The sequence below is a fragment of the Rissa tridactyla genome, chromosome 14, assembly GCF_028500815.1.
Source record: "Rissa tridactyla isolate bRisTri1 chromosome 14, bRisTri1.patW.cur.20221130, whole genome shotgun sequence".
NCBI classification, from domain to species: Eukaryota; Metazoa; Chordata; class Aves; order Charadriiformes; family Laridae; genus Rissa; species Rissa tridactyla.
The window spans coordinates 15,070,052-15,140,056 of NC_071479.1; the positions used below are offsets into that span (position 1 = coordinate 15,070,052).

General features: G+C 55.4%; 2 protein-coding genes across 2 annotated transcripts; both read left to right on the forward strand.

The window, feature by feature from the left end:
• Window positions 1-5,513: 5,513 nt before the first annotated feature.
• LOC128917662 (adenylate cyclase type 10-like) lies at window positions 5,514-22,515 on the forward strand (the record flags this gene model as incomplete). The annotated part of the gene is made up of 8 exons (XM_054221011.1): window positions 5,514-5,547; window positions 17,117-17,254; window positions 17,545-17,649; window positions 18,535-18,566; window positions 21,311-21,340; window positions 21,454-21,575; window positions 22,167-22,243; window positions 22,334-22,515. Coding segments are annotated over exons 1-8 (720 nt in total), but the record flags the coding sequence as incomplete, so codon positions are not given.
• Window positions 22,516-47,610: 25,095 nt separating this feature from the next.
• On the forward strand, window positions 47,611-48,815 carry LOC128917553 (adenylate cyclase type 10-like; the record flags this gene model as incomplete). The annotated part of the gene is made up of 4 exons (XM_054220830.1): window positions 47,611-47,640; window positions 47,754-47,875; window positions 48,467-48,543; window positions 48,634-48,815. Coding segments are annotated over 4 exons (411 nt in total), but the record flags the coding sequence as incomplete, so codon positions are not given.
• Window positions 48,816-70,005: the final 21,190 nt, after the last annotated feature.

Consider the following 70,005-nt stretch of genomic DNA (forward strand, 5'->3'; position numbering starts at 1 on the left):
CTTTCTTAGTATCCCCTTTTTCATCCCTAGGCCTAGAACCCTTATTTCCCATTCTGAACAGAGACTTTTCTTACACCCCTTCCTTTCGCTTCGTCCTTCTCCGGCTGCGCCCCTCGCGGGACTACAGAACCGCGGATCCGGACTCCACACCCGCTTCGTACCGCAGTACGTCTCAGTCACTCACACACAAGTCTCTTAGAATGTCCCGACCACCAAGGCAATACTTTAACAGTCCGATTTTCCTTACCTTGGTCCGTGCACGGAGTTGCCTGGTCATGGTCATACTCTCTGTGCCTACTGCACCTATCCCTTTTGCCCCTGTGCTTCACAGAGTCTGCCGTCCAACTGGGTCTTGAGATCTTAGTCGATTCCTCCCGGAATCCCCGCCGACGATCCATGAGACCATTGAAATCAACGGGGCGCGTCTTCCCATCCTTCGGCGACAGGGACTCCCAAGAAGATGACTTCTGCTCCCGGATGAGCCCCCAGATTGTGAGAAATAAGTTCCGGTCCGAATGAAATAGGCTCAGGCAGAATCCTCTGTGAAGCACGTTTTTATTCACGTTCTTGCAAGAGCGGGTGACCTAGCAAGTAGGCACACTTTCAGTTCTTGAAACACACCTTTTTATTTCCTAATCCCGGCCGAATTTTTCCCTCCCCTGTTTCCCCTTGGTTGGGTACTGCAGGGTTCACAGTCTGTCCAAGGCGCCTAAAATTCTTCCCGGGTGTCCTGCCTCTGTTTACTTCCCTCTATGCTACACCCAAAGGGATTATCTGACTAGTTTATTTCCTTCCTTTTTGGTAACAAAAAACTTGCTCAATGTCATTAGCCCTGGTTGAATGTTTGACTGCCCTTCTAGACACTAATGCAGTAGGAATGAGTTTGTCCTTTTGTCTGTGTGATAAGAGATGTTCTACAAGCCTTTGCTGGAGCCTCGTTGTCTTAGTCATTCCCTTATCGTGTCACCTCTGATGGCAACGGCTTTTCTCCTCTGCAAAAGCAATACCTGCCTTTCTTACCCCAGGACTTGGCACGAGGATTTGCACAAGGCCTCACACCAGGGTTTGTTCGAGGGCTCTTCAGGGGCTGGGGGGAAATGAGGGGGCGGGGGAGGTGGGTGGAGGGGGATCGGGGCACAGGGTGGGGTGGGCGTTGATGCGTGGTGGGTATTGCACAAAGGTTTGCACGAGGGTGCGTCGGGGGCTGAGGGGACACTTGATGGGGTGGGGGAGGGGTTTGGGGGGTTGGGAGGGGGCGGGGGGTGGGGGTGAGTAGGGGGGGGAAGCGCGTGAGGGGGGCTCGCACGAGGATTCACACAAGCCCTTGCAGGATTCACACAAGTGTTTGTAGAGGGTGGGGGAGGGGGTTGAGGGGGGACACGTGTGAGGGGGGTGGTGAGTTCACACGAAGGTTCGGGCGGGTTGAGAGGCTGGGGGAGCATTCCCAGGAGCGTTTGCACGAGGGTTTGCACGAGGGTTTGCACAAGTGTTCGTGGTGGGGGGGGAGGGGGTGAGGGGGGATTTGGGGAGGGTGGCACAGGAGGGGCTTGCACAAGGGTTCGCACGAGGGTTTGCACAAGGTTTTGTGGGGAGCTGGAAGATTGGGGGGTAGGGCAGGGGTCTCACACGAGTGTTTGCACAAGAGTTCATGGGGGCTGGGGGGGTTGAGGGGTGAGGGAGGGATTTGAGGGGGATTTTGAGGGGGTGGGGGAGTCTGATGGTAGATGAGCGTTTGCACGAGGATTTGTACGAGGCTTTGTAAGGCGCTTGAAGGGGTGGGGCAGGGGGTTCACTGTGGATTCGGGGGGTGGGGGCAGAGGTTGGGGGTTGGCACATGAGGGGGTCGCAGGAGGATTTTCACGAGGGTTTGTAGGGGGCTGGGGGAGGTTTTTGGATGGAATTTGGGGGGTGTGGGTGGTGGGTTTGCACAAGGGTTTGGGGGGGTTCAGAGGCTGGGGAGGGGGGATGGGGGATGGTGGCATTTAGGGTATTTTGCACATGGACTCGCACAAGAGTTTGTAGGGTTTGTAGGGCTGGGGGTGTTTCAAGGGTGGGGGAGAGGGTGGAAGGGGAGATTTGGGGTGGGAGGGGTAGGACGTGGGGTACGGGGGGGCTCGCACGAGACCCTGCACTAGGGTTCGTAGCAGGACTGGTGGCGTGGGATTGGGATTCTGCTCGAGGCCTCGCACAAGGACTCACATGGCAGTTCCTAGGGGACTGGGGGGGTTGGGGGAGGGGCTTAGAGGGGATTGGGACGGGGTGGGGTGGCTTTGGGGGTGGGGGAGGGGTGTGGGAGCTGGGGGTGAGGCACGAGGGGGCTCGCACAAAGATTCGCACGAGGGTTTGTAGGGGCTGGGGAGGGGGTTGAGGGGGGACTTAGGGCGTGGGGGAGGGGGGAGTGGGATGGACGGTGGCCCATGAGGGGGTTTTGCAGGAGGATTCGCACGAGGCCTCACACAAGGATTCACACAAGGGTTTGCACAAGGATTTGTGGGTGGGGGATGGGTTTGAGGGGGTATTTGGGGGTGGGGAAGGGAATGGATGTTGTGCAAGGCATTTTTGCACGAGGCCTTCAACAAGGACTTCCACGAGGGCTTGTTGTAGGGTGCTGGGGGGGAGCAGTGATTTGGGGGATGAAGGAGGGGGTTGAAGGGGGATTTGGAGGGAGGGGGAGTGCCGGGGGGTGTGCGTGCGGGGGTCCTGAACGAGGATTCACACGAGGATTTCCACAAGGATTCACACAAGGGTCCCTGGGGGTGGTTGGGGTTTTGGGGAGGGGTCGAGGGTTGGGCTTGGGGGTGGGGGAGTGCGGAGGGGACGGGTGGTAGTGCACGAGGGTGTTTGCACGAGGGCTCGCACAGAGACTCACATGAAGATTCACGTGAGGTCTTGCACGAGGGTTTGTGGGGGGCTGGAAGATTGGGGGGGGGCGCGGGGGCAGAGGTGGGGTGTACGGCGTGGAGATGGGTGGGGGATGGTGCGTGAGGGGCCACAATCCAACTCACCGATCTCCTCGGTCCTCCCAAACCTCCTGAGTCCCCCCTGAACACCTCAGTCCCCCCAACCACCCCTGTCCCCAACCCCCTGCGTCCCCCCAAAACGCGACTCCCCAAACACCCGTGTCCCCCCCAAACCCCCGGGTCATAGAATAGAATCATAGAATCATTTAGGTTGGAAAAGACCCTTGGGATCATTGAATCCAACCATCATCTCCACTCTACAAAGTTCTCCCTTACACCATATCCCTTAACACCACATCTAAACGAGCCTTAAACACATCCAGGGATGGTGACTCCACCACCTCCCTGGGCAGCCTATTCCAGTGTCTGACCACTCTTTCCGTGAAGAATTTTTTCCTTATATCCAGCCTAAACCTACCCTGTTGCAGCTTGAAGCCATTCCCTCTTGTTCTATCGCTAATTACCTGTGAGAAGAGACCAGCACCAACCTCTCTGCAATGGCCTTTCAAGCAGTTGTAGAGAGCGATGAGGTCTCCCCTCAGGCTCCTCTTCCTCAAACTAAACAGTCCCAGCTCCTTCAATCGCTCCTCATCAGATTTATTCTCCAGGCCCTTCACCAGCTTCGTTGCCCTCCTCTGCACTCGCTCCAGCACCTCGATATCTCTCTTGTATTGAGGTGCCCAGAACTGGACACAATACTCAAGGTGCGGCCTCACCAGTGCTGAGTACAGGGGGACAATCACCTCCCTCCTTCTGCTGCTCACACTATTTCTAATACAAGCCAGGATGCCTTTGGCCCTCTTGGCCACCTGGGCACACTGCTGGCTCATGTTCAGCCGCTTGTCAATTAGAACCCCCAGGTCCTTTTCTGCCAGGCAGCTCTCCAGTCACACTTCCCCAAGCCTGTAGCGATGCATGGGGTTGTTGTGGCCCAAGTGCAGGACCCGGCACTTGGCCTTGTTGAAGCTCATACCGTTAGCATTGGCCCATCGGTCCAATCTATCCAAGTCTCTCTGTAGAGCCTCCCTATCCTCATGTAGATCAACACTCCCGCTTAGCTTCGTGTCAGCTGCAAACTTGCTGATGATACACTCTATGTCCTTATCAAGGTCATCAATAAAGACGTTGAGCAGAAACGGTCCCAACACTGAGCCCCGAGGGACACCACTTGTGACCGGCCGCCAGCTGGATTTAACTCCATTGACCACCACTCTTTGGGACCGCCCATCCAGCCAGTGCTTGACCCAGCAGATCGTATGCTCATCCAGGCCATGAGCCGCCAGTTTTTCCATGAGATTTCTATGGGGGACAGTGTCAAATGCTTTTCGAAAGTTTAGGTAGACAATGTCCACAGCCTTTTCCTCATCCAATAATCGGGTCATCTTGTCATAGAAGGAGATCAGGTTTGTCAGGCAGGTCCTGCCTTTCCTAAACCCATGCTGACTAGGCCTGATCCCCTGCTTGTCCATTAGATGAGTTGTAATGGCACTCAAGATGATCTGCTCCATGACCTTCCCTGCTACCAAGGTCAGACTGACAGGCCTATAGTTTCCCGGATCCTCCTTTCTGCCTTTTTTGTAGATGGGCGCTACATTTGCTACCCTCCAGTCCATTGGTGTCGACGCGGAAGGCTCGGACAATAACACAACGACCAATATGATCAGGTTAATGCCACTTTATTGCACAGATAGCTCAGTAATTACAGATGTTCTGATTCCGCATCACGCGCCGACAATTTGCTGATTGGTTGCATGAGCTGTACATGCAGTAAGCAACGTATTATAATTGCCTTAAAACATCTGTCCACGCGAACAATCACCCCTCCTATATCCTGGGCGAAGTTCTGCATTTTGCACGCTGAGTTCAGCACACTTTCTCCTATCTTGTTTGTCTCAGCATTTCTAACACCGCTACAATGTTTTCACATAACCTTCAAACTTACAAGGCCTACACAGTTGTTAACAATTCTTCGGTGCTTGGAGTGTTCACGGGATGACCCCTTTGTACTAAAAATCCTCCCACAGATCCCCCTTTTTGTTTTTGAACAATCCAAGCACCTGAAAACATTTTTTCTATAGACACTTCTAAAGATCTTTGTAGACAAGAAAACAAACAAGGTAAAATGATCAGCAATATTATTACAACAATCAAAATTACAAGGCCCTGTTTCAACAAATCTTGTACCCAGCCAGCCAGTCCCCAAGAATTAAACAATTGCTCCAACCACGAATGACCCTGAGTGAGCTTATGCATATTGTGCTGTAACTGGGCTAAGTGGTCATGAATGGAGCGTGAGCGATCAGACAAATTCATACAACACATCCCTTCAAAATCCTCACAACCATGGCCTTGTGCTAACAAAAAATCAATAGCAGCACGATTCTGCAGCACAGCATGTCGTATACTCTCAGCATCTGTTAATAAAGCAGAAATCATCTCAGAAGTCAGGTTAAACTGTTTTATACTCCAACAGGCTAGCTTTTCTAGATCCGTTAAAGCCTTGGCTGCAGCCACACCTGGAGCTAAAAAGCCTGCAAAAATTTTTGACGGGCGATGCCAAAACTCGATGCGGTCACTGCACTCAGGGGTAAAATCGGTAATCGTTCGTCGCGATCGCCGTGACTGGTTCCTAAGACTAATAAGACTAATCCTGTCAGGAGCAAACAAGGTAAGTCCGCCTAAATAACACGGTCCTCCTACTGAACGACTAGGGATGCCTCCCCAAGCTCGGTCACCACATATCAAAAAATACCCAGATGGAAGTAGCTTAGGAAAAGATGCATTATTCCAAATCCCTCCATACGACAGTCCTAGGTCAGCACCTCCGTTTTGACAATAATTACTCTTAATAAATGAAACAGTGGGAGTAACATTTTGCATACCAGTGAGAGCACCTGTCATATTAAACCCATAACCTCTATATAATACTGGATTTTGCCCTCCCAATTCGATACATCCTAAGCTAAAGTTGCCAATATGCCTGCCAGTATTATTTCCAGCATGATGTCCCACTGCTGGAAGTGACCCCAAAAGATCCAATTCCTGCAAAGGGAGAGGAAATGATCGGTTTAAATGATTAATGAGATGACCTTGAAATAGGGGTCCTACTCCTTCTGGACACCAATAGCTGTCTGCAGATCCTCACAACAGGTTACAAGTGACGTTAACCTGCTCTGATTCTAACAGCAAACTATTTGTTAAATTGACTTGGGATACATAGCCTTCAAAATCCTCCAATCGCAGGAATGGAAAACCAATCAAACATGTTCGGAAAGGATCTGATGGAGTGGCCATGGATAAGCAAAAGGCCGAGTTGCCTGTCTGATTTGCCCATGTTACCCATACGTTCTGCCTAGGGGATATGTTTGTAATACCTTCCACTCCCGGTCCCACTAAACCAATAATCATTATCCCAATTATCCAACCCATGTTGCCGTTATGGTTTTCCCTTTTGCTTCCAACCAAATCGCCTTGCACACTTTTTCTTCGTTTTCTCCCACTCTTCCGGTTTTACCTTCCAAATGCGGGGTATTAAAACATCTTTGCTACACTTGACTACTAAAGGATCATAGTTATCCTGATACTTCCAAATTGCTCTCACACAACAATGTGTTTCCCAAGCTAACCGACGATTATGATTCTCGTCGACGTCATGCCCTGTTAAAATGGCTATACGAACAGCCTGTTGTATCCTTGCATACTGAACTTCCAGGCAAGCCGAACACCAAAACCCTGCTAATCCGGCACGTTGATAGAGCTGCTTCTTGCACTCGTTACACTCGCAAAGAACGCACGGTTCACACCCTCTACAAGCTGGACATATGACAGTTGCCAAGCCTGCGAGAGCCAGAGTGGTGAGTTCACGTGGTCATATCACCGTCTCGCGTTCCACTCTCTTGCATTTTAGGTTCCCTCCACGGCTTAATCCAACGTGCTGGTACCCATCTTGGACCTTGATCTGTCAAAACACAAGCATATCTGCGACCAATCATTTTTATCTCCACTGGACCCTTCCATTGCCCTGATTGCCAGTCCTTATACTGTACCCGTCCTGGTGTGGTTGCTTGCAAACCAGACCGTAATGACATGTGATGAATCACTATTGGAGGTGAGTCACGTTCTCCAGTTAACCGCAAACAGTTCAATACATCTAAAGCTTTTGCAAGGCGTTCTGCAGAAGAAGAGGTAATTTCTCCCCCTTTCTGTTTTTGCAAAAGCGCCTTCAGCGTAGTGTGTGCACGCTCGACTATGGCCTGTCCCGTGGGAGAATGAGGAATTCCAGTATGTTTACGTATACCCCATGGAGTACAGAATTTAGCAAATCGTTGAGAAACATAGGCAGGTCCGTTATCGGTTTTAATTTCCTGGGGTACCCCCAAAACTGCTATAGCTGCACACATATGCTTAATAACATGTTTGGCCATTTCTCCAGTTTGTGCTGTGGCCCAGATGGCGTGCGAATAGGTGTCAATGCTTACATGGACATATTTGAGCCCTCCAAACTCAGGAACATGGGTAACATCCGTTTGCCATAATTGCAAGGAATGCAACCCACGTGGGTTCACGCCCAGGCCAAGCCCAAAACCAGTTCCTTGGCAATCCGGACAGGATTGCACAATACCACATGTCTCAGAAATAGGTAAATTAAACTGCCTTGCTAATACTCTAGCCGATTGATGAAAAAATTCATGAGACACTCGAGCTTGTTCAAATAAGTTGGTTTGACGGTTCTCCCAGGTTGCTGCAACCAAATGGTCAGCACGATTATTACCAATGGCCAGGCCATAATCAGGCTGATGGCTACGTATGTGCACTATAAAATAAGGATACGTTCTCTGATTTAACAAATGTAACAATTGTAACAATAACTGATATAAGACAGAATTTCGAAGAGATCGAAGCATCGATCGTTCCAGTCTCATAACAGTACCGACCACATACATAGAATCTGAAACAACATTAATCGGTTCATTCTGCCAGTTTTGAAAAGCCCACACCACTGCCCGTAGTTCTAAAGTCTGTAAAGAATCTTGTAAAACACCATTTAGTACTTTGGAGTGCCATTGTCCGTTAAGGCACCAGGTAACCACTGCCCTTTTTGATTTCTTTCCGGCATCTGTAAATACCGTGAGTCCAGACACCGGAGAATTCGAACGTCGTGGAGTCTCTTCAAAAGTTTGATTTCGAATTAATGGCAAAAATTTCATTAGTGGGTAGGCATTAGTTATCTGTCCGGAAAAATCCGTTAATGCATATTGTAAAACCTCTGAGGAAGAGAGAAGCCAATCCAGATAACTCTGGGTAATTGGAACGTATATAACCTCTGGCTCATGTCCAGTTAAGTCAACGATACGACATCTGCCCTTTATAATAAGGTTTGCAAACATTTATATACGAGTGCAGACAGTATTCTTAGGTTGGTAAGATAGAAAACCCCATTCTATTATAGACACCGTACAATTGACCTGTTGTACTAACAAACCTATCAAATGTTCTCTGCCAGACCCAGAATTTATCACAATCAATTGTAGGGGAACTCCTGTTAAGCGTTGCACGCACCCAGTCATGATTTTTTGAACAATGAAATCTAAAGCCTTTTCTTGAGTTGGTGAGAGTTGCCGACAAATTTCAGCCTGTGTAGAGGTGCCTAGCAATGCCATCAGAGGAGCCAGGTCATCATTGGTGATACCGGATACGGATCGCACCCATTGAATATCTCCTATTAATTTCTGTACATCCATTAAAGTTTTAATTTTGGTCGTTAGCTGAATCTTTTGAGGCTTAACAGTACTTTGAGTAATAATCCAACCCAAATAGTGCCATGGTGCATTCTTTTGTACCTTTTCAGGAGCAATTTTCAGACCCTTTTGCTCTATGGTTTCAGTTAACTCCTTCAAGGTTGCTTCAACATCCAAATTTGGGCCTGCCACTAAAATATCGTCCATATAATGATATACAAGCAAAAATGGATTATTTTCCCTAAACGGACGTAAGGCCCAGGCCACAAACATTCGACACAAGGTGGGAGAATTCTTCATTCCTTGTGGCAGAACAACCCAATGATACCGCTTAGCTGGTTCTTTCTTATTTGTTGATGGCACGGAAGAGGCAAATTTTTCTGCATCTTCCGGATGCAACGGTATAGTAAAGAAACAGTCTTTTAAATCTACAATAAACAAGTTCCATTCTTTTGGTATCATCGCAGGTGATAGTAAACCTGGCTGTAATGCCCCCATATCCTGCATTACCGCATTAATGGCTCGGAGATCATGTAATAGGCGCCATTTTCCTGATTTTTTTTTGGAATAGTAAAAATAGGGGTATTCCAAGGGCTCGTTGAGGGTACAATATGACCTGCCTCCAACTGTTCCTGTACTAACATTTGAACAATATGCAGCCGATCCTCTTTTAGCGGCCACTGGTCCACCCACACAGGACTTGTAGTGGTCCAGGTGAGCTTCAATGTTGGCTGCTCGACCGTGACCGCTCCTAAAAAGGCGATGTCACAAGTCGAGCCCCAAGCTGAGAAAGCACATCTCTACCTATCAAGGTGACAGGTAGCTGCATCACGTATGTCTTGACTGAGACTACGGTTCCATCCATAAATGTAAAAGAAACTAAAGTTTGGCTGATCATTGTCCTTTGTGGACCCCCTACCCCGACTACACTCGTCGCAGCAGGAACAAGGGGCCACGCTGATGGCCAGCTAGAAATAGGCACAATCGTAACATCAGCACCTGTGTCTATCAACATAGTCAGGGTAATAGACGATCCTGAAGGATGCGTCACAACCACCTTTTCTTCAGGCTTGCCTCGTGCAATATCAATAGCTAACAAGACGTCAGGAGACCCTGTTGAGCCAAAACCTCCGGCACCCCTCTGTTTTGGCAGCGACCTCGGGACCATTAATCGAAATAATATCAATTGTGCAATTTTTGACCCCTGAGGAATGGTAATCGGGGGGGTCAGCGTATATACCATAATCTTTATAATCCCTGTATAATCAGTGTTAATAAGGCTCGATACAATAAAAATGCCCTGACGGGACACGGAGGAGCGCCCAATTAACAGAGCACTCAGTCCATGGCCCAGCAGTCCTCGTTGATCTGAATCAATTAGAGTGACCGCCGTTGTGACTAAAGTGGTATCTACTGCTGTTGCCAGGTCCATTCCCATGCTTCCTGCAGTGGCGCTGGCGCAACGGTCCAGGCACCCTATACCGCCTCCTGTACTTGTGTCATAGCGCGAGGAGGACGCATCGCGCTTGGTACCCGGTTTCCCGATCGCCTACACTCCGCAGAATTATGGGTGGCGCTTCGACAATTCACACACCATCTACCTCCACTCTGACGTGGGGAGCTTACTTGCCCGCTCGCTTGTCCCTTACTTGCGTTTCTGCACTCTTTACGAAAATGACCTGATTTTCCGCAATTATAACATTTCTTATCATTATTATTACATTTTCCTTTTGATTGCTGTTGCACCAACGGACGTACCGCCGCTCCAACAGCAGCAGCCATAACGGTAGCCTGTTCTTGGGAAAGCACCCGTTCTGCTGTTTCCAGCAGCTGAGCAGTGGTACTGCCTCGAGGTAGGGTACTAAGAGCTTTCTTGGTTTTATCGTTCGCATTATCAAAAGCAAGTAAGTCTAAAAACTTAGCTTTCATGGTCTCATCAAGGTCAGGGTGAGCAGAAATAGCTGCATGCAATCTATCAACAAACCCAGAATAAGGCTCCGTAGGTCCTCGGCGAACATTTGTAAAAGCAGGAGGGTTTTTTTCCCCTCTAATCCCCAACAAAGCCCTGTGAGCTAGCTGTTGACTGAGTTGCAAAACCTCCACAGCAAAATTAGCTTGCCAGTCAGTTCGAACGTAAGGTCCCGTCCCCATTAACATCTGTGTCTGTACCCCATACAAAGGATCACCTTGAGGACGCCGGGTGGCAGCAGCCTGATCACATAGGTTCTGCCACACACTGAAAAACTGCAACTGCTGAGAAGGGGTGAGCAACATTTGAGAAATCTGCTTTGAATCATGTGGTGTGAGTAAATTTGCAGTAAATAAATGCTCCACTATAGCCCTAGTATAGGGAGAGCCTAGTCCATATTGACTAACAGCCTGTTTCGCCTCCTTTAACAATTTCCAATCAAACGGTTCCCAATCCTTTCCACCCCCAGCATTAGCAAACACCGGAAACGCCATAGGCTCAAGAAACACGCCCTCAATTGCCGCGTCTCTAATTTCTCCCCTCCATCGGTTTTTCAATCCTTCCTCCCCTCCTACCGCTCCCCCATGCCCCTCAAATCCCGACAATGGCGGCCACGACAAGGCATGATGAGGCAGTGGCAAAGGAGCAGGGTAAGCTGGAGGAGCTCGTGAACTGGATTGATCGTCTAGACGAGCTTCCAACGCTTCCAACTTTTTTAACAGCTCCCAGAATTGAAGGTCTGTCAGTCCACCAGGTGGTACTCTAGTGCTGCTGCCAGGTGATGGCGGAGTAGAGGGCGGCAGAGGAGGGTACGGCGTTGGCTGATCCCTGGAATCCTCAGGGCGGTCTCCTTCGGTACTTTCGACAACAGTGTCTTTGGGAGGGGGAGGAGGAAACGTAGTTTCTTCCTCTTTTCCACTTTCATAAACAGGCGTCTCAAGAGGGTCTGTAGCGGGAGTAGGCTGGCTCGGGGCAGTAACGGCATGACTCACTACATTCCCCTGTGTTATTCTGCAGCCCCGGGGTTGAGGGACGACAGCTTCTGGCGATCCCCCAAAAGAAAGGCTCGTGGGGGAAACATCCTTAACTCTGGGTGTTAATGCTGCAAAGGCAGAGGCGGCCGCAGCACGTTCTGCCTGCATTGTTTTCAAAGTCTCTGATACTAACCTCCACACGGTGGAGAGTTTCTGTGCCTCCTTGGATCCTTTACTTACTTCATCCCACAACACCGCTCCTATTTTAGCCCACGTATCTTGAGCAAAAGCGGCAGCAACAGTGGGGATAAGTCCTTTATCCCACGCCCATGCTAAGAGCGCCTTCAAGGTAGGCGTATCATACTTCAGTCCTCTCGTAGAGAGTATATGTTGGAGGAGCTTAACTACCGCCTCTTCTTCTTTGGAGTGCATAGACCACATCTCCTCCCCGGCCGCTCGCTTGGCCAGAGTGAGATTCCCTAACTTGATGCGCTAGCGTCTTCCCGAGTGCCGGGGCAGCACTCACCTATCGACCGGCTTCTTCTGCCCCCTCCGTCCGTTGGTTGCTCATCGGGTATTCGCTGATCCCAACACCGATCTGAGGGTCCCTGTTCGGGCGCCACTTGTCGACGCAGAAGGCTCGGACAGTAACACCACGACCAATATGATCAGGTTAATGCCACTTTATTGCACAGATAGCTCAGTAATTACAGATGTTCTGATTCCGCATCACGCGCCGACAATTTGCTGATTGGTTGCATCAGCTGTACATGCAGTAAGCAACGTAGTATAATTGCCTTAGAACATCTGTCCACGCGAACAATCACCCCTCCTATATCCTGGGCGAAGTTCTGCATTTTGCACGCTGAGTTCAGCACACTTTCTCCTATCTTGTTTGTCTCAGCATTTCTAACACCGCTACAATGTTTTCACATAACCTTCAAACTTACAAGGCCTACACAGTTGTTAACAATTCTTCGGTGCTTGGAGTGTTCACAGGATGACCCCTTTGTACTAAAAATCCTCCCACACATTGGGACCTCCCCAGTTAGCCATGACTTCAGGTAGATCACGGAAAGTGGCTTGGCGAGCACGTCTGCCAGCTCTTTCAGCACTCTTGGATGTAACGCATCCGGTCCCATAGACTTGTGCGCATCCAAGCGGCGTAGCAGGTCGTAGATCACTTCCTCTTTCATTGCGATGGCCTCGTGCAGCTTCCCCTCCCTGTCTCCCAGCTCACGAGGCTGGGTGCCCAGGGAACAGTTAGTTCCACTGCTAAAGACTGAGGCAAAGTACGCATTGAGCACCTCAGCCTTCTCCTCAGCCTTTGTGACTATGTTTCCCTCTGCATCCAGTAAGGGAGGGAGATTTTCCCTAATCCTCCCTTCGTTGTTAATGAATTTATAGAAACATTTTTTGTTATCCTTAACAGCTGTAGCGAGGTTGAGCTCGAGCTGCGCTTTGGCTCTCCTAATTTTCTCCCTGCATAGCTTCGCTATATCCTTACAGTCTTCATGAGAGACCTGCCCCCTCTTCCAGAGGTCATAGACTCTCCTTTTGTTCTTGAGGTCCAGCCAAAGGTCCCTATTTAGCCAGGCCCGTCTCCTTCCCCGCCTACTTGTTTTTCGGCACACAGGGACAGCCTCCTCCTGTGCCTTTAAGACTTCTCTCTTGAAGTACGTCCGGCCTTCCTGGGCTCCTATATCCTTCAGGGCAGCCTCCCAAGGGACTTTGTCCAGCAGTCTTCTGAACAGGTCAAAATTTGCCCTCCGGAAGTCTAAGGTGGCAGTTTTACTAACCCCTCGCCTTGTTTCCTCAAGAATGAGAAACTCAATCATCTCACGATCACTGTGCCCTAGACGGCCACCAACCTTTACTTCCCCTACAAGTTCTTCCCTCTTCACAAGAAGCAGGTCCAGGAGGGCACCTTCCCTGGTGGGCTCACTTACCAGCTGTGTGAGGAAGTTATCTTCCACACATTCCGGGAGCCTCCCGGATTGTTCCCTCTCAGCTGTGCTGTATTGCCAGCAGATATCCGGGAGGTCAAAGTCCCCCACAAGAACAACGGCAAGTGATCGCGAGATTTCCCCCAGCTGCTTATAGAAAGCTTCGTCCGCCTCACTGCTTTGGTTGGGAGGTCTATAGCAGACTCGCACAGCGATAGCAGCTTTATCGGCCCTTAACCTAATCCAAACGCTCTCCACCCCGTCATCACTATACTCGATTTCTGAGCTCTCGTAGCATTCTCTAATATACAGGGCCACTCCTCCACCTCTCCTTTCCTGTCTGTCCCTCCTGAAGAGCTTGTAGCCATCGATTGTGGCACTCCAGTCATGTGAGGCATCCCACCACGTTTCTGTGATAGCCACTGTGTCATAGTTTCCCTGGTGCATCATGGCTTCAAGCTCCCCCTGTTTGTTGCGCATACTGCGTGCATTGGTATAGATGCACTTCAGATGTGCTAATGACTCCAGCACCTTTTTGTGAGTGTGGGCCCCATTTCCCACCAGACCCCTTTCAGGTGCTTCCATGATTTCTAAGCGTCTATCCCTTCTCTCCAATGAAATGTCAGAGTGAGAGTCCTCGCTAGCCCACCATCCTTCAAGCCCTGGCATGCCTCCCTTGGATTTATTCCTGACAGGCCCAGTTGTCTCCCCTTCCCCCCTCATATCTAGTTTAAAGCCCTGTCAATGAGCCTTGCTAACTCCTGCCCCAAAATTCTTTTCCCCTTCTGGGACAGGTGCGTCCCACCTGCCACCAGCAGGCCAGGTGACTCATATAGCAGCCTGTGATCAAAAAACCCAAAGCCCTGCCAATAACACCAGTCCCGGAGCCGCGGGTTGACCTGTTGCCTCTTCCTGTTAATTTCCTCATTCATGATTGCCACTGAAGGGATAGAGGAGAATACAACTTGTGTTCCTGACCCCTTAAGCCGTCGCCCCAAGGCTCTAAAATCTCTTTTAATCGATTTTGGGCTCCTCCTACCCACTTCGTCACTACCCACCTGAAATACTAAGAGGGGGTAGTAGTCAGAGGAGTTTACTAGGGCCGGAAGTTTGCCTAACGCATCCCTGACCCGTGCCCCAGGGAGGCAGCAGACTTCCCTGTGAAGTGGGTCTGGACGGCATATTGGCCCCTCTGCCCCCCTCAATAGAGAGTCACCCACCACAATGACCCGTCTGCTTTTCCTTTTGGAGCCAGCTGTGATGCTGGGTCCATGGCGACTTGGTCTTTCTGACGTTCCTGGCCTGGGTGTATCATCCTCCTCTCCAACAGCCAGTTCCTCCTGCAGGACTCCATGCCTGTTCTGCAAAGGTAACTGGGAAGGTGGGAGGGGCCGGGAGGGCATTCTCCTGCTTCCCCGCGCAGGGACCGGTTTCCATTCCCCCTCGTCTCTGCGATCCCCTCCTATTGCCTGGTGACGAGAGGGGAGGGGGTCCTCTGACTTGTGTGGGGCCTCACCCTCTTCCCTTTCTCTCAGGGAGCGGGTCCACCAGTCACTCTCCCTCTCGCATTCTCTCATACTCCTCAACCTCTCCACTTCTTCCTTCAGCTCAGCCACCAGAATGAGCAGATCATTTACCTGTTCACATCTGACACAAGTGTTGTCTCTGCTGCCCTCCATGGCGAGTGCCAGGCTCCGGCACTCTTTGCAGCCAGAGGCCTGGCTGCCCATATGTTTGCGTGGGGCCTCTGTCTGGGTGCCCACAGTTTTTTTAACAGCAGCCTTCGACCGGGTAGCAACCACGGCTGGATCTCTAGACACAAGCGAGACCTTGTGACTCGACGGTCAGTTTGGGGGAGCACTGGTTGCTCGCTCTCTGCAGGGACTAGTCCTTGCTCTGGGCAAGGCATCTCGGTCGTATTTAAAGCACCCGTTGCATGTTTATTTTATTAATTGGTGCTTATTTGCATAAATTAACATGGCATTTGGGAGGGAACATGGAGGGTTTGATTAGTTGAAGGAAGGAAATGGAAAGAAAGGCATCTTGTCTCTCCCAACAGTATAAAAAAGGCTGATTTTTTTGTTTCCGAGCCACCAGATTTTGATAACTTTGTTTAATTTTTGCTGAATATTCATGTCCAGTGGAAAGAAAAATAATCTATATTTTGGTTCTGTTTTTCTCTTGAAAGGACCAATCCTCAGGTCTGGGCCTCGATAAACTCCTGTCCCCAAAGCAGAAGGCGTGTGGGAACGTTCTCCTTGGGCTTCTCAAGGCTTGTATTTTTCAAAATAAACCTCAAAGGAACGTTTTTATCTAGCCCTTAACGATTCCAAAGGGAAACCGGCTGCCTTCCAGAAACCAAGACGGGCCTCCCAGTAAGGCTGGAGTCAGCGGCAGCCCTGCCAGCTGGGAGGACTGGGAGTTTTTCAGCAGAAAACCTGGAGGCTGTTTCCTTTTCAACAAAGAAAAAGAAGTGGGATGTTGCAGCACTGAGTGATTTTTTAAATTCCATAGAAAGGGATGAGTTTTGAGCAGTTTGGCTCTGGAGGCGGGGTGGGAAAGCGAGTGCCGAGAGAATGTGGCCCATGTTCTCCGGCACCAGGACGGCTCGCCGATGCTCCAGGCCGCTCTGGCCGGTGGCAAAGGCCTGCTGGGGCGAGACGGCGGTGGCCGGGATGGCCAGGTACTGCCGGCTCTGCCACCCCCACCATTCCCCCTCCGCCCACCTCGTCTCTCCCTGTCTCTCCGTCCCCCGGCCCACATGGCGGAGGAGCAGGCGAGGGGGGAAGTGCGGGTTATGCTGAGTTCCCCCCAAAAGAGGTGGGTCACAGCCCCAAAATGTCTGGAAGTTGGGCGGGGGTCGCAGTGTTTAAAAAACGTTCAAACCTGTAACTCTGGGTGTGAGGCACTGAAATAGAGAACAAGCTCTTCTTTTGATAGCTATTGAAAAATAATATTAATTTCTGTATCTAGAAGGAGACGAAAATAAAAAGCTCTCTCTCTAAGGATGAAATTATTTCATGGTATGAAATTATTTCGTGGTATGAAATAATGCTGTGGGCCAGCCTGGGTCAAGTGCCTCAAGTCCTCATTTCTACACCTGGGAAGGCTTAAAAGCACCGAGACCGCTAATCCCCCATAGGCTAGCTGGCTATGAAGTACATATTTTCCCAAATTCAGACAAGAGAGTTCTAGAAGTGCAGTTTTCCCCAGCATTACAAGAGAAGTTAGTGCTGTGTCGCTCACAGCAGGACACCGGGTAATGGCGGTGACAGACGGAAGATGTCACTGCGAGCCGATTGTGATGCGTGAGGTGAGTTGCCGGGCAAGCGATGACCTGCAGAGGAGGCCGCCGCCTGGTGACTGTGACCACCCCGGGAAGGCGGAGGGCTAGTCGCCCCGCACAGAGGCCCCGGGCTCAGTGTGCAGCTTGCACTGTGCAGTGAGGTCCTCGTCCTCCTCCCGGCTGGGCACGGCCGTCTTCTCCTGAGGTACCCCGTGTGCCGCAGGGCGCTGACGATGGCTTCTGCCTGGGAGAGGAATCGTCACTACGGGGACCTGCAGAAAGCAGTCGCTTTCCTCCCCTCGCTCCTTGCTGATAGCTCCCTCAGGAGCAACGACACCGCTCAGAGTGTCCACGGAGTGCTGCTCTTTGCGGATATCTCAGGTGGGGGGAGCAGGGAGGAGCAGCCACGGACATGAGCCATGTGGGGACACAGCAGGCCCTTTGGAGCCCCTCAGACAGAGTGGTCATCTTGTCACTGCTGAGGTCTTCTGTTGGGATGCCCACAGAGAGCGGGATGGGTGACCTTGGGCGGTCCATCATGGCTGCCACCAGTGCGGAGCTGGCACGGGAAGGTGTCCCCTACAGGCTCTCGGGCCGGGCATCGTGGAAACAGCTGCCAGGTCTTTTGGCCCACATGGGCATTTCCTGATTTCTGGATGTCCCTGTTCCAGGTTTCACTGCGTTGACCGAGAAATTCGTGCAGAGGAGCGGCGTGGACAGAGGCACTGATGAGCTGGCGCAAACGCTCAATGAGTACCTGTGCGACATTTTGGAGGGTAGGAGCCGTGCTGCAGGACTGTGTGGCATCGGGCCGTGATGGTGGAGGGTGGAGGCAGCCTGGTCCTGCCTCCTTGGAAGGGCTGGGGCTTTCTGTGAGGAACAGTGAGCGCAGCCAGGGTCTGCTGGCGGGTCAGCACCAGCACGGGTCCTTTCTGCTCCCCGCTGCGGCCGAGGAGGCACCCACTTTCTTAGCAGCCACCTCGGTGCCTCTGGCGTGAACAGCCGTCTCAGTGCTGCGTCAGGGCCCAGAGCAGGCTGAGGGCATCCAGCAAGTGCTCCAGGGTCTGGAGCGTCTGTGCTATGAGGAAAGTCTGAGAGAGCTGGGCCTGGTTTGCCTGGAGAAGAGAAGGCTTGCGGGGGGGACCTTAGAAACGTGCCTACAACCTGAAGAGAGGGTGCAAAGAGGACAGAGCCAGGTTCTCCCCAGTGGTGCCCAGAGTGGAACAGGAGGTTCCCTCTGTGCATCAGGAAACACTTTTCGACTGTGAGGGTGACTGAGCACTGGCAGAGGTTGCCCAGGGAGCTTGTGAAGTCTCCCTCCTTAGAGCTATTCTGAAACCATCAGCCACCGTCCTGGTCAGCTGGCTCTGTGCAGCCGGGCTTGAGCAGCGGGGTTGGACCAGATGGACCCCAGAGGTACCTTCCAGCCTTCACCTTTCTGAGGTCTGGTGGCATCTGGAGGCCCTGCCTCCCTGCCTGCTGTGCGGGTACAAGGGCTGTGACCACCATGAGCCTGGGAGAGAGGCCGGAGCGGTGCTTTCCTGAGCTGTGCCCCACAGTGCACCCTTGCCCCGGTGCTCCCCTCAGGCAGAGGGCCTTGCTCGGTGGCTTCTGGAAGAAGGTGTCCACATGACTCTGCCTTTTCTTCCCTCTGTCCACAGAGTTCCTGATTTTTGGAGGAGACATCTTGAAGTTTGCTGGTAGGTTCTTGGGACGACGATGACCTCGGGCACTGAGCTGTAGCATTTAACTCCTGTGGTGGCCGTTTGCTCTGCGCTCCTTCTCAAGAGGCTCTGTGCAGCGCCTTGAGCCAGCTCTTTGGCCACGCACGCACCCCTCCAGCAGTGCCCTCTCTCCAGTGCTGCAGCTGCAGAGGAGCGCTCGGGACAGGGGGTGTCACCGCTGCCAGCCGTCTGCTGCTGTGGCTGGCCCGGGATAGGAGAGGTGTCCCGGTGCCCAGGACATGGTCCCCCAGAACGATGGCCTCCCACAAGCCCATCTTCCTCCGCACGGCAGCTGGTTTCTGCTGTCTCTGCAGAACCAGACCGTAGGTCAGGGAGAGTCAGGTCTCGGCAGAGCCTTTACTTTCCCTCCCTTTCCCCAGGAGATGCTGTGCTGGTGCTGTGGAGAACACCACCCCAGGAGGTGGCCAGGACCATCAGCCTGGTGCTGCACTGTAGCCAGCAGATCCAGAAGAAGTACGGAAGGCGTGACACAGATGTGGGGCAGAAGATCCAACTGAAGATAGGTACGGGCGCTGTGCCAGACGCAGCTGTGTGGCACTCTGCCATGCCACAGTGTGCTTCTGGTTTGCTGGGCTTCTGGGGCAGGCAGCTGGGGATGACGCCTGGCGCACTCAACACATTCTCAATGTCAACTCGGTTCGTCTATTTCTAGACGCCTGTTTTAGGGACTCGTGTCAGCGTCTCCCCCAGGAGGAGGGAGGATGCTCTACCCCTCCGTAATGCCCGTCTCCCCGCTGGGCTTCAGAGGAGCTTCTGAGCAGCCGAGATGCTGGGGGCTGTGGAGTTCCAAATGTTCCTGTGTCAGTTCTGCTTCTCCTTCTCCCCAGGGATCTCTGCAGGGACCATGAGCCTCCCGGTTTTCGGAGATGAGAGCTGGCAACACTTCTGCATTTTTGGCCCGTGCCTGGCTGAAGTTCGTGACGCCGAAGAGGTTGCGGGTGCAGGTGAAGTTGTCCTCTCAGCCACCTGCTGGGAGCTCTGTGAGCAGCACCGGCTGAGGACCAAGCATCTCGCAGGCACAAGAGCTGTGCAGGCAGGTGGATGGGACGGCCTCGAGAGCCATTCTGAGGGCCTGGGCCTGGCCATGAAGGAGGGAGGTGTCGGAAGGCTGAGGAGATGAATGTGGAGAGAGTTGTAGGTGGGAAAGCGGGCAGGCAGGGGAAGGTCTTGTCCTTCCATCTCAAGGGTAACCGTGGGCTGGGCTTTCTTGCTTTGAGGGGTCAGGAGGCGCTGGGAGGGTTTGAGCCCCAGCAGCAATGTCCTCTGTGGGCCATGGAGCTGTGGTTGCTTGGAGATGGGCATGCTTGGAGAATGGCTGTCCAGCTCCGGTGCTTCTGAGGAAGCACTGCTGTCCCATCCAGCCAGGTGGGCTACTTCTCCCCTTCTCTGGGCAGTGACGGTGGAGGGCAGGCTCTGTCCCCTGGGAGTCCTGGGGAGGCCAGTGGCAGTGCTTTCATTCTGTGTGTCTTCAGGTGACGGGCATGGATCCGATGCCTTGGTCCGAATGCCAAGACGCCTTACGCAAGCTCGTACAAGACCCAGTGAGACACCGCTCAAAAAGGGAAGGTGAGTGCCCACTTCCCCTTGCTCTGTGATTGTCCCGAAAGGTGGGGCTTTGCTGCTTCAGGGGCCAGAGAGGAACCACCTCCTCCCTCTTCCCTCTGTCCGTTAGCACTCAGGCTGTTGGGCCTCCCAGGGCGGTGGCTGCTGCCGCCTCCTCCTTCCAGGGGAGAGCTCTGCCCTCAGCATCTGGAGGTGGCAACATGAGCAAGCGCAGAAGACTCTTTCTCCCCCGGTTCCAGGGCCAGGCCCTGCTTTGCAATGGCTCGTAGTCCCGTCCACCCAGCGACCACCTGCCTTTTCTCTCCTCAGGTGCCATGAGGCCTGCTCTTCTCTTGCCCAGTGACCTGAACGCCAAGGATGTGCTTAGGAAGTACATACCAGTCGCTGCTCTCGGGAAGGTACGGCAAGGCCGCCGCTGCTGGGGGCTGCATTTTCGGAGGGCAGAAGAAGTGGTGCCTTGCAGAGATGGAGCTCTTACGGGAACAGACCAATCAAAGAAAATGCGCCCTGCGATGACAACGCAGGGAAACTGAGCCCGGGGGCACCGGTGCTGCACCATTGTCTGCGTTGTCCTCAGAGAGACATGGGTGGCAGGAGGAGGACTCCTGTCCCTCTGTCTTTTCCGTGGCTATGGTTCTGGGTGTGCCGCGGACACGATGGTGGGATAAAGGGGAGATTCCCCTGAAGTCCCTGGAGCATCCCTGAGGGTCTCCCCTCATGTCCGTACCGGTCCCCAGATGGCGTGTTAGCGGAGCAGCCTTCTCTCCTTTGTCATTTGTGTTATGACTCGGCGTCTGCCTGCCGCAGGCTGGGCGGCCTGCCCGCCCTTTTGCACTGAGAGGAGGATTTATCCCTTCCTCTGCTATTACCCGCTATCGCCAGCACGCCTGCTCTCCCTCGGTACTGGTGTGGGCAGTAAGAGCCCGGGAGAGCAGGCTGGTGAAGCCGTCGTGCTCTTGTCTTCCAGCTCGATGCAGGACTGCCCATGGATCTCCTCTCTGAGCTACGGCCAGTCACCTGCATCTTTGTCCAGCTGCAGCTTGCTGCAGGTACCAGCTCAGAGCATCTCAGCACCGTCCTCAAGGAGGCCAGCAGGGTGATGCTAGAAATCCTCTCTCCTCACAAGGGCCACATCAACAAAGTCCTCCTGTGTGATAAAGTGAGTGGGGGGGAACGGTGGCCTCCCCCAGCGCCAGAGGGTGGGCAGTGAGCGCGAGGGAGAGACTCCCTCTTAGGCGCTGTAGCAACATGTTCCACATCTGTCCTGGGCAGGGCTGCACGTTCCTCTGCGTGCTGGGACTCCCTGGAAACAAGCTGCCCTGCGAGAGCCTTCACGCCCTGCAGAGTGCTCTGGAGATCTTCAACTCGTGCTCCACCATGCTCAAGGAAACAGAGTGAGTGTGTGGCGGGGGTCGGCGGGGTGCATGCTGCCTGGGACGGCGCAAGGGGGCTTCCCAGAAAGAGATGTGCCTTCTAGCTTGCTCTCCCTTGTCCCTGGCAGGAAGGAGGCAGTGCCCTGAGAGGTGCAGGCAACCCCTGGGCTCAGCCCACGGCAGCCAGACGGAGTCCCTCCAAGCACACTCTGCTGGCCACCGTGCTGGAAAGAGCCCTCGTGAGGGCCAGAGGCCGCTGCGGCCAGAGGCAGGCCCTTCTGGGCCACTGCCCCATGAACGGGGATGGGGCCCAGCCACCTGATCCCAAGTGGCTGTCATCGCCAGGCGGTGACATGGCGGGCGCCTTCTTCCCTCTCTCTTTGCTCACAAGAGGGCTGTGGCCCTGCCCGTGCTCTGCCCCTGCCCCTTGTCCCTTGCAACCTGCAGATGTTGCACCCCTGAGCTCTCCACGTCCCCGAGACCCACGCTGGCAGGGCAGCACAGCCGGTGGCCCAGGCTGGCACCGAGGGGAGGTGTGGGAAGGGATGAAGCCAGGTGGGCAGGACTGCGCCTGGGGCGCTGCTCAAGCCCTGCTGTTTCTCTGTGTGCCAGGACAATGTCTGTGGCAGTTACCAGAGGGACGATGTTCTGCGGAGTCACTGGCCACCCGCTGAGACACGAATACACAGGTATTGGCCTGGAAGGGTGCCGCGGGGCTGGCGGCACGGGCCACACCGACGCATGCTCTCTCTCTCTAACGCGTGCTCTCCCTCTGGCAGTCCTTGGCCAGAAGGTGAACTTGGCTGCCCGGATGATGGTGCACTACCCTGGGCTGGTGTCCTGTGATGCAGTGACCTACGCCGCCTCCCGGCTGCCCGCTTCCTACTTCAAGGAGCTGCCGCAGAGAGAGATGAAAGGCCTCAGCCAGCCTGGCCCTGTCTATCAATACGTGGGGGTCACCGAGGAGAGGTGAGTGTCCTCTGAGACGGTCGGAAGCCCTGGCGTGGCAGGCTTTTTGCCCCTCTCCCCTGCTGTCTCCAGCTGCTGAGAGAGCAGGAGTGAAACCACAGGGATGGGGAAGGTTTGTCTGTCTTGGTAGACACAACCTGGCCTTGTGGGCTGGGTCTAAAGGGCTTTGGGCTGTGCTTTCCGTGCTGTGCTTGCTCCACCACGTGCCCTGGGAATGCTGACCCAAGGAGTTTTCTGTCCCAGCTGCTCCGAGCAGGAAGCTTTGGGCCAGTCTGGTCCCCATGGGGAAACGTGGACCATCGGGACACTCTTCCTCAGGTCTTCCTGCAGAAATCTCAGCTCTTCTGGGCCAGGATTTCACCTTCCCTTTAGAGGACGGTTTGAAGGTTACCACTGCCGTCTCTTTGAGACTGCGGGAAGACTTGAGCCAAAGGTGCCAGGTGCTTGGCGTCCCAAGCCCTTCAGGGACACAAGTCCCCCTTTCAAAGACGCTTGGTGTTCTTGGCCAAAGTGGTAAAGCTGTCTCCCAGCCAACAGCACGCCCTGGCTTCTTTCACGTGTCTTCTCCTGTTTCTCTGGGTTTGGCCTCTGGGGATGGACTCTTGATATGTTCTTCTGTCCCACCGTGGCCGCTGGGCTTCTTTACGCTTGAAGCTGTCGTAGCGTGTCAGCTTGAACTTTGGCTGGGAAAGCGTGCAGGGGATAACAGCCTGCTCCAGAGAAAAGCCGGTACCCGAGGAGCACCTCCTTCCCTACCACGCCAGGCTGCTTCTCTAGGTCCCCTTGGCTTCTCACCATCTCATTGACTTGTGTTGTCTTTTCCCCTGCTTCTAGCATCTTTGGCGTGGGTCTTACCAAGAAGAGGTCGGAGTACGTCCCCTTGCTGGGTAGGTGGAGAACGCCTTGCTCTTCTGAAGCCCAGGTTCTTCCCCTTGGTAACTTTTAGTGCCTTGCTGGGAAGGGAGAGGCTTTTACCAGGGATGGTGTTGCCTGCAGCAGCCCTAAGAAAGCGCCGCCTGTCTTGGTCTCTGCTTGCTTGATATCTTTGGGTGGAAAACGAGGTGGGGCGCCTGCTGCTCCCTGCTGTCTTCCAGAGCTGGTAGGAAGGTTGCTTTCAACTGTGGAGCTGCTCACAGCCTGGGGGCTAAACTGATCCCTGTCTTTGGGGTCAGGAAAGAGATTTCCTTCTGCCAAATCGATGGAGAGTTTTGACGGTGGGTTCTCCTCCTTCTACTCCTCAGAGCTGCTTTCTTGGCAGCATCTGGGCGAAGACACGGAAATGTCAGGAGGCAGGGGATGCCTGTATTCACTCGGGGTCTTGCCGAATGTTTTGGGCCCTGTTGTGGGTTAACCCCGCTTGGCAGCTCAGCCCCACAGAGCCACTCGCTCCCCACAGTGGGATGGGGAAGAGAATCGGAAGGGTTAAAGTGAGAGCACTGGTGCGCTGAGATACAGACAGCTTAATAGGGAAAGCAAAAGCTGCACACACGCCCAAAGCAAAATCAGGCATTCATCCACTGCTTCCCATGGGCGGGCAGGCGTCTTGCCATTTCGAGGAAAGCAAGGTTTCATCACGTGTGACGGTGACTTGGGAAGACAAATGCCATCACTCCGAATGTCCCCCCTTCCTCCTTTCCGCCGGATTTTCTTGCTGAGCACGGCGTTGTATGGTCTGGAATAGGCCTTTGGGCAGTTGGGGTCAGCTGTGGCGGCTGTGGCGGCTGTGCCGCCTCCCAGCTTCTTGTGCACCCCCAGACTGTTCGCCAGCGGGGCAGCGTGAGCAATGGAAAAGGCCTCGACGCTGCGCAGGCGCTCTTCAGCCATAACTAAAACCTGGTTGTGTTATCAACAGCGATGTTTGGTCACAAATACAAAACATAGACCTGTACAGGCTATTGCTGAATAAAATTAACTCTAGCCCGGACCAAACCAGAACGGGACTGGCGACGCTGCCTTAGCTACTGGGAGGTGCTGTGCAGCTCACGGCACAGCGAGGAGATGCTTTGAGTCTGTTTGGGACGCAGCTGCCTGAACCGGCTGCAGTCATCCCTTACAGTCTCGTGCTGGATCGCTGCGGGGAGTCGCATGGGGCTGGCAGAATCTCCGTGCCTGTGGGATAGGGGAGAGGGCGAGGGGGCTGCGCTGTGGGGCAGGCAAGCAGGTGGCCCCGTGACTGCTCTGAGGAAGGCAGAGGTGCCCAAGCGTGGACGAGCAGGTGGGAAGGAGGCCTGGGTGCCGGCAGGCTGGCCGATGTGGTAGCGGGGAGGGAAGCTGCGGTGGAGGGTGCCCGCAAAAGGGACGGCTCTTTGCTTTTCAGCACGCCCCCAGCAGCTCGTTCTCTGGTTTGTCTTCGCAGGTCGGAAGCAGGAGACTGACCTCTTTGTCAGCTGCTTGAACGCCTATAGGGATTCAGGCCAAAGGAACATCCTGGCGGTTGAGGGCACGATGGGCTGTGGAAAGAGCCACTTACTTGCTGAACTGGCCTCTCTAGGCCAGGATGCTGGCCACAGGTACAGGTTTTCCACCTGTAGCTTTGCGACGCTGCCCCTGCCCATCCCCTGACAGCTGTGGAACGCTCCAGCCCCTCTGCCAGGGTACCTGGCCCTTGGACTGCAGCCTCCCGACAGAGCCTCCTGGAGACACTGCCTGGGAGCACCTGCGTGCTCCGCTCCCGCCTCTGCCTCTTTGGGGAGTTGGAGGTGGCTTCTGGAGCCACGGCCTTTCCTCCTTCCCCCCTGGGTCAGGCGCAGATAGAAGGAAAGAGCCCAAGCTCAGTGCTTTTCATCCCACTCCAGACCCCAGAGACAGCAGGGCTGCCTGTCTCAGAAGCCCTGCTCGCCCTCGGCGTGTTTCCCAGGAGGAGCACGGGGGCCTGTGCTCTGGCAGGCAGACCGATAAGGTCTGGAGCCCAAAGGCAAACCCACCACTTGCTCCATTCTTGCCTCTCAGCCCCGTGAGTTCCTCTGCAGGGGGCACGTAGGGAGACCTAGGCCGGCGCTGCAGAGACACAGGCTCTGGACCCGGCTCTCCCGCTGGCTTGGCAGCAACTGCCCCTCTGTGCCCTTTCTCGTACGAGGAGGGAAAGGCTTGGCCTTCTGTGGGAAGCGCTTGGAGATGGGGGGCTGAAGAGCTCCCCCCAAAGGGCACCTCCGCCCCTCTTGTCTTAGAAGGCTGGGGCTGTGGGGAATCTCAGTGCCTTTTGCTTTTGCACCGCAGGGTGGTTGCCCTGGAACTGCTGGAGATCGACATGAGGCAGCCCTTCTCTGCCATCCGCATGCTGATGGCCAGGGCCCTGGGCCTCCAGGACTGTGAATCGCGCGGCGACAGGCAGCGCGTGCTGAAGACAAAGCTGCAAGGGACAATCGAAGAGAGCAGCTACTGCCTCCTCAATGACATTTTCGGTGTCAAGGTGAGAGCCAGAGGCCCCTGTGGACGTTGAGAAGGCCTTCTCCTGAGCTTGTCTGGGTCTGACCTTGAGTGGGCACGCTGCTGGGAGTGCCTTAGCTCCGGGGTGGGCATTGCGGGGGTCACAGTGTGCATTTGCCATGCCTGGGCCCGGGGGGCTCCCTGTCTGTGGGGCTGGTGTCCTGCGCCGCATCCGCAGTGCCCGGTGCCTTGTTCGGCACCCTGGAAGTGGCACTGGAGAGAGGCTGTTCCTGACCTCGTGCCGAGGTCACCGCTGTGCGAGGGGTCTGCCCCAGCCAGCCCACGATTCCCACAGCCAGAGAACCGGCTCAGCCCAAGCCCCAGCTCTGCAGAGACCCTCAGCAGAGGGCCTTTGCTTTAGGCTCTGGGTGGAGTCCCCGCTGCGGCTCCCTGCCCCTGTGCTGGGCAGAGGTGAGGTGCTGAGGCTGTCAGAGAAGGTGGGCTCTGCGGTCTTGCGTGCTGGGTAGGTGTGCCGAGCCCCGGAGCCGTGTTTCTCCCTGACTCTGCTTTTCTGGCCAGTTCCCCATTTCGGACAATGTTCGCGAGATGGATGAAACTCAAAGAAAACTGGAATTGCACTCGACTCGGGTGAAAGTGCTGGAGAAGGTGAGCATTTCTCCTTCCTTCCCCCTGGGTCAGAGAAGGAAAAACCCTGCCGTCTGCGGGCTCTGTACCACTGAGGTGTGAGCAGGCGGGATGACTGCGCACCTGGGTCATGGCCCGTCAGAGCCCGAGAAAGCCCTCGCCCCCCCACTTCCCCCCGCAGCCCCACAAACACACCCGAGGACTTTCCTCCCGTAAAGTGTGCCCTGGAGGAGGAACAATGTCTTCTGGGTTCCCTTGCCCGAGCTCCCCCCTTCTGCAGGGCAAGTGATGTTAGGTATGACCCTCCAGTCTCAAAGAGTCAGTAAGCTTCCGAGCGGGAAAGTGGCTGGGGAGAGACTTCAGAGCATCCTCTCAAGAGACGGAGGCTAAATCTCGTCCCCTGCAAGACAGCTGAGAATCCACTGGATTCCCCTCAGAGCAACCTGCTTTTTTTCAGACCCTTACAGGAGATTTTGGCATATTTGTCATCGACAATGCCCATTTCATCGACCCTGACTCCTGGTTCATCATGTCACCCGTGCTCCAAAAGGTCTCCCTCTTCATGGTCATGAGCTTAGCCCCAGGCTACGAGATAACAGAGAGCTTTCGCAAAGCCGCAGCAGACAACGCCACGTCCCAGAAAATCACTTATCTTCATCTGGACAAGCTGAAAGCTTCAGTTGTGATGCAGAAAGTCTGCAAGGAGCTCGGAGTGGTCAGCATCCCCAGGGATCTGGTGAGGTAAGTTGGAGGCAGGGGAGCTCTTCCTGAGGGCCTGAACCTCTGCTGACCGTGGTAGGGAATCAGCCCCCCAGGCAAGGGAGCGCAGGGCCGCTAGAAGCATCCCGGACTCTAGCGAGTGCCAGGCGTGGGCGGCTTGTTATGCCTCACCCTGGTGGGTGTGCGCTGAGAGCGGGCAACTCCCGAGACACCCAGCCTGGGAGGTGTCAGCCTTGGCTGCCGCACAGGGAGGAAGGGAGGAAGAGTCCTGAGCCCAGCTGTGTCTGGGTGTGAACAGAAAAGGCCTTGGTCTGGGTGGCTGGGCTGTGGGGGAGATTCCCCGGGGCAGAGGTCCATCCTCTCCAGGCTCCTGAGGAGAAGAAAGGCAGGGCTCGCTGCTCTGCGCTTTGGGCATTGTCCGCAATTCTTTTCCCGTGGACTTCGGCAAAGGCTGGAGGGTTCAGGGGGCACAAAATCCCAAGGCAGTGGGAGGACGATCCCTTTCCAAAGTGAGGTGTAGCTGTGATGAAGATGCTGGCTACCCTGGTATGCCTGAGTGACTGGCCGCCCACCTGAACTGTGTTTCACCTTACTTTCCTTGTGCTGGTCCCCGACGGGTCTGCTCCTGTGCAGGTTCCTGATCCGAACCAGCTCAGGGATCCCATATTACTGCGAGGAGCTGCTGCGCTGCCTTCGTGCCAACGACATGCTCCAGTTCTGCACCCGGAGGCAGTCTGGAAAAGCAAAGGACAACTGGGAGAGCCTGATCAGTAAGCACCTTGGCTGCGACTAGCGAGTTGCTGTGGCGTGTTCTCCACAGCAGAGTCTTGCCCCGTTGTTCCCCCATGGCTCTGGGCAGAGTCAGATCTTGGTCTGGCGGAGGTGCGGGCTCCTGTGCGCCTTGCTGTTGGGACAGGCAAAGCAGGGGCAGTGAGTTCTGGTGGCTCGGAGGGACCTACATTCTTGGGGCGGGGGTTGTGGGGCTAAAACACAGGGGAAATCCTTCCGAAGCACATGTGCTTGTGGTGTTTCTTAGGCATTCCAATGGGCATGCAGTTTAACTTGGCCAAAGGCTAGCTCACTTGAGAACAAACGCCAGCTTGAGGTGAGGGACGAGCCCAGGAAACTTGAATGCCAAACCGTAAATCCCCACAAGAGTGCCGGTAACGGAAGAAAACGGTGGTAATGCCATCCGAGAGAGCAATGCCAGCCAGAGTGCCGCGGCCTTGGGAAGAGCCAGGACTGAGGCCACGTCTTGCATTAGCACCAGCAGTTTCCCTGGCTGGGAACTGGTGGGAACTGTTTTGCTCTGCTTCATGACCACCACATTCAGGGCAGGCACTGGACCATGTCAGGGGCGACTTGTCCCATCCCAAGTGAATCGTGAAGCGCTCGCGAGCTGCGAGTCGCTTTGCGAACTGCCTTATCGGTGCTCTCTTGCTCCGCCCAGCATCTGCAGCCGAGGCTTCATCCCTCGCAGCAACCTGGAGCTCCGAGGCGGGGAATGACGGGAGGGTCTGCCTCCTCAGGCCAGGCGTGACCCTGGAGAACACCGCGCTGCCCATCCCCTTGAAAGGTAAGGAGCTGAGCGCCGCTCTGCCGGCTGTCGGCTGTGCTGGGGCTCCTTCCCGGGGCAGGGGCTGGAGGGAGGCCGGGCATCCGTGTGCTGCAGAGTCACGCTCTCAGCGTGGGGGCTCTGCTGGGAAGGCGGCTCCGGTCCCACCAGAAACAGGCCTGGGGCTGCAGGCAGCCGCTTTCCCCTCCTGTGAGCCTGCTGGCTGCTCTCCGTCAGCAGGTAGGAGAGAAAAGGTTATCCGTGCAACACTGAAATGGCTCCCTTTTCTCACCAAAACAAATACTTTGCTGGGAAAAGGCTTTGACTTGCCTCTGTCCCAACTTTGACGCAGCATCTGTGTTGCTGTTCTCTTTTTAAGTTCCCCAGCTAATGCTGGTCTCAAGGCACTTAATCCAAACCAAACCTCTCTGGCCATAGACATTTGTTATGAATTGTGAAGAAACATCATGCTAAAGTATTCCTGCTGTGAAGTGGCTTTGTCCAAAAAAAAAAAAAAAAGAAAACCAAGAGAAAGGAATAGTATTGTCTGGCCAAGTTAAGGCATGCGTTGTGGGGAGCTCTGTGTCCACCTGTGATGTGGGGAAAGTTCTCTGTGTGCGCTGTTGGGCAAAAGCCTACTCCAGATCTGGTAGGGCACATCATGGGATGCGCATACCTGCTGGGTCCTGCCCTCCCTGCCCTCGGTGGGGGAGCATTTGTTTGAGCATCTGGCTTTTCCCCAGGCCTCATGGCCTGCGATTCCATCAGGAGCGGAGCCAGTTTGAAGATGCCTACCCTGGGTTGCGATTGCCCAGTAGGTGCAGCCGCAAGCAGAGGAGGCCAAAGTCTACCCCATCTCATGGGTTGAAACTTTCCAGCCTCTCCAGCCTCAGCATGGGGAAGAGGCAAGAGAGACGTGTTGTTTCTTCTTGACAGAGATTGCGCTGACTCAGCTGGATCGGATGCAGCCGCTGACGCGGATGGTTGTGAAGTTTGCAGCCATCATCGGGCCGGTGTTTACCACCCAGCTCCTGTTGCACATCCTTCCCACTGGCCTCAGGACCCATATGAATTCCTCCTTGGACGAGCTGGTGAGCGACAACATCCTGAGGTGGCTGAAAAACACAGAGGTGCCAGAAGATGTGCAAGATCCTACCGAGGGGCCAGCCACCTCTTCGCAGGTGGAGAGCAGTAAGTGGTAGCGGGCAGGTGGACAAGGGAGCTCCCAGCTGTGTCCCGGCAGGGCTCCCCAGGGCATGGTGCGCTTCCCCTGCCGTGAGGGGTGGCTGGGGCTCAGGCAGGCACGGCTCTTTGCGATGGGTTGTTCAAAGACCTTACGGGTCAGTCTCAAAGCCCGCTAGCTTTGCGCTGGAGGGAGGTTCCCACCAAGTGCCATCCCGAGTGCTGCTCGTAGCGCAGGCACGGGAGGGCGTGTGGAGTCCCTGACATCCTCTCCCAGCCACCTGATCAAAGATGCTCTCCAGGTTGCCCCGGGGCCCTTGACGGGCTTTTATTCAGCTTTGACTCCCCTGTGGCGCAGGAGGAAGCTCAGGAGGCTGGGGACTGCCTTGCCAAGAGCAGGGAGAAAGTGCTGGACGGGGCTTGCTTGGGCTGGCGGTGACATGCCCAGCTCCTGCCTGGAGCGCAGCTGAGCGCTGTGTCCGCGGGGCTGGGCTAGCGTCAGCAAGGCAAGCTGGGCCCTTTTGCCCCATGCTGCAAGGCTCGGTGTGCAGCAGTGCTGGTTGGCTGGCAAGGGTGCACGCCAAGGCATGACTCTCGTGCCCCGGCTGCGACGGCCCTGAGCTGGGGCTGATGCCAAGGCCCTTTGCCTTGCAGGTGTGCAGAGGCCCTCTCCCAGCACGAGGACCGAGGAGCAGCAGCCTGGCGTCTTGGCCTTCTGCGTCCCACTGCTGCAGAAGGCTGCGTACGAGCTGTGGCCCGAGAGGCAGCGAGTCGCCTTGCACGGCAAGTGTGCCGCCTTCCTGGAGCAGCACGCGCACAAATGCAGGAGCTGCGGCCAAGGGGAGTTTGTCGCCTTCCACCACTTCGCCGTCACCAGCAGCCAGGACGGAGGCAGCTGTCGGGACCCTGCCGACGGAGGCGACTCATGCAGCTGGGAGGCCTTGGTGCTGGCTGGAGAAGAGCTGAAGCAGGATAGGACCCACGCCACTGGGGGTACGCTGTGCACCGTGCTCCACAGCCCGGGCCCTCCAGGAGCCCAGGGGTGTATGCTGGGGATCGGCTGGGAGGAGGTCTGCCGGGGACGAGCCCAGGAGCTGAGGACAACCACCGCAGACTTTGCTCAGCGTGTCGGCACCCTCGCAAGGGTCCTTGAAGCCCAGTGGGAGAGCGAGAGCAGCTCTTCCCCTGGGGCAGGCGAGGAGGTGTCTAACCCCCTGTTTTCTTTGCAGATGCCGCAGAGCAGCAGGCTTTCATGGAGGAGGAAACTGGGTGAGCAGACAAGGGTTTGATTCTCTGTAAAGGCAGGGGCCTCAGGGGTCTCCAGAGGAGACCAAGGAAGCGCTGGCATTTGCCTGCCGGTTGTGACTCTAGCTTAAGGAAGAGGCTTTCTGTGAGGTGGGAGCGGGGAAGAGATGGCCACGGAGGTGAGACAGTGCTGGAGGAAGCCCGTGGGCTCCTAGTGATGGTCACACTACCCTGGAGCAGGCCTTGCTTTCCAGTTCCTCGAGAGGAGCGCTACAAAATCTGCAGGCGAAAAGCCACCACAGGGAGCCGGGTGGTTTGCCTGGGGGAGGTGACAGAAAGCCCAGCTTGTCTTCTTCTCCCTGGCTACAAAGCAGCTGTAGGAGTCATGCCTGCCCGTGGGCTCGCGCTCTCTTTTGAACAAAGGGCTTTTGATGGCCTCTCTGTGGGGCAAAAGACCAGTGTAGGTGATGCCTGTGCATTCTTTGCTCTCTTCTTCCCCTGGGAACGGTGCTCTGACTAGTGTGGCGGAGCGGCTTCTGCCAGAGGGCGAACAGACAACTGAGCTGCCCGACGAGACCGACAGGCAGCACAACGGCACACACTGGTGTGAATGCCGAGCCATCGTGGAATCGGTGCTTGTGCCTTTGGCTCGCCACTACGTGGCAATGGGCGATGCCGACCGAGCCTTTTACTACCTTCTGGAGTGTGCTGCTGCCTACCTGCACGTCTCCAACAGCTACATGGTGAGTTGCCTCGCTCGCCAGTGCCCACCGTGCACGGAGTCCTCTCAGTCAGCTGGCTCTGGGCAGGACAACTTCACCGCTGCAATAGGGCATGCCTTGACGGGGCCTTGGAAGGGACATGCTGGGGTCAGAGCCTGACTTCTTCCTCCGGCTTGCCTCTTCTGTGGACGGAGACACAGGCCACCGTGCCCATAGCAGGAGGGGAATTAGCAGGGAGGGGATCTGAAGGAGCACTGGTGCCTGTGCTCTGAGCCGGCGTGACTGTGTTGGGGCGGGCATCAGCAGGGGGAGAAACGGGCCCTCTTAAGACAGATGCCAGAGGCAACAGGGGAGGACGAGGCCGGCCATGGGCTCTGCATCACGCTCGCCTGCTCTCTCTGTGCTTGCGCAAAGGCCCTCATGAAGCTGAACGAAGCGGAGGTCCTGAGGAAGATGAAAGCCACTGCGATAGCCTGCTTTGAAGAGGCCACCTTCTTCAGCCTCAAAGGGGAGGTAAAGAGATGGGGAGGTCTGGAGGGGTGTCCTGGGGGATGGAGCTGGATGCTTTCCCCGGCTGCAGGGGCTATCCCTGGCATCACAAGCCACCGGCAGACTCCGGCAGTCTCTTGGCCGACTCGAGCAGATCAGGGTGTTTCCCTTTTCCTCTGCAGGTTTGCTGGTGTATGCAACGCCTTCAGCTGGCAGAGAAAATGATGAGGCAGGCTTTGAGCTTGCTCAGAAGGAACTTCCCCGAGACCTTCCTTGGCGCCTTTGTCAAGGCTCAGGTGGAAAAGTTGCCTTGTGTCGCTTACGTCAGAAGAGCAGCCTGCCTTCTGCAGAAGGGCCGGTAAGGAGCAGAACTGAGAACCTAGGGGAGGAAGAGCCATTTCCTACCTGGTCCCAGACCTGCCTGGGCTTGAGGCCACACGTGACCTGACGCATGGCCCTTACAGGACTGAGGGGTTAAGGAGCGATATGCGGGTGGAATGGGGAACAACAGAGCCCCACACTCCCTCCCCCCTGCACGCTCCTTCCCCCCTGGGTAAAAAGCAGCTCACAGCCGGGGCTGTGCCTGCCGGCACGCGTCGACAGCGGCAGGGCCTTGGTGGTGGCTGGGGACAGAGAGCTGCAAACAGGGAGTAGAGGCTGACGAGGGGTAGGGCTCAGGAGACTGGGAAGGAGCAGTGGGTGGGGGTGAGGTGTGAGAGCGAGGAAGCTCAGAGGGCGATAACCCTTTTCTTGCCGGTTCCCAGCTTTGCTTGGGCCCCCGGGCGCTGTAGCGCCAACGCGCCCTCTCGAGCGGTCAGCTTCCCCTGGCGGCACTGCTTTGTTTGCCCCCTTCCTCTCCATCAGCTCCCTTTCCTCCCAGGAGGTGCGACTGGCTTGTCCGCCGCCCTGCTTTCCCCCAGCCCTGGCTGATTTAGCGCTGTACAGCGAGAGCCTCTGGGCCCAGCAGTTTCTCTCGTGCAGCAGGATGAAGAGGCTGGCCTGGCTGCTGCAGCAGAGCTGCTGCCTTTCCTTACTGGAGCGCCTCTTCAGCCTGGAGGGCACTTCCAGCGGACGGAGGTTCTCCCGCCTGGCAGCGCGCATGAAGGCCAACACGGACAGGGCGTTGGACTCCTGTTGGACAGCAGAACTCCCGCCACGCACAGACTTAGGACACAGACAGATGCCAGCACAGACGCAGACACAGGTACAATTGGGCACACAGGCACCGTACAGAGACCTTCACAGACGCCGGCACCAATACAGGCAGGGACACCCGTACTGATACCATCAGAGATACCACCGCCCATTCCGTTGCAGGTGCAGATGCCGTTGTAGAGGCCGTGGCAGACACAGATACCGCTGCAGACGCCCTTGCAGAAACCAGGTAGTCTTTCAGATGCAACTGCAGACGGAGATGCCATGGGAGAGACAGATGCCACACCAGATACCCTTTCGTGCGCCACTGCAGATGTAGACAAGACTACATCAATGATGTAGACATCCGATGTAGACAAGACTACTACTCTGTCACCAGAGCTGTATATTTGTTTTCCAAATAAAATGGTTCTTATTAAAACTCAGGAGTTCTGTTCTCCGCCATACAACTCTGCAATGACCAAGTCAAGTGGTATCGCCAGAGCGTTTCAACCTACTAGACTTCAGGAGACATTGATTAGCATTTGTAAAGCAACTTGACAGTGTTTTGGAGGGCTACAAAAGTAGAATTTGTAATGGCATGTTGCAGTTCCTTCTTTGTTGGATGGAGGAGTCAATATTAGTACAATTAGCCACTTCCCATCCCAAGCAGTTTTGAAAGAATCCAGCGTGTTTTGAAAGAATCGGGGAAGGAAGGCGCTTCCTTGTGTTTCAAGCCTCTTCTGTCAAGGTACATTGGTACTGAAGTTCAAAAATAAGCACACGTATTATGTGAGTTATCTCTGAAATAAGTCCGTTCACTGACAGAGAGCCGCCACAGTTTCTATTGTAATTTCACCAAAGACACCAAAGAGTAAGACATTTGTCAATGTCAGGCAGAGTTTGCCTTTGGTGAAGCCAAACTGGTGAAGCTGTCACCAATCACCTCCCTATTTCCCATGTGCCTTAGTAGCGTTTCCAGGAGGATCTGCTCCATGACCTTGCCAGGCACAGAGGTGAGACTGACCGGCCTGTAGTTCCCTGGGTCTTCCTTTTTTCCCTTTTTGAAAATGGGCGTTCTGTTTCCCCTTTTCCAATCAGCAGGAACTTCACCAGGCTGCCACGACTTCTCAAATATAATGGAAAGAGGCTTGGCGACTTCATCTGACAGCTCCCTCAGGACCCGTGGATGGATTTCATCTGGTCCCATGGACTTATGCACCTTCAGGTTCCTCAGATGGTCCTGAACCTGATCTTCTCCTACAGTGGGCGCTGCTTCATTCTCATAGACCCTGCTTTTGCATCCTGCAACTTGGGTGGTGTGGGTGGAGCCCTTGCTGGTGAAGGCCGAGGCGAGAAAGTCATTCAGCATCTCAGCCTTCTCCGTGTCCTGGGTGACCAGGTCTCCTGTGTCCTTCCTGAGAGGGCCCACACCTTCCCTAGTCTTGCCTGTACCCGTGACGTACTCATAAGAGTTTTTCTTGTTATCCTTGATGCCCCTAGCCAGATTTAACCAGGCTGGGAAGTTTTCAAGTGACGTCCCTGACCCCGGCCCCGGGGAGGCAGCATACCTCCCTGTCAAGAGGGTCTGCGCGGCATATTGGGCCTACTACTATAACCCGCCTCTTCTCCCTTGCAGAGGCAGTTTTTAAACTGGGGGTAGGCCTTGCTGGTCCCGGCATCTCTTCTGGTGTAGCCAAACCATCTTCCATGCCATCCATGGGCTGGCCTCCCTCCTCAAGAGCCTCATACCTGTTGTGCAGAGGCACCTGGTCGGGGGATGTGGGCAAGGAGGGAGTTCGCTTCCCTCCCCTCGTAGGGACTAGCCTCCATTCACTGGCCTCCTTTTGGCCACTGCCTTCAGTGGCAGGGCGAAGGGACCAGATCTCCTTCAGCTCGGGGTTTTTTTGGGGGCTCTTCTGGTTTTTGACTCAGGGAGGTCAGAGTCTGCTTCCACCAATCCATTCCTTTCTCACTCTCCCTGATGCTCCGCAGCCCTTCTGTTTCCTCTTTCAGCTCTGCTGCCAGGCTGAGCAGATCATCCCCCTGGTGGCACCTCACGCAGCTGTCACCTCTTCTACCACCCACCAGCCCTGGGAGATTAAGGCACTCTCTGCAGCCGGCGACCTGGGGGGCTGCGTGCTTCCAGGGGAGCTCAGTTGGTACGGCCACGTCTGCTCTGGCAGGTGCAGCAGATGCGGGAAGCTGCGTCCTTCAGTTGGAGACCATGGCTGACCTTCCCCCCCGAGCGTCCTGCGCCCTTCCACGCGAACTGACGCGCCATGCCCTGTCTGCCCGCCCTGTTCCCCGCACTCCCTTGGGCCGCCTTTGAAGGGGCTGGGGGCTGGCCGCTGCTGCTGCAGGCTCACTTGCCTCAGCCAGTGACCGTTGGTGGCGGTTACGCCTCCTTTAAACCTGCCGCTGCTGCTGCAGGCTCCGCCCCGGCCTCGTCAGACGCTCTCGCATCAGCTGTCAGCTGCGGGCTCCCTGCGGGTCCCTGCCACTGCCCGGTCTTCTCCCGGCCTCAGAAAAACTCGGAAAAAGCCCCTTTTCGCCACCATTGCCCGGCTCTGCTGCCGACGTGCCAGCACCGGAGCTGTTTGCCTCGGCGAGTGACCTGTGCTTGTAGATTTGCTGGCTTAAACCCTGTTTTTCATTTTACTGAGCCTCCACTGCACCAAGTGAAATTAAATTTCCAGTATTTCAAGTACTCTTGAGCGTCTCCCTGTGAAGCTGTGAAAGTTACTGCATTGCTCAAAGCAATGATGAGAAGCTCTCTGTGGTTCCAATTTGTAGCTACCACATGCTTGGTGACTTGACATTTCAAAAAATGGGTCTCAGCTGACCCATCCCCACCTGTTTGGCTTCTGAAGGAAAAACACTCATTTTTTAAAAACGCGACATGACGAGGAGAGTATCTTCTCCGTTGTTTTTGGTCCTAGATACAAACATTGGGCTTTTTGTCCTCGAGGTGAGACTGACCCGGAACATCCCACACAGAATCTCAAATACAAGGTTGCCGACTTCACGCCAAAGGCAATTAGCAAGAAAGAAATACAGTCTCCTCTGTTGACATTCGGGGACAGGTAGAGGAGAGTACTTCATTACTTACCAATGAAGTAATGAAGAAAAAAAACCCAAGGAACACAACACGCGTATTTATGCATGTATCATCACATACTCATCCTTCAGCCCTCGGGTTTGGGCTTTCTGATTCTCGGCACAGTGCTGGATGGTTTGTTTGCCGCACACTACGTTCTCCTCCTCCACAGGAATTCGTAGTTAGTACCAACCGTTTCATTACAGAACCAGAGCACAACACAGAGGGCAGTCAATAAGTAGCGGGTTTTGGTTTGTTACTTAGGATCATAGGTAAGGCATTCTTACCTATGGTAAGAATATAATAAGGTATAAAGAAGAGAACGGTATAACTCCCAAGAGAAATTGTGATCTACCAAGGTATAGATATATATACATATAAAAGTATATATATATCTCAATTAATGTGGAAACATTCTTTGTTTTTATGGGACTGTTGAATTGGGTCTCTAAAGAGTCTCTTCTATCCCTACGGGACAGGAGAACAGCATGAAAGGAATAGGTTAGGGAAAACTGTTTGGGTTTTTCCTGCCTCAGGCAAGGGCAAACCCATTCGTGGGACTGTTTTTGCTCAAGGACCTGGAGGTACTTGGTGGGTGATGCTGGAGAATGGGGAAGCTCAATGTGTACCCCAAGGAAATTCGACCCTGGGTGAGAAGACTTAGTTCCGAGCTGCGTGATATTAACCGTTATATGATACTAACAGTGTTCTAGAAGTGTTCTTCAGGATAACACAGTAGTGATGAAACCTGAATGTTGTGGTTTGGCCTCAGACGGCAACAAAGAACCATGTGCCGCTCGCTCGGGCCTTCCCAATACAGGACTCTTGGGTTGAGACAAAGGCAGTTTAACAGAACGGCAAAGGGAACAAGCAAACAACAACAATCACACGGACAGAGGAATATACAAACACGATTACGGAACCGCCGCTCCCCGCCGCTCACCGACCGGACCCGGGACGCCCCAGCCTGCTCCAAACGGTGACTTCCTGCCCCCTCCGCCAGCAGCTCAGGGTGGGCATGGCTCACATGGCATGGAATGCCAGGAAAAATTAACCCTATCCCCGCCGGAACCAGGACATCATCCACCCCTTATTCCATACCATCTATGCCATGCCCGGATCTTACAGGTTCCAATGAATTGCCACCACTTTCCCCTGTCATATATATATATATACACATGTATATTCATGCGGATATAATGCCCTTAGTTTATGGGCCATCCCTCCAAAGCGTCCGTTGAGTTCTTTTAATCCATGGCTTTGGGCTCCACCTGTTAGAACAGTCTCTCAGGGCAGGTGAGATGCTGGGTGGTGCTGGTCTGTTGCATGCTGTATTTTCGGAGGTTGTGACTGGTGCACCCGGTGTGGCTCATGCACACAATCCGTGGGCTGAAGACGTAGATCTTGAGGAAGTTGCTGGGCGCCAGCTGCTGAGGTCAGTTCTTATCCCATCACCCCTGTGCCTTACTCATAGTACAACTGATAGCAATTATAGTAATGAGCACATACAGTGAGAGTGTTACTTAGCAATTAACAGCACACAATTTGATTCATTGGCTATTCTCACCCAAAATCAGATCCCCATGAGGTATACGTCGGACTTCCCCATGCTGCCACATCACGCACCAAGTGCACCCAGGTCCTTGGGCAAAAGCAATCCCACGGATGGGTTTGCCTTTGCCCGAGGCAGGACTAACCCAGACTGTCTTCCCTAGCGTATTCTTCATGTGCACTACGGGGACTTTATCCCCTTCTACGGTACGTGGAAGTTTTGATTGGGCAGGGCCAGCCCCATTGGTAGATCCCCTGGTGTTAACTAGCCAGGTAGCTTTTGCTAGATGTGTATCCCAATGTTTTAAAGTCCCACCACCCATTGCTCTCAGTGTAGTTTTTAACGATCCATTGTATCGTTCTAGCTTCCCAGCGGCTGGTGCGTGACAGGGGATGTGATATACCCACTCAATGCCATGCTCTTTGGCCCAGGTGTCTATGAGGCTGTTTCGGAAATGAGTCCCGTTGTCCGACTCGATTCTCTCTGGGGTACCATGTCACCACAGGACTTGCTTAAAAGAGCAAAAGGTGGTGGGCTGGCTGCCTGCAAAAGCAGCCCCACAGCCACAGCCTTCTGCGTGGAGGCAAGGGGGAGGAGTGGGAAAGGCTGCTCCACAACTTTTCAGCCCCCTGCCCTGAAAGCAAGGCTCTCGTGTGCGGGTGAAGGGGCTGGTGGAGTTCCTCTTAGAAAACCACTGGGGCCAAGACGTCTGGCCTTTCCAGTCCCTCAGCTGAGGAGTCGCCAGCAGCCAGGGACACATCCAGAGGTAGGAGGAGGGACTGAGGGTTCTCACAGCCAGAGCAGAAAGCTGGTGGAGGGCTTTGGGTGGGTTTTGCTTTAGGTGTTGTCCACTTCCCACAAGTCACTTGGCTACACGAGTTTTTGCTTTCCAGATTTGCCTTTGGAAGAGCAACGTGGCCCTGCTGGGGAAGGTGATGTAGAGCACCAGGCCAAAGCCTTCCTGGACGCACCACCCTCTCTGCTCGTCCTCCAGAAAGCAGCAGGGGTAGATGCGGTGAGAGGACGGGAAATGGCAAAGGTAGGGCAGGTCCACAAACCCTGGGACAAGGCGTCTCATCTAGGAGGAGGTTCCCGATGAGTTCAAGGAGCTGCTCTGCCTCTTCCTGATATTTTTGCTCTGTTGGATTTAGGTAGGGCGTCCCTTGCCACCTGCTAACGCCAACATTTCTGCTTTAGGCACCCGCCGCTTTGCCTCCAACTGCCCCAGAGACCACGGAAGATGCCCCAGGATGCGCACAAGAACTAAAGAGCCTTTCCCAGGAAAGACGGTTAAAGGAGTCAGCTTTGCTTCCATCAAGACGTGATGAATCCAGTTGATCCTGCCTTTACCTATCTAAACCCACTGGGGGATGGAAAGCTTTGCAGGCTCCCTCCAGGAAACTGAAAACCCAAAAGGAAGAGAGAAGAGGCCTGGGATGAGGAGAGGGAACGCTGGCAAGAAGAGGAAAGAAGGAAGAGCGCAAAAGATGGGGACGGAAAAAGAGGAGGGAGAAGCCCAGGTGTGTCCCAGGCTCCGCTACCCATCTTTCCCAGCTGGGGAAACTGCTCTAAGGCAGTCCAAGGGGCTGGCAAGGGAGGGCAAGGGACGGTGCTGCGCAGGGTTTGGGAAGAACTCCACGGCAGCTCCCCAGGGGCTCCCCATGGAGCCCTGCTGCGTGGCACAGGGGCACTGAGCACCTCTGCACACGCAGGGGCCTCTAAGGGCATTTCCATGGGGGATACGGTGCCAGAGCCCTCCCCTCGGCAATGCCCGCAAGAGCTCTCTCTTCTGGGCTACAAACTACTCCTTGTCCACTCTGTTTCCCAAAGAAAGGGCAACCAAGTCCTGCCTTTGTGGGTTCATCAGTGCTTTCCGACTCTCGCTGTAGATGCCCATTTCCTTTCAGGAGCCGAACCCCTGCCATTCCTGGGCTCCCGCACCTCATGTCCGTCCACAATAAAAGGCTGTTTTCTCCCATCTGACTGCGCCTCTCGTCAGCTGTTCTGGAGTGAGAGCTCTTGTTTTGCGATGGTGCTTGTAAGCACCTGCTCTGCAACCGCTTTGAGCAAAAGAGAGTAAAATCCTGTTCCCACTTGTAACCCTTGTGCTGCGTGTCCTTGCAAGTGGTTTTGGAGATGAAAAATCCATGGCATTTCAGGCTCATCATGATTTGACTCATTGGAAAGGAAGGAGAAGGGAAGGAAAAGGGGAAGGGGAAACAAAAGGGGAAGGAAAAAGGGAAGTAAAATGAGAAAGCAAAGGGGAGGGAAGGGAAGGAAAAGGTTGGACTGCTGTGCTGTGCTCCCATTGGTCGAATGTGGAGATTGACAGTGGCAGCGGGCCAATGGAGCGGTGCAACCCAAGAAGGAGGGGGCGGGCGATGGGGCAGCGGTGGCCAATGGGCGCCCGTCGTGGGCGGGCCGGGCCGGGGGAAAATGGCGGCCGGCTGGAAATGGGAGCGGGGCGGTCGGGGCGGAAAGCAGGGCCCGGCGGGTGGTTGGTTGGGCTGGGCCCGCGGGGCCGCTGCGAGCACGTGGTGAGGCAGCTGGAGCATGTGAAGGTGAGTGGGCGGCCCCGAGGGGTGGTGGAGGGGCGGGTAGGGCCCTGAGTGGGGCTGTGAGGGCTGAGGGGGGGCATTGACGGGTGGGAGGGGGGTGTCTGGGCCCGGCTCCCCGCAGGGTGCCTTGGTCCTGGGGGGTTTGGGGTGCGGTGCCGGCGATGGCGGAGAAATGGAGCCCGTCAGGGTGGTAAGAAAGCGATGCTCGGGCCGTGCTGGTGCCGCCCCGGAGGGACGCGGGGCCGGGCCCTCCGCAGTTTGCCAGCGCTCCCCGCAAAGTGTCGGTGGGGCCCTGGGTGTGCCGGGCTGTGGGGTGTCTGCTGTCCCTCAGCGTCGCCCAGGGGGGCTGCAGAGGGGGGCGAAGCAGAGAGGGGAAGCAGAGAGGGGGAGCCGGTTTGTGGCCTGACCCGGAGAGTGGGACTCGTGCTGCTGGGGCTGGCAAAGGGGCTGGCGTGGCTGGTTTTGGGGCTGAGAAAGAGAGGGAGTTGTGTGGCTTTGGGCTGAGGAAGAGGGCTGGAGATGAAATCCGCGCCAGGCCCCTTCTCTCTGCGCGGAGGATCTGTCCCAGCCCCGCTCCTGAGGGGCAGAGGTGAGGTGGGGGTCCCCCATCTCATCCCCCTTGGCTGGGTGTGACAAACAGGCTCATTTCTCCTCTCTTCTTTTCCCAGCGTCACCTTCTGCGGCACGGCAAGAAAACCCTGCATGGCTGATTCCGCTCACTGCTCAGGTAGTCGCATGCCTGGGGCGAGACACGTTTGTGAGTTCCGGGTCGCTACAGATCTTCCCCGTCAAAGCCGCAGAAAAGGCAAATTTGCTGCCAGTGCAGAAAAGCTGATGAGGAGTTTTGTGCTTGTTTTTGTGCGGCTATTTAGTCGTTTGAGGACCAAAGGCCTCCAAGAGAAGCGTTATAAAAACAGGTGTTTTTATTAATACTAAAGTGAGAAGTGTAGAGTAACGCGAGGAATAAGTGCATTTTTTATTAGCGTCGACAGCTCTAGATTCGCCAATAACAGCACTTCAAAAGCGCTCGTGTCCGGGGCGCTCTGAAAACCATTAACTAATTAATCCGGTGCCAAAGGCTGAGAAATCATTTCAGGAGCTCAAGTCTTGGGATGTTTAATGAAGTGAGATGGAGCCTTTCAAGTGGCGGTAACGTGATGCTGCTGGAGAAGTTGTTAGAGGAGAGCAATTAGTGCTTTCCTGGGAAATACGGGCCGTGTTTATTACAGCACCTCACGTACGCATGCGTCTATCCTGCCGCAGCTGTTCCCCCTGTCCTGCCGCAGCTGTTCCCCACTCGCCTTCCTCACTTCCTCTTCCTCACCCTTTCGGGCACGTCAACATCGGCAACCAATTCCAAGCGGAGCTTCCCGACCTCCAGGACCCAGCCCGTTTGGAAGAGGAGGAAGAGGGAGCGTCGCTGGTCTGGAAACCCTGGGGCGACATCGAAACCAACCCGGAGACGCAGGAGAAAGGTTTTTCTAACGCTTCTCTTCCACTTTCACCCCACCCAGGGATATGATGGGTTGAAAATTCCACCTTTTTGGGCTTCTCTCCCTCCTTTTCTTGCCCGCCTTCATGTTCGAGGGAAGGAGATGGCTGGGTTTTGGTGGGACAGTGACTAAAAAATAACGGGCGACGCTCTCGGCAGCGTCTTCCATGAAAAACGGGCGTTTGGAGCTGTCCCACCTCATCTGCGGCGCCCTCGGGAGAGGGGAGTTTTCTCTCTGAGCTTTTAAAGTAGAGCTATTTGGGATATCGGACTTTTTTCTCTGCCTTTTCCTCATCTCCGGTCTCTGCTGCGCTCGTCCTGTTTTCCCTCCCTCTCCTATCGCCCCTTTTCTTGAGGAAAACTTGACTTTTTCTTGGTTTTCGTTGCATTTGTAGTTACAAACCTGCTCCATTTGGCTTCTGCCAACACCAGGCCAGGGGGACGGGTCAACCTGGAGCTCGCTCTGCATTGCCTGCACGAGGCTCAAGGCGACGTGCTGGTAAGAAGCGGCAATTTCTAATTAAGAACGGACTTTGTTACTGGTTTGAGCTGGGCGTCGCTCCGAGTTTTCTATTGCGTGGGCCGGAATCTCTTTGCTGAAGGTGCAGGAGGTTCTTGGGTGATGCCTGTCGCTGCGTTAACGTCTCTTGGGCTTCCAGAGCCCTCTCCTGGTGCATCACTAAGGGTTTGGGATGGAGAATAGAATTACGCCCAAATGAAGGGATGTTAGCTAAAAGCCGAGGTCTGCCCTCGGTGAGCCCCGAGCGGGTCTGCTTTGCTCCCTCTTCTTCGAAGAAGGGCTTTAACACCCCTCAGCATCTGCTGCGTCGCCACGAGGAGTGAGAATTTCCCTTTTGTCTCCTCCGGAAGAGGAATTTAAGTCTTTTTTCCCTATGAAATCTCGCAGGAGGCGGCAGAGAGGCTGCATGGTGGGCCGCCTCGGAGACCCGAATCCCATCCCCTGGCTGATTATCATTACACAGGTAAACGAGGAGAACAGATCCCGGCATTCCTTTTGCTCCGATTGAATTGAGTCTTAAAAATATTCTTTTGGGGTGGGGAAAGGAGAAGTTTTAATCCCTTTCTGGGGCTTTTGGAGGCGCGGGATGCCGATTCCAATAATTTGCGTGTCGCTGGTTAATTCCTAGGCTCAGATATTTGGACACCGGTGGAGGAGCAGTTGTTTAAAGAGGCTTTTTACATCCATAAGAAGAATTTTCGCCTCATACAGAAGCAGGTATAAAGCCGTTAGAGCGAGGCGCAGCTTGTTAGCGTGGGCAATTTTAACCCAGAAAGTCATATTTTGAGTTGCGTGTTGGAATCCTGTTCTTAGGACGCTTCTTCTTGCTAAAAAACCACCGGTACAAGGCCTATTTTTGCCCTAATGTGTGACCACAAAGGAATATTTAATACCACTGGGAGAAAATACCAGAGATATTATAAGAATAATGACAGTTTAATGACTTGCTTAAAAGCACCGAGACCGCTAATCCCCCATAGGCTAGCTGGCTATGAAGTACATATTTTCCCAAATTCAGACAAGAGAGTTCTAGAAGTGCAGTTTTCCCCAGCATTACAAGAGAAGTTAGTGCTGTGTCGCTCACAGCAGGACACCGGGTAATGGCGGTGACAGACGGAAGATGTCACTGCGAGCCGATTGTGATGCGTGAGGTGAGTTGCCGGGCAAGCGATGACCTGCAGAGGAGGCCGCCGCCTGGTGACTGTGACCACCCCGGGAAGGCGGAGGGCTAGTCGCCCCGCACAGAGGCCCCGGGCTCAGTGTGCAGCTTGCACTGTGCAGTGAGGTCCTCGTCCTCCTCCCGGCTGGGCACGGCCGTCTTCTCCTGAGGTACCCCGTGTGCCGCAGGGCGCTGACGATGGCTTCTGCCTGGGAGAGGAATCGTCACTACGGGGACCTACAGAAAGCAGTCGCTTTCCTCCCCTCGCTCCTTGCTGATAGCTCCCTCAGGAGCAACGACACTGCTCAGAGTGTCCACGGAGTGCTGCTCTTTGCGGATATCTCAGGTGGGGGGAGCAGGGAGGAGCAGCCACGGACATGAGCCATGTGGGGACACAGCAGGCCCTTTGGAGCCCCTCAGAGTGGTCATCTTGTCACTGCTGAGGTCTTCTGCTGGGACGCCCACAGAGAGCGGGATGGGTGACCTTGGGCGGTCCATCAGGGCTGCCACCAGTGCGGAGCTGGCACGGGAAGGTGTCCCCTACAGGCTCTCGGGCCGGGCATCGTGGAAACAGCTGCCAGGTCTTTTGGCCCACATGGGCATTTCCTGATTTCTGGATGTCCCTGTTCCAGGTTTCACTGCGTTGACCGAGAAATTCGTGCAGAGGAGCGGCGTGGACAGAGGCACTGATGAGCTGGCGCAAACGCTCAATGAGTACCTGTGCGACATTTTGGAGGGTAGGAGCCGTGCTGCAGGACTGTGTGGCATCGGGCCGTGATGGTGGAGGGTGGAGGCAGCCTGGCAGAGGGCCTTGCTCTGTTGCTTCTGGAAGAAGGTGTCCACATGACTCTGCCTTTTCTTCCCTCTGTCCACAGAGTTCCTGATTTTTGGAGGAGACATCTTGAAGTTTGCTGGTAGGTTCTTGGGACGACGATGACCTCGGGCACTGAGCTGTAGCATTTAACTCCTGTGGCGGCCGTTTGCTCTGCGCTCCTTCTCAAGAGGCTCTGTGCAGCGCCTTGAGCCAGCTCTTTGGCCACGCACGCACCCCTCCAGCAGTGCCCTCTCTCCAGTGCTGCAACTGCGGAGGAGCGCTCGGGACAGGGGGTGTCACCGCTGCCAGCCGTCTGCTGCTGTGGCTGGCCCGGGATAGGAGAGGTGTCCCGGTGCCCAGGACATGGTCCCCCAGGACGATGGCCTCCCACAAGCCCATCTTCCTCCGCACGGCAGCTGGTTTCTGCTGTCTCTGCAGAACCAGACTGTAGGTCGGGGAGAGTCAGGTCTCGGCAGAGCCTTTACCTTCCCTCCCTTTCCCCAGGAGATGCTGTGCTGGTGCTGTGGAGAACACCACCCCAGGAGGTGGCCAGGACCATCAGCCTGGTGCTGCACTGTATCTGGCAGATCCAGAAGTACGGAAGGCGTGACACAGATGTGGGGCAGAAGATCCAACTGAAGATAGGTACGGGCGCTGTGCCAGACGCAGCTGTGTGGCACTCTGCCATGCCACAGGGTGCTTCTGGTTTGCTGGGCTTCTGGGGCAGGCAGCTGGGGATGACGCCTGGCGCACTCAACACATTCTCAATGTCAACTCGGTTCGTCTATTTCTAGACGCCTGTTTTAGGGACTCGTGTCAGCGTCTCCCCCAGGAGGAGGGAGGATGCTCTACCCCTCCGTAATGCCCGTCTCCCCGCTGGGCTTCAGAGGAGCTTCTGAGCAGCCGAGATGCTGGGGGCTGTGGAGTTCCAAATGTTCCTGTGTCAGTTCTGCTTCTCCTTCTCCCCAGGGGTCTCTGCAGGGACCATGAGCCTCCTGGTTTTCGGAGATGAGAGCTGGCAACACTTCTGCATTTTTGGCCCGTGCCTGGCTGAAGTTCGTGACGCCGAAGAGGTTGCGGGTGCAGGTGAAGTTGTCCTCTCGGCAACCTGCTGGGAGCTCTGTGAGCAGCACCGGCTGAGGACCAAGCATCTCGCAGGCACAAGAGCTGTGCAGGCAGGTGGATGGGACGGCCTCGAGAGCCATTCTGAGGGCCTGGGCCTGGCCATGAAGGAGGGAGGTGTCGGAAGGCTGAGGAGATGAATGTGGAGAGAGTTGTAGGTGGGAAAGCGGGCAGGCAGGGGAAGGTCTTGTCCTTCCATCTCAAGGGTAACCGTGGGCTGGGCTTTCTTGCTTTGAGGGGTCAGGAGGCGCTGGGAGGGTTTGAGCCCCAGCAGCAATGTCCTCTGTGGGCCATGGAGCTGTGGTTGCTTGGAGATGGGCATGCTTGGAGAATGGCTGTCCAGCTCCGGTGCTTCTGAGGAAGCACTGCTGTCCCATCCAGCCAGGTGGGCTACTTCTCCCCTTCTCTGGGCAGTGACGGTGGAGGGCAGGCTCTGTCCCCTGGGAGTCCTGGGGAGGCCAGTGGCAGTGCTTTCATTCTGTGTGTCTTCAGGTGACGGGCATGGATCCGATGCCTTGGTCCGAATGCCAAGACGCCTTACGCAAGCTCGTACAAGACCCAGTGAGACACCGCTCAAAAAGGGAAGGTGAGTGCCCACTTCCCCTTGCTCTGTGATTGTCCCGAAAGGTGGGGCTTTGCTGCTTCAGGGGCCAGAGAGGAACCACCTCCTCCCTCTTCCCTCTGTCCGTTAGCACTCAGGCTGTTGGGCCTCCCAGGGCGGTGGCTGCTGCCGCCTCCTCCTTCCAGGGGAGAGCTCTGCCCTCAGCATCTGGAGGTGGCAACATGAGCAAGCGCAGAAGACTCTTTCTCCCCCGGTTCCAGGGCCAGGCCCTGCTTTGCAACAGCTCGTAGTCCCGTCCACCCAGCGACCACCTGCCTTTTCTCTCCTCAGGTGCCATGAGGCCTGCTCTTCTCTTGCCCAGTGACCTGAACGCCGAGGATGTGCTTAGGAAGTACATACCAGTCGCTGCTCTCGGGAAGGTACGGCAAGGCCACCGCTGCTGGGGGCTGCATTTTCGGAGGGCAGAAGAAGTGGTGCCTTGCAGAGATGGAGCTCTTACGGGAACAGACCAATCAAAGAAAATGCGCCCTGCGATGACAACGCAGGGAAACTGAGCCCAGGGGCACCGGTGCTGCACCATTGTCTGCGTTGTCCTCAGAGAGACATGGGTGGCAGGAGGAGGACTCCTGTCCCTCTGTCTTTTCCGTGGCTATGGTTCTGGGTGTGCCGCGGACACGATGGTGGGATAAAGGGGAGATTCCCCTGAAGTCCCTGGAGCATCCCTGAGGGTCTCCCCTCATGTCCGTACCGGTCCCCAGATGGCGTGTTAGCGGAGCAGCCTTCTCTCCTTTGTCATTTGTGTTATGACTCGGCGTCTGCCTGCCGCAGGCTGGGCGGCCTGCCCGCCCTTTTGCACTGAGAGGAGGATTTATCCCTTCCTCTGCTATTACCCGCTATCGCCAGCACGCCTGCTCTCCCTCGGTACTGGTGTGGGCAGTAAGAGCCCGGGAGAGCAGGCTGGTGAAGCCGTCGTGCTCTTGTCTTCCAGCTCGATGCAGGACTGCCCATGGACCTCCTCTCTGAGCTACGGCCAGTCACCTGCATCTTTGTCCAGCTGCAGCTTGCTGCAGGTACCAGCTCGGAGCATCTCAGCACCGTCCTCAAGGAGGCCAGCAGGGTGATGCTAGAAATCCTCTCTCCTCACAAGGGCCACATCAACAAAGTCCTCCTGTGTGATAAAGTGAGTGGGGGGGAACGGTGGCCTCCCCCAGCGCCAGAGGGTGGGCAGTGAGCGCGAGGGAGAGACTCCCTCTTAGGCGCTGTAGCAACATGTTCCACATCTGTCCTGGGCAGGGCTGCACGTTCCTCTGCGTGCTGGGACTCCCTGGAAACAAGCTGCCCTGCGAGAGCCTTCACGCCCTGCAGAGTGCTCTGGAGATCTTCAACTCGTGCTCCACCATGCTCAAGGAAATAGAGTGAGTGTGTGGCGGGGGTCGGCGGGGTGCATGCTGCCTGGGACGGCGCAAGGGGGCTTCCCAGAAAGAGATGTGCCTTCTAGCTTGCTCTCCCTTGTCCCTGGCAGGAAGGAGGCAGTGCCCTGAGAGGTGCAGGCAACCCCTGGGCTCAGCCCACGGCAGCCAGACGGAGTCCCTCCAAGCACACTCTGCTGGCCACCGTGCTGGAAAGAGCCCTCGTGAGGGCCAGAGGCCGCTGCGGCCAGAGGCAGGCCCTTCTGGGCCACTGCCCCATGAACGGGGATGGGGCCCAGCCACCTGATCCCAAGTGGCTGTCATCGCCAGGCGGTGACATGGCGGGCGCCTTCTTCCCTCTCTCTTTGCTCACAAGAGGGCTGTGGCCCTGCCCGTGCTCTGCCCCTGCCCCTTGTCCCTTGCAACCTGCAGATGTTGCACCCCTGAGCTCTCCACGTCCCCGAGACCCACGCTGGCAGGGCAGCACAGCCGGTGGCCCAGGCTGGCACCGAGGGGAGGTGTGGGAAGGGATGAAGCCAGGTGGGCAGGACTGCGCCTGGGGCGCTGCTCAAGCCCTGCTGTTTCTCTGTGTGCCAGGACAATGTCTGTGGCAGTTACCAGAGGGACGATGTTCTGCGGAGTCACTGGCCACCCGCTGAGACACGAATACACAGGTATTGGCCTGGAAGGGTGCCGCGGGGCTGGCGGCACGGGCCACACCGACGCATGCTCTCTCTCTCTAACGCGTGCTCTCCCTCTGGCAGTCCTTGGCCAGAAGGTGAACTTGGCTGCCCGGATGATGGTGCACTACCCTGGGCTGGTGTCCTGTGATGCAGTGACCTACGCCGCCTCCCGGCTGCCCGCTTCCTACTTCAAGGAGCTGCCGCAGAGAGAGATGAAAGGCCTCAGCCAGCCTGGCCCTGTCTATCAATACGTGGGGGTCACCGAGGAGAGGTGAGTGTCCTCTGAGACGGTCGGAAGCCCTGGCGTGGCAGGCTTTTTGCCCCTCTCCCCTGCTGTCTCCAGCTGCTGAGAGAGCAGGAGTGAAACCACAGGGATGGGGAAGGTTTGTCTGTCTTGGTAGACACAACCTGGCCTTGTGGGCTGGGTCTAAAGGGCTTTGGGCTGTGCTTTCCGTGCTGTGCTTGCTCCACCACGTGCCCTGGGAATGCTGACCCAAGGAGTTTTCTGTCCCAGCTGCTCCGAGCAGGAAGCTTTGGGCCAGTCTGGTCCCCATGGGGAAACGTGGACCATCGGGACACTCTTCCTCAGGTCTTCCTGCAGAAATCTCAGCTCTTCTGGGCCAGGATTTCACCTTCCCTTTAGAGGACGGTTTGAAGGTTACCACTGCCGTCTCTTTGAGACTGCGGGAAGACTTGAGCCAAAGGTGCCAGGTGCTTGGCGTCCCAAGCCCTTCAGGGACACAAGTCCCCCTTTCAAAGACGCTTGGTGTTCTTGGCCAAAGTGGTAAAGCTGTCTCCCAGCCAACAGCACGCCCTGGCTTCTTTCACGTGTCTTCTCCTGTTTCTCTGGGTTTGGCCTCTGGGGATGGACTCTTGATATGTTCTTCTGTCCCACCGTGGCCGCTGGGCTTCTTTACGCTTGAAGCTGTCGTAGCGTGTCAGCTTGAACTTTGGCTGGGAAAGCGTGCAGGGGATAACAGCCTGCTCCAGAGAAAAGCCGGTACCCGAGGAGCACCTCCTTCCCTACCACGCCAGGCTGCTTCTCTAGGTCCCCTGGCTTCTCACCATCTCATTGACTTGTGTTGTCTTTTCCCCTGCTTCTAGCATCTTTGGCGTGGGTCTTACCAAGAAGAGGTCGGAGTACGTCCCCTTGCTGGGTAGGTGGAGAACGCCTTGCTCTTCTGAAGCCCAGGTTCTTCCCCTTGGTAACTTTTAGTGCCTTGCTGGGAAGGGAGAGGCTTTTACCAGGGATGGTGTTGCCTGCAGCAGCCCTAAGAAAGCGCCGCCTGTCTTGGTCTCTGCTTGCTTGATATCTTTGGGTGGAAAACGAGGTGGGGCGCCTGCTGCTCCCTGCTGTCTTCCAGAGCTGGTAGGAAGGTTGCTTTCAACTGTGGAGCTGCTCACAGCCTGGGGGCTAAACTGATCCCTGTCTTTGGGGTCAGGAAAGAGATTTCCTTCTGCCAAATCGATGGAGAGTTTTGACGGTGGGTTCTCCTCCTTCTACTCCTCAGAGCTGCTTTCTTGGCAGCATCTGGGCGAAGACACGGAAATGTCAGGAGGCAGGGGATGCCTGTATTCACTCGGGGTCTTGCCGAATGTTTTGGGCCCTGTTGTGGGTTAACCCCGCTTGGCAGCTCAGCCCCACAGAGCCACTCGCTCCCCACAGTGGGATGGGGAAGAGAATCGGAAGGGTTAAAGTGAGAGCACTGGTGCGCTGAGATACAGACAGCTTAATAGGGAAAGCAAAAGCTGCACACACGCCCAAAGCAAAATCAGGCATTCATCCACCGCTTCCCATGGGCGGGCAGGCGTCTTGCCATTTCGAGGAAAGCAAGGTTTCATCACGTGTGACGGTGACTTGGGAAGACAAATGCCATCACTCCGAATGTCCCCCCTTCCTCCTTTCCGCCGGATTTTCTTGCTGAGCACGGCGTTGTATGGTCTGGAATAGGCCTTTGGGCAGTTGGGGTCAGCTGTGGCGGCTGTGGCGGCTGTGCCGCCTCCCAGCTTCTTGTGCACCCCCAGACTGTTCGCCAGCGGGGCAGCGTGAGCAATGGAAAAGGCCTCGACGCTGCGCAGGCGCTCTTCAGCCATAACTAAAACCTGGTTGTGTTATCAACAGCGATGTTTGGTCACAAATACAAAACATAGACCTGTACAGGCTATTGCTGAATAAAATTAACTCTAGCCCGGACCAAACCAGAACGGGACTGGCGACGCTGCCTTAGCTACTGGGAGGTGCTGTGCAGCTCACGGCACAGCGAGGAGATGCTTTGAGTCTGTTTGGGACGCGGCTGCCTGAACCGGCTGCAGTCATCCCTTACAGTCTCGTGCTGGATCGCTGCGGGGAGTCGCATGGGGCCGGCAGAATCTCCGTGCCTGTGGGATAGGGGAGAGGGCGAGGGGGCTGCGCTGTGGGGCAGGCAAGCAGGTGGCCCCGTGACTGCTCTGAGGAAGGCAGAGGTGCCCAAGCGTGGACGAGCAGGTGGGAAGGAGGCCTGGGTGCCGGCAGGCTGGCCGATGTGGTAGCGGGGAGGGAAGCTGCGGTGGAGGGTGCCCGCAAAAGGGACGGCTCTTTGCTTTTCAGCACGCCCCCAGCAGCTCGTTCTCTGGTTTGTCTTCGCAGGTCGGAAGCAGGAGACTGACCTCTTTGTCAGCTGCTTGAACGCCTATAGGGATTCAGGCCAAAGGAACATCCTGGCGGTTGAGGGCACGATGGGCTGTGGAAAGAGCCACTTACTTGCTGAACTGGCCTCTCTAGGCCAGGATGCTGGCCACAGGTACAGGTTTTCCACCTGTAGCTTTGCGACGCTGCCCCTGCCCATCCCCTGACAGCTGTGGAACGCTCCAGCCCCTCTGCCAGGGTACCTGGCCCTTGGACTGCAGCCTCCCGACAGAGCCTCCTGGAGACACTGCCTGGGAGCACCTGCGTGCTCCGCTCCCGCCTCTGCCTCTTTGGGGAGTTGGAGGTGGCTTCTGGAGCCACGGCCTTTCCTCCTTCCCCCCTGGGTCAGGCACAGATAGAAGGAAAGAGCCCAAGCTCAGTGCTTTTCATCCCACTCCAGACCCCAGAGACAGCAGGGCTGCCTGTCTCAGAAGCCCTGCTCGCCCTCGGCGTGTTTCCCAGGAGGAGCACGGGGGCCTGTGCTCTGGCAGGCAGACCGATAAGGTCTGGAGCCCAAAGGCAAACCCACCACTTGCTCCATTCTTGCCTCTCAGCCCCGTGAGTTCCTCTGCAGGGGGCACGTAGGGAGACCTAGGCCGGCGCTGCAGAGACACAGGCTCTGGACCCGGCTCTCCCGCTGGCTTGGCAGCAACTGCCCCTCTGTGCCCTTTCTCGTACGAGGAGGGAAAGGCTTGGCCTTCTGTGGGAAGCGCTTGGAGATGGGGGGCTGAAGAGCTCCCCCCAAAGGGCACCTCCGCCCCTCTTGTCTTAGAAGGCTGGGGCTGTGGGGAATCTCAGTGCCTTTTGCTTTTGCACCGCAGGGTGGTTGCCCTGGAACTGCTGGAGATCGACATGAGGCAGCCCTTCTCTGCCATCCGCATGCTGATGGCCAGGGCCCTGGGCCTCCAGGACTGTGAATCGCGCGGCGACAGGCAGCGCGTGCTGAAGACAAAGCTGCAAGGGACAATCGAAGAGAGCAGCTACTGCCTCCTCAATGACATTTTCGGTGTCAAGGTGAGAGCCAGAGGCCCCTGTGGACGTTGAGAAGGCCTTCTCCTGAGCTTGTCTGGGTCTGACCTTGAGTGGGCACGCTGCTGGGAGTGCCTTAGCTCCGGGGTGGGCATTGCGGGGGTCACAGTGTGCATTTGCCATGCCTGGGCCCGGGGGGCTCCCTGTCTGTGGGGCTGGTGTCCTGCGCCGCATCCGCAGTGCCCGGTGCCTTGTTCGGCACCCTGGAAGTGGCACTGGAGAGAGGCTGTTCCTGACCTCGTGCCGAGGTCACCGCTGTGCGAGGGGTCTGCCCCAGCCAGCCCACGATTCCCACAGCCAGAGAACCGGCTCAGCCCAAGCCCCAGCTCTGCAGAGACCCTCAGCAGAGGGCCTTTGCTTTAGGCTCTGGGTGGAGTCCCCGCTGCGGCTCCCTGCCCCTGTGCTGGGCAGAGGTGAGGTGCTGAGGCTGTCAGAGACGGTGGGCTCTGCGGTCTTGCGTGCTGGGTAGGTGTGCCGAGCCCCGGAGCCGTGTTTCTCCCTGACTCTGCTTTTCTGGCCAGTTCCCCATTTCGGACAATGTTCGCGAGATGGGTGAAACTCAAAGAAGACTGGAATTGCACTCGACTCGGCTGAAAGTGCTGGAGAAGGTGAGCATTTCTCCTTCCTTCCCCCTGGGTCAGAGAAGGAAAAACCCTGCCGTCTGCGGGCTCTGTACCACTGAGGTGTGAGCAGGCGGGATGACTGCGCACCTGGGTCATGGCCCGTCAGAGCCCGAGAAAGCCCTCGCCCCCCCACTTCCCCCCGCAGCCCCACAAACACACCCGAGGACTTTCCTCCCGTAAAGTGTGCCCTGGAGGAGGAACAATGTCTTCTGGGTTCCCTTGCCCGAGCTCCCTCCTTCTGCAGGGCAAGTGATGTTAGGTATGACCCTCCAGTCTCAAAGAGTCAGTAAGCTTCCGAGCGGGAAAGTGGCTGGGGAGAGACTTCAGAGCATCCTCTCAAGAGCCGGAGGCTAAATCTCGTCCCCTGCAAGACAGCTGAGAATCCACTGGATTCCCCTCAGAGCAACCTGCTTTTTTTCAGACCCTTACAGGAGATTTTGGCATATTTGTCATCGACAATGCCCATTTCATCGACCCTGACTCCTGGTTCATCATGTCACCCGTGCTCCAAAAGGTCTCCCTCTTCATGGTCATGAGCTTAGCCCCAGGCTACAAGATAACAGAGAGCTTTCGCAAAGCCGCAGCAGACAACGCCACGTCCCAGAAAATCACTTATCTTCATCTGGACAAGCTGAAAGCTTCAGTTGTGATGCAGAAAGTCTGCAAGGAGCTCGGAGTGGTCAGCATCCCCAGGGATCTGGTGAGGTAAGTTGGAGGCAGGGGAGCTCTTCCTGAGGGCCTGAACCTCTGCTGACCGTGGTAGGGAATCAGCCCCCCAGGCAAGGGAGCGCAGGGCCGCTAGAAGCATCCCGGACTCTAGCGAGTGCCAGGCGTGGGCGGCTTGTTATGCCTCACCCTGGTGGGTGTGCGCTGAGAGCGGGCAACTCCCGAGACACCCAGCCTGGGAGGTGTCAGCCTTGGCTGCCGCACAGGGAGGAAGGGAGGAAGAGTCCTGAGCCCAGCTGTGTCTGGGTGTGAACAGAAAAGGCCTTGGTCTGGGTGGCTGGGCTGTGGGGGAGATTCCCCGGGGCAGAGGTCCATCCTCTCCAGGCTCCTGAGGAGAAGAAAGGCAGGGCTCGCTGCTCTGCGCTTTGGGCATTGTCCGCAATTCTTTTCCCGTGGACTTCGGCAAAGGCTGGAGGGTTCAGGGGGCACAAAATCCCAAGGCAGTGGGAGGACGATCCCTTTCCAAAGTGAGGTGTAGCTGTGATGAAGATGCTGGCTACCCTGGTATGCCTGAGTGACTGGCCGCCCACCTGAACTGTGTTTCACCTTACTTTCCTTGTGCTGGTCCCCGACGGGTCTGCTCCTGTGCAGGTTCCTGATCCGAACCAGCTCAGGGATCCCATATTACTGCGAGGAGCTGCTGCGCTGCCTTCGTGCCAACGACATGCTCCAGTTCTGCACCCGGAGGCAGTCTGGAAAAGCAAAGGACAACTGGGAGAGCCTGATCAGTAAGCACCTTGGCTGCGACTAGCGAGTTGCTGTGGCGTGTTCTCCACAGCAGAGTCTTGCCCCGTTGTTCCCCCATGGCTCTGGGCAGAGTCAGATCTTGGTCTGGCGGAGGTGCGGGCTCCTGTGCGCCTTGCTGTTGGGACAGGCAAAGCAGGGGCAGTGAGTTCTGGTGGCTCGGAGGGACCTACATTCTTGGGGCGGGGGTTGTGGGGCTAAAACACAGGGGAAATCCTTCCGAAGCACATGTGCTTGTGGTGTTTCTTAGGCATTCCAATGGGCATGCAGTTTAACTTGGCCAAAGGCTAGCTCACTTGAGAACAAACCCCAGCTTGAGGTGAGGGACGAGCCCAGGAAACTTGAATGCCAAACCATAAATCCCCACAAGAGTGCCGGTAACGGAAGAAAACGGTGGTAATGCCATCTGAGAGAGCAATGCCAGCCAGAGTGCCGCGGCCTTGGGAAGAGCCAGGACTGAGGCCACGTCTTGCATTAGCACCAGCAGTTTCCCTGGCTGGGAACTGGTGGGAACTGTTTTGCTCTGCTTCATGACCACCACATTCAGGGCAGGCACTGGACCATGTCGGGGGCGACTTGTCCCATCCCAAGTGAATCGTGAAGCGCTCGCGAGCTGTGAGTCGCTTTGCGAACTGCCTTATCGGTGCTCTCTTGCTCCGCCCAGCATCTGCAGCCGAGGCTTCATCCCTCGCAGCAACCTGGAGCTCCGAGGCGGGGAATGACGGGAGGGTCTGCCTCCTCAGGCCAGGCGTGACCCTGGAGAACACCGCGCTGCCCATCCCCTTGAAAGGTAAGGAGCCGAGCGCCGCTCTGCCGGCTGTCGGCTGTGCTGGGGCTCCTTCCCGGGGCAGGGGCTGGAGGGAGGCCGGGCATCCGTGTGCTGCAGAGTCACCCTCTCAGCGTGGGGGCTCTGCTGGGAAGGGGGCTCCGGTCCCACCAGAAACAGGCCTGGGGCTGCAGGCAGCCGCTTTCCCCTCCTGTGAGCCTGCTGGCTGCTCTCCGTCAGCAGGTAGGAGAGAAAAGGTTATCCGTGCAACACTGAAATGGCTCCCTCTTCTCACCAAAACAAATACTTTGCTGGGAAAAGGCTTTGACTTGCCTCTGTCCCAACTTTGACGCAGCATCTGTGTTGCTGTTCTCTTTTTAAGTTCCCCAGCTAATGCTGGTCTCAAGGCACTTAATCCAAACCAAACCTCTCTGGCCATAGACATTTGTTATGAATTGTGAAGAAACATCATGCTAAAGTATTCCTGCTGTGAAGTGGCTTTGTCCAAAAAAAAAAAAAAAAAAAGAAAACCAAGAGAAAGGAATAGTATTGTCTGGCCAAGTTAAGGCAAGCGTTGTGGGGAGCTCTGTGTCCACCTGTGATGTGGGGAAAGTTCTCTGTGTGCGCTGTTGGGCAAAAGCCTACTCCAGATCTGGTAGGGCACATCATGGGATGCGCATACCTGCTGGGTCCTGCCCTCCCTGCCCTCGGTGGGGGAGCATTTGTTTGAGCATCTGGCTTTTCCCCAGGCCTCATGGCCTGCGATTCCATCAGGAGCGGAGCCAGTTTGAAGATGCCTACCCTGGGTTGCGATTGCCCAGTAGGTGCAGCCGCAAGCAGAGGAGGCCAAAGTCTACCCCATCTCATGGGTTGAAACTTTCCAGCCTCTCCAGCCTCAGCATGGGGAAGAGGCAAGAGAGACGTGTTGTTTCTTCTTGACAGAGATTGCGCTGACTCAGCTGGATCGGATGCAGCCGCTGACGCGGATGGTTGTGAAGTTTGCAGCCATCATCGGGCCGGTGTTTACCACCCAGCTCCTGTTGCACATCCTTCCCACTGGCCTCAGGACCCATATGAATTCCTCCTTGGACGAGCTGGTGAGCGACAACATCCTGAGGTGGCTGAAAAACACAGAGGTGCCAGAAGATGTGCAAGATCCTACCGAGGGGCCAGCCACCTCTTCGCAGGTGGAGAGCAGTAAGTGGTAGCGGGCAGGTGGACAAGGGAGCTCCCAGCTGTGTCCCGGCAGGGCTCCCCAGGGCATGGTGCGCTTCCCCTGCCGTGAGGGGTGGCTGGGGCTCAGGCAGGCACGGCTCTTTGCGATGGGTTGTTCAAAGACCTTACGGGTCAGTCTCAAAGCCCGCTAGCTTTGCGCTGGAGGGAGGTTCCCACCAAGTGCCATCCCGAGTGCTGCTCGTAGCGCAGGCACGGGAGGGCGTGTGGAGTCCCTGACATCCTCTCCCAGCCACCTGATCAAAGATGCTCTCCAGGTTGCCCCGGGGCCCTTGACGGGCTTTTATTCAGCTTTGACTCCCCTGTGGCGCAGGAGGAAGCTCAGGAGGCTGGGGACTGCCTTGCCAAGAGCAGGGAGAAAGTGCTGGACGGGGCTTGCTTGGGCTGGCGGTGACATGCCCAGCTCCTGCCTGGAGCGCAGCTGAGCGCTGTGTCCGCGGGGCTGGGCTAGCGTCAGCAAGGCAAGCTGGGCCCTTTTGCCCCGTGCTGCAAGGCTCGGTGTGCAGCAGTGCTGGTTGGCTGGCAAGGGTGCACGCCAAGGCATGACTCTCGTGCCCCGGCTGCGACGGCCCTGAGCTGGGGCTGATGCCAAGGCCCTTTGCCTTGCAGGTGTGCAGAGGCCCTCTCCCAGCACGAGGACCGAGGAGCAGCAGCCTGGCGTCTTGGCCTTCTGCGTCCCGCTGCTGCAGAAGGCTGCGTACGAGCTGTGTCCCGGGAGGCAGCGAGTCGCCTTGCGCGGCAAGTGTGCCGCCTTCCTGGAGCAGCACGCGCACAAAGCAGGAGCTGCGGCCAAGGGGAGTTTGTCGCCTTCCACCACTTCGCCGTCACCAGCAGCCAGGACGGAGGCAGCTGTCGGGACCCTGCCGACGGAGGCGACTCATGCAGCTGGGAGGCCTTGGTGCTGGCTGGAGAAGAGCTGAAGCAGGATAGGACCCACGCCACTGGGGGTACGCTGTGCACCGTGCTCCACAGCCCGGGCCCTCCAGGAGCCCAGGGGTGTATGCTGGGGATCGGCTGGGAGGAGGTCTGCCGGGGACGAGCCCAGGAGCTGAGGACAACCACCGCAGACTTTGCTCAGCGTGTCGGCACCCTCGCAAGGGTCCTTGAAGCCCAGTGGGAGAGCGAGAGCAGCTCTTCCCCTGGGGCAGGCGAGGAGGTGTCTAACCCCCTGTTTTCTTTGCAGATGCCGCAGAGCAGCAGGCTTTCATGGAGGAGGAAACTGGGTGAGCAGACAAGGGTTTGATTCTCTGTAAAGGCAGGGGCCTCAGGGGTCTCCAGAGGAGACCAAGGAAGCGCTGGCATTTGCCTGCCGGTTGTGACTCTAGCTTAAGGAAGAGGCTTTCTGTGAGGTGGGAGCGGGGAAGAGATGGCCACGGAGGTGAGACAGTGCTGGAGGAAGCCCGTGGGCTCCTAGTGATGGTCACACTACCCTGGAGCAGGCCTTGCTTTCCAGTTCCTCGAGAGGAGCGCTACAAGATCTGCAGGCGAAAAGCCACCACAGGGAGCCGGGTGGTTTGCCTGGGGGAGGTGACAGAAAGCCCAGCTTGTCTTCTTCTCCCTGGCTACAAAGCAGCTGTAGGAGTCATGCCTGCCCGTGGGCTCGCGCTCTCTTTTGAACAAAGGGCTTTTGATGGCCTCTCTGTGGGGCAAAAGACCAGTGTAGGTGATGCCTGTGCATTCTTTGCTCTCTTCTTCCCCTGGGAACGGTGCTCTGACTAGTGTGGCGGAGCGGCTTCTGCCAGAGGGCGAAGAGACAACTGAGCTGCCCGACGAGACCGACAGGCAGCACAACGGCACACACTGGTGTGAATGCCGAGCCATCGTGGAATCGGTGCTTGTGCCTTTGGCTCGCCACTACGTGGCAATGGGCGATGCCGACCGAGCCTTTTACTACCTTCTGGAGTGTGCTGCTGCCTACCTGCACGTCTCCAACAGCTACATGGTGAGTTGCCTCGCTCGCCAGTGCCCACCGTGCACGGAGTCCTCTCAGTCAGCTGGCTCTGGGCAGGACAACTTCACCGCTGCAATAGGGCATGCCTTGACGGGGCCTTGGAAGGGACATGCTGGGGTCAGAGCCTGACTTCTTCCTCCGGCTTGCCTCTTCTGTGGACGGAGACACAGGCCACCGTGCCCATAGCAGGAGGGGAATTAGCAGGGAGGGGATCTGAAGGAGCACTGGTGCCTGTGCTCTGAGCCGGCGTGACTGTGTTGGGGCGGGCATCAGCAGGGGGAGAAACGGGCCCTCTTAAGACAGATGCCAGAGGCAACAGGGGAGGACGAGGCCGGCCATGGGCTCTGCATCACGCTCACCTGCTCTCTCTGTGCTTGCGCAAAGGCCCTCATGAAGCTGAACGAAGCGGAGGTCCTGAGGAAGATGAAAGCCACTGCGATAGCCTGCTTTGAAGAGGCCACCTTCTTCAGCCTCAAAGGGGAGGTAAAGAGATGGGGAGGTCTGGAGGGATGTCCTGGGGGATGGAGCTGGATGCTTTCCCCGGCTGCAGGGGCTATCCCTGGCATCACCAGCCACCGGCAGACTCCGGCAGTCTCTTGGCCGACTCGAGCAGATCAGGGTGTTTCCCTTTTCCTCTGCAGGTTTGCTGGTGTATGCAACGCCTTCAGCTGGCAGAGAAAATGATGAGGCAGGCTTTGAGCTTGCTCAGAAGGAACTTCCCCGAGACCTTCCTTGGCGCCTTTGTCAAGGCTCAGGTGGAAAAGTTGCCTTGTGTCGCTTACGTGAGAAGAGCAGCCTGCCTTCTGCAGAAGGGCCGGTAAGGAGCAGAACTGAGAACCTAGGGGAGGAAGAGCCATTTCCTACCTGGTCCCAGACCTGCCTGGGCTTGAGGCCACACGTGACCTGACGCACGGCCCTTACAGGACCGAGGGGTTAAGGAGCGATATGCGGGTGGAATGGGGAATGACAGAGCCCCACACTCCCTCCCCCCTGCACGCTCCTTCCCCCCTGGGTAAAAAGCAGCTCACAGCCGGGGCTGTGCCTGCCGGCACGCGTCGACGGCGGCAGGGCCTTGGTGGTGGCTGGGGACAGAGAGCTGCAAACAGGGAGTAGAGGCTGACGAGGGGCAGGGCTCAGGAGCCTGGGAAGGAGCAGTGGGTGGGGGTGAGGTGTGAGAGCGAGGAAGCTCAGAGGGCGATAACCCTTTTCTTGCCGGTTCCCAGCTTTGCTTGGGCCCCCGGGCACTGTAGCGCCAACGCGCCCTCTCGAGCGGTCAGCTTCCCCTGGCGGCACTGCTTTGTTTGCCCCCTTCCTCTCCATCAGCTCCCTTTCCTCCCAGGAGGTGCGACTGGCTTGTCCGCCGCCCTGCTTTCCCCCAGCCCTGGCTGATTTAGCGCTGTACAGCGAGAGCCTCTGGGCCCAGCAGTTTCTCTCGTGCAGCAGGATGAAGAGGCTGGCCTGGCTGCTGCAGCAGAGCTGCTGCCTTTCCTTACTGGAGCGCCTCTTCAGCCTGGAGGGCACTTCCAGCGGACGGAGGTTCTCCCGCCTGGCAGCGCGCATGAAGGCCAACACGGACAGGGCGTTGGACTCCTGTTGGACAGCAGAACTCCCGCCACGCACAGACTTAGGACACAGACAGATGCCAGCACAGACGCAGACACAGGTACAATTGGGCACACAGGCACCGTACAGAGACCTTCACAGACGCCGGCACCAATACAGGCAGGGACACCCGTACTGATACCATCAGAGATACCACCGCCCATTCCGTTGCAGGTGCAGATGCCGTTGTAGAGGCCGTGGCAGACACAGATACCGCTGCAGACGCCCTTGCAGAAACCAGGTAGTCTTTCAGATGCAACTGCAGACGGAGATGCCATGGGAGAGACAGATGCCACACCAGATACCCTTTCGTGCGCCACTGCAGATGTAGACACAACCGGAGTGCAGAGAGCATTGCAGATGCCCTTGCAGACAGAGGGAGCGTTGCTGATGCAGGTACCATTTCAGAGGAAGGCATCTTTGGGGATGCCGGTGCGGATGCAGATAAAATTGAAGATGGAAACGCAGATGGAGACCACGTTGCAGGTGCTGTTGCAGGTGCAGTTAGCGTGGCAGATGTTTTTCTTAAACAGGGACCATTCAGGACAACTTTACCGACTTCTTCTGTCACCAGAGCTGTATATTTGTTTTCCAAATAAAATGGTTCTTATGAAAACTCAGGAGTTCTGTTCTCCGCCATACAACTCTGCAATGACCAAGTCAAGTGGTATCGCCAGAGCGTTTCAACCTACTAGACTTCAGGAGGCATTGATTAGCATTTGTAAAGCAACTTGACAGTGTTTTGGAGGGCTACAAAAGTAGAATTTGTAATGGCATGTTGCAGTTCCTTCTTTGTTGGATGGAGGAGTCAATATTAGTACAATTAGCCACTTCCCATCCCAAGCAGTTCTGAAAGAATCCCGCGTGTTTTGAAAGAATCGGGGAAGGAAGGCGCTTCCTTGTGTTTCAAGCCTCTTCTGTCAAGGTACATTGGTACTGAAGTTCAAAAATAAGCACACGTATTATGTGAGTTATCTCTGAAATAAGTCCATTCACTGACAGAGAGCCGCCACAGTTTCTATTGTAATTTCACCAAAGACACCAAAGAGTAAGACATTTGTCAATGTCAGGCAGAGTTTGCCTTTGGTGAAGCCAAACTGGTGAAGCTGTCACCAATCACCTCCCTATTTCCCATGTGCCTTAGTAGCGTTTCCAGGAGGATCTGCTCCATGACCTTGCCAGGCACAGAGGTGAGACTGACCGGCCTGTAGTTCCCTGGGTCTTCCTTTTTTCCCTTTTTGAAAATGGGCGTTCTGTTTCCCCTTTTCCAATCAGCAGGAACTTCACCAGGCTGCCACGACTTCTCAAATATAATGGAAAGAGGCTTGGCGACTTCATCTGACAGCTCCCTCAGGACCCGTGGATGGATTTCATCTGGTCCCATGGACTTATGCACCTTCAGGTTCCTCAGATGGTCCTGAACCTGATCTTCTCCTACAGTGGGCGCTGCTTCATTCTCATAGACCCTGCTTTTGCATCCTGCAACTTGGGTGGTGTGGGTGGAGCCCTTGCTGGTGAAGGCCGAGGCGAGAAAGTCATTCAGCATCTCAGCCTTCTCCGTGTCCTGGGTGACCAGGTCTCCTGTGTCCTTCCTGAGAGGGCCCACACCTTCCCTAGTCTTGCCTGTACCCGTGACGTACTCATAGGAGTTTTTCTTGTTATCCTTGATGCCCCTAGCCAGATTTAACCAGGCTGGGAAGTTTTCAAGTGACGTCCCTGACCCCGGCCCCGGGGAGGCAGCATACCTCCCTGTCAAGAGGGTCTGCGCGGCATATTGGGCCTACTACTATAACCCGCCTCTTCTCCCTTGCAGAGGCAGTTTTTAAACTGGGGGTAGGCCTTGCTGGTCCCGGCATCTCTTCTGGTGTAGCCAAACCATCTTCCATGCCATCCATGGGCTGGCCTCCCTCCTCAAGAGCCTCATACCTGTTGTGCAGAGGCACCTGGTCGGGGGATGTGGGCAAGGAGGGAGTTCGCTTCCCTCCCCTCGTAGGGACTAGCCTCCATTCACTGGCCTCCTTTTGGCCACTGCCTTCAGTGGCAGGGCGAAGGGACCAGATCTCCTTCAGCTCGGGGTTTTTTTGGGGGCTCTTCTGGTTTTTGACTCAGGGAGGTCAGAGTCTGCTTCCACCAATCCATTCCTTTCTCACTCTCCCTGATGCTCCGCAGCCCTTCTGTTTCCTCTTTCAGCTCTGCTGCCAGGCTGAGCAGATCATCCCCCTGGTGGCACCTCACGCAGCTGTCACCTCTTCTACCACCCACCAGCCCTGGGAGATTAAGGCACTCTCTGCAGCCGGCGACCTGGGGGGCTGCGTGCTTCCAGGGGAGCTCAGTTGGTACGGCCACGTCTGCTCTGGCAGGTGCAGCAGATGCGGGAAGCTGCGTCCTTCAGTTGGAGACCATGGCTGACCTTCCCCCCCGAGCGTCCTGCGCCCTTCCACGCGAACTGACGCGCCATGCCCTGTCTGCCCGCCCTGTTCCCCGCACTCCCTTGGGCCGCCTTTGAAGGGGCTGGGGGCTGGCCGCTGCTGCTGCAGGCTCACTTGCCTCAGCCAGTGACCGTTGGTGGCGGTTACGCCTCCTTTAAACCTGCCGCTGCTGCTGCAGGCTCCGCCCCGGCCTCGTCAGACGCTCTCGCATCAGCTGTCAGCTGCGGGCTCCCTGCGGGTCCCTGCCACTGCCCGGTCTTCTCCCGGCCTCAGAAAAACTCGGAAAAAGCCCCTTTTCGCCACCATTGCCCGGCTCTGCTGCCGACGTGCCAGCACCGGAGCTGTTTGCCTCGGCGAGTGACCTGTGCTTGTAGATTTGCTGGCTTAAACCCTGTTTTTCATTTTACTGAGCCTCCACTGCACCAAGTGAAATTAAATTTCCAGTATTTCAAGTACTCTTGAGCGTCTCCCTGTGAAGCTGTGAAAGTTACTGCATTGCTCAAAGCAATGATGAGAAGCTCTCTGTGGTTCCAATTTGTAGCTACCACATGCTTGGTGACTTGACATTTCAAAAAATGGGTCTCAGCTGACCCATCCCCACCTGTTTGGCTTCTGAAGGAAAAACACTCATTTTTTAAAAACGCGACATGACGAGGAGAGTATCTTCTCCGTTGTTTTTGGTCCTAGATACAAACATTGGGCTTTTTGTCCTCGAGGTGAGACTGACCCGGAACATCCCACACAGAATCTCAAATACAAGGTTGCCGACTTCACGCCAAAGGCAATTAGCAAGAAAGAAATACAGTCTCCTCTGTTGACATTCGGGGACAGGTAGAGGAGAGTACTTCATTACTTACCAATGAAGTAATGAAGAAAAAAAACCCAAGGAACACAACACGCGTATTTATGCATGTATCATCACATACTCATCCTTCAGCCCTCGGGTTTGGGCTTTCTGATTCTCGGCACAGTGCTGGATGGTTTGTTTGCCGCACACTACGTTCTCCTCCTCCACAGGAATTCGTAGTTAGTACCAACCGTTTCATTACAGAACCAGAGCACAACACAGAGGGCAGTCAATAAGTAGCGGGTTTTGGTTTGTTACTTAGGATCATAGGTAAGGCATTCTTACCTATGGTAAGAATATAATAAGGTATAAAGAAGAGAACGGTATAACTCCCAAGAGAAATTATGATCTACCAAGGTATAGATATATATACATATAAAAGTATATATATATCTCAATTAATGTGGAAACATTCTTTGTTTTTATGGGACTGTTGAATTGGGTCTCTAAAGAGTCTCTTCTATCCCTACGGGACAGGAGAACAGCATGAAAGGAATAGGTTAGGGAAAACTGTTTGGGTTTTTCCTGCCTCAGGCAAGGGCAAACCCATTCGTGGGACTGTTTTTGCTCAAGGACCTGGAGGTACTTGGTGGGTGATGCTGGAGAATGGGGAAGCTCAATGTGTACCCCAAGGAAATTCGACCCTGGGTGAGAAGACTTAATTCCGAGCTGCGTGATATTAACCGTTATATGATACTAACAGTGTTCTAGAAGTGTTCTTCAGGATAACACAGTAGTGATGAAACCTGAATGTTGTGGTTTGGCCTCAGACGGCAACAAAGAACCATGTGCCGCTCGCTCGGGCCTTCCCAATACAGGACTCTTGGGTTGAGACAAAGGCAGTTTAACAGAACGGCAAAGGGAACAAGCAAACAACAACAATCACACGGACAGAGGAATATACAAACACGATTACGGAACCGCCGCTCCCTGCCGCTCACCGACCGGACCCGGGACGCCCCAGCCTGCTCCAAACGGTGACTTCCTGCCCCCTCCGCCAGCAGCTCAGGGTGGGCATGGCTCACATGGCATGGAATGCCAGGAAAAATTAACCCTATCCCCGCCGGAACCAGGACATCATCCACCCCTTATTCCATACCATCTATGCCATGCCCGGATCTTACAGGTTCCAATGAATTGCCACCACTTTCCCCTGTCATATATATATATATATACACATGTATATTCATGCGGATATAATGCCCTTAGTTTATGGGCCATCCCTCCAAAGCGTCCGTTGAGTTCTTTTAATCCATGGCTTTGGGCTCCACCTGTTAGAACAGTCTCTCAGGGCAGGTGAGATGCTGGGTGGTGCTGGTCTGTTGCATGCTGTATTTTCGGAGGTTGTGACTGGTGCACCCGGTGTGGCTCATGCACACAATCCGTGGGCTGAAGACGTAGATCTTGAGGAAGTTGCTGGGCGCCAGCTGCTGAGGTCAGTTCTTATCCCATCACCCCTGTGCCTTACTCATAGTACAACTGATAGCAATTATAGTAATGAGCACATACAGTGAGAGTGTTACTTAGCAATTAACAGCACACAATTTGATTCATTGGCTATTCTCACCCAAAATCAGATCCCCATGAGGTATACGTCGGACTTCCCCATGCTGCCACATCACGCACCAAGTGCACCCAGGTCCTTGGGCAAAAGCAATCCCACGGATGGGTTTGCCTTTGCCCGAGGCAGGACTAACCCAGACTGTCTTCCCTAGCGTATTCTTCATGTGCACTACGGGGACTTTATCCCCTTCTACGGTACGTGGAAGTTTTGATTGGGCAGGGCCAGCCCCATTGGTAGATCCCCTGGTGTTAACTAGCCAGGTAGCTTTTGCTAGATGTATATCCCAATGTTTTAAAGTCCCACCACCCATTGCTCTCAGTGTAGTTTTTAACGATCCATTGTATCGTTCTAGCTTCCCGGCGGCTGGTGTGTGACAGGGGATGTGATATACCCACTCAGTGCCATGCTCTTTGGCCCAGGTGTCTATGAGGCTGTTTCGGAAATGAGTCCCGTTGTCCGACTCGATTCTCTCTGGGGTACCATGTCGCCACAGGACTTGCTTTTCAAGGCCCAGGATAGTGTTCCGGGCAGTGGCATGGGGCACAGGGTGTGTTTCCAGCCATCCAGTGGTTGCTTCCACCATTGTGAGCACATGGCACTTGCCTTGACGGGTTTGTGGCAGTGTGATATAATCAATCTGCCAGGCCTCCCCATATTTATATTTCAGCCATCGTCCTCTGTACCAAAAAGGCTTCAAACGCTCCACTTGCTTGATTGCAGCGCATGTCTCACATTCACGGATGACCTGTGCAATAGTGTCCATGGTCAAGTCCACCCCTTGGTCACGATCCCATCTGTATGTCGCGTCTCTTCCTTGATGGCCTGAGGAGTCACGGGCCCATCGAGCTGTGAATAGTTCACCCTTATGTTGCCAGTCCAGATCCACCTGAGCCACTTCAATCCTAGCAGCCCGATCCACCTGCTGGTTGTTCTGATGTTCCTCCGTGGCCCGATTCTTCGGTACATGGGCATCTACATGGCGTACTTTCACAACCAGATTCTCTGTCCGGGCAGAAATATCTTGCCATAGGTCAGCAGCCCAGATGGGTTTGCCTCTGTGCCGCCAGTTGCCTTCCACTGCTGTAACCACCCCCACAGAGCATTTGCCACCATCCATGAGTCAGTGTAGAGATAAAGTACTGGCCATTTTTCTCGCTCGGCAATGTCCAAAGCCAGCTGAATGGCTTTCACCTCTGCAAACTGGCTCGATTCACCCTCTCCTTCACTGGCTTCTGCAACTTTTCGTGTAAGACTCCACACAGCAGCCTTCCACTTTCGATGCTTTCCCACAATCTGGCAGGACCCGTCAGTGAACAGGGCATATTTCTTCTAATTTTCTGTCAGTTTATTATATGGTGGGGCCTCTTCTGCACGCGTCACCTCCTCCTCTGGTGACATTCCGAAATCCTTGCCTTCTGGCCAGTCCATGGTCACTTCCAGAATTCCTGGGCAACTGGGGTTTCCCATTCGAGTTCGCTGTGTGACCAGTGCAATCCACTTACTCCATGTAGCATCAGTTGCATGATGTGTGGTGGGGACCCTTTCTTTGAACACCCAGCGCAGCACCGGCAGTCGAGGTGCTGGGAGGAGCTGCGCTTCTGTGCCAACCACTTCCGAAGCAGCTCGAACCCCTTCATATGCTGCCAATATCTCTTTTTCTGTTGGAGTGTAGCAGGCTTTGGATCCTCTGTATCCCCGACTCCAAAACCCCAGGGGCTGACCTCGGGTCTCCCCTGGTGCTTTCTGCCAGAGGCTCCAGGTAGGGCCGTTCTCCCCGGATGCGTTGTAGAGCGCATTTTTAACGTCTTGTCCTGCCCGGACTGGCCCCAGGGCCACTGCATGGACTATTTCCTGTTTGATTTGTTCAAAAGCTTGTCGTTGCTCAGGACCCCATTTAAAGTCATTCTTCTTCCGGGTTACTTGATACAGAGGGCTCACAATTAGACTGTAATCTGGGATATGCATTCTCCAAAAACCCACAATACCTAAGAAAGCTTGTGTTTCCTTTTTACTCGTTGGTGGAGACATAGCTGCTATTTTGTTGATCACATCCATTGGAATCTGACGGCGTCCATCTTGCCATTTTATTCCTAAAAACTGGATCTCCTGCGCAGGTCCCTTGACCTTACTTCGTGTTATGGCAAAACCAGCTTTCAGGAGGATTCAGACTATTTTACCCCCTTTCTCAAAAACTTCTTCTGCTGTGTTTCCCCATACAATGATGTCATCAATGTACTGCAGATGTTCTGGAGCTTCATCCTGTTCCAGTGCAGTCTGGATCAGCCCATGGCAAACGGTGGGGCTGTGTTTCCACCCCTGGGGCAGTCGATTCCAGGTGTATTGGACGCCCCTCCAAGTGAAAGCAAACTGTGGCCTGCACTCTGCTGCCAAAGGGATTGAGAAGAATGCATTCACTATATCAGTCGTAGCATACCGCTTGGCTGCCTTGGACTCCAGTTCGTACTGGAGTTGTACCATGTCCGGCATGGCAGCACTCAGCGGTGGTGTGACTTCATTCAGACCACGATAGTCTACAGTTAGCCTCCACTCTCCATTAGATTTTCTCACCGGCCACATGGGACTGTTAAAGGGTGAGCGAGTCTTGCTGATCACTCCTTGAACCTCTAGTTGACGAATCAGCTCATGGATGGGAATCAGAGAGTCTCGGTTAGTGCGATATTGCCGCCAATGCACCGTTGTGGTAGCAATCGGCACCTGTTGTTCTTTGACCCTCAACAACCCCACAACAGAAGAATCCTCCGAGAGACCAGGCAAGGCAGACAACTGTTTAACTTCCTCCGTCTCCAAGGCAGCTATGCCAAAGGCCCAACGGTACCCTTTTGGGTCCTTAAAATACCCTCTCCTGAGGTAATCTATACCAAGGATGCATGGAGCCTCTGGGCCAGGCACAATGGGATGTTTTTGCCACTCATTCCCAGTTAGGCTCACTTCCGCCTCCAGTACAGTCAACTCTTGGGATCCCCCTGTCACCCCAGAAATACAAATGGGTTCTGCCCCTCTATAGCTTGATGGTATTAAAGTACACTGCGCACCCGTGTCCACTAGAGCCTTATACTCCTGTGGGTCTGATGTGCCAGGCCATCGAATCCGCACCGTCCAATAAACCCGGTTGTCCCTTTCCTCCACCTGGCCGGAGGCAGGGCCCCTCTAATACTGGTCATAGTATCCATTACTCACTTCTTGCATAAATGACTTGGAACTTCCTTCAAGAGGATCAGAAGCAACATCAGGCCTTCTGCTCTGTCTGGGGAACGGCCCACTGGAAACTAGGACAGCACTTTTCCTGGAGGGATCCCCTTTTGTGGTTGTCCTTCCTTGCAACTCCTCTACCCATGTCCGCAGGATCGAAGTAGGTTGTCCATCCCACTTCCTCATGTCCTCTCCGTGGTCACGCAGGTAGAACCACAGGGTGCCTCGTGGTGTGTACCCTCCGTACTCTCTCTCTTGAGTGGGGAAATGCCTGCTTCTAATAGCTGAGACACTGGCCTGTACAGGTGGGGAGTAGGAGATATTCTCTTCAAGTTGCTGGACCTTCCGCGACAGTTTCTCCACAGCTGAGACAAGAAGAGAGACTTTCTTCATATTGCCGGAGCCGGCCAGGCACCTCATCCACCGTTGGTCCCTCTTCACCTTTCCATTCCATTACTGCCAGGGAGTTGGCATATGATGATGGTGCGCTCCGTACAAACTTCCGCCACATGGGCCTTGTGCATTGCACCTCATCGGGGTCTGTGGGTAAGTCTGCATTGTCCAAGTCATAATAAATCATCTCCCGCACGGCTAATTCTCTCAGTTACTGGATACCTCTTTCCATGGTAGTCCACTTGCTTGGTTGACATACAACATCTTCAGTGAAGGGGTACCTCTCCCTCACGCCTGACAGGAGTCGTTTCCAGAGGCTGAGGGCTTGGGTCTTCTTCCCAATTGCCTTGTCAATGCCGCCTTCCCTAGACAGGGATCCCAGCTGCCTGGCCTCCCTACCTTCTAATTCCAGGCTACTGGCCCCGTTATCCCAGCACCGGAGCAGCCAGGTGAAAATGTGCTCACCTGAAAGTTGGCTAAAATTTTTTTGCATATCCTGCAGATCACTCAAGGATAGGGATCGAGTAATTATCTCTGGTTCTGCCTCTTCCTCCTGCTCTCGTGATGACCCTGGTTCATCATCATCTCTTACTAAGCGAACTGATTTCTTCGTGTACTTCTTCTGTATGGGGGCAACTGATACTGGCACGGGTTCATTCCCTGGTTCAGTGGCAGTGGCTGCTACGGGGGTTGGAGTAGTCGCAGTGGCTGTCACAGGGGTTGCAGTAGCCGCAGTGTCTGCCGGTCTGGTTTCCATCTCTTCCCCCTGAGGGTGCTGCATAATCGGGGAAATAATCGGGGAAGGAAGGCACTGTTTCAAGCCTCTTCTCTCAAGGTACATTGGTACTGAAGTTTGAAAATAAGCACTGAGGCTGAGTAGATCATCCCCCTGGTGGCATCTCACACAGCTGTCACCTCTTCTACCACCCACCAGCCCCGAGAGGCGAAGGCACACTCTGCAGCCGGCTGACCTTGGTTGTTATAGCAATAAGTATAATCAAGAGTCTCTGTGCACACCATTCCGTGGCACAAACTGTCTTATCACTCTGAACGAACCGTTTCAGACACAACATGCTGTTAATTTCAGAGAGTTAGAAGAGGCCTAGCTAACAAATAAGCTATGTGCTCACAATGGTGGAAGCAACCACTGGATGGCTGGAAACACACCCTGTGCCCCATGCCACTGCCCGGAACACTATCCTGGGCCTTGAAAAGCAAGTCCTGTGGTGACATGGTACCCCAGAGAGAATCGAGTCGGACAACGGGACTCATTTCCGAAACAGCCTCATAGACACCTGGGCCAAAGAGCATGGCATTGAGTGGGTATATCACATCCCCTGTCACACACCAGCCACCGGGAAGCTAGAACGATACAATGGATCGTTAAAAACTACACTGAGAGCAATGGGTGGTGGGACTTTAAAACATTGGGATACACATCTAGCAAAAGCTACCTGGCTAGTTAACACCAGGGGATCTACCAATGGGGCTGGCCCTGCCCAATCAAAACTTCCACGTACCGTAGAAGGGGATAAAGTCCCCGTAGTGCACACGAAGAATACGCTAGGGAAGACAGTCTGGGTTAGTCCTGCCTCGGGCAAAGGCAAACCCATCCGTGGGATTGCTTTTGCCCAAGGACCTGGGTGCACTTGGTGCGTGATGTGGCAGCAT